This window comes from Oncorhynchus mykiss, chromosome 18 (assembly GCF_057628025.1).
Source record: "Oncorhynchus mykiss isolate SJ-2025 chromosome 18, ASM5762802v1, whole genome shotgun sequence".
Lineage (NCBI taxonomy): Eukaryota > Metazoa > Chordata > Actinopteri > Salmoniformes > Salmonidae > Oncorhynchus > Oncorhynchus mykiss.
In genome coordinates, this window is record NC_143039.1 from 78,748,377 (window position 1) to 78,818,343 (window position 69,967).

Genomic DNA, 69,967 nt, shown 5'->3' on the forward strand with positions numbered 1-69,967 from the left:
AGGAGAGATATAAGGAGAGAGATGTAAGGAGAGAAACGTAAGGAGAGACAGAGAGGAGAGAGATGTAAGAGATGTAAGGAGAGAGAGAGAGGAGAGAGATGTAAGGAGAGAGAGAGGAGAGAGATGTAAGGAGAGAGAGAGAGGAGAGAGATGTGAGGAGAGAGAAAGGGGAGAGAGATGTAAGGACAGAGGAGAGATATAAGGAGAGAGATGTAAGGAGAGAAACGTAAGGAGAGAGAGAGAGGAGAGAGATGTAAGGAGAGGGAGAGGGGAGAGAGATGTAAGGAGAGAGAGAGGAGAGAGATGTAAGGAGAGGGAGAGGGGAGAGAGATGTAAGCAGAGAGAGAGGGGAGAGAGATGTAAGGAGAGAGAGAGGGGAGAGAGATGTAAGGAGAGAGAGAGAGAGAGAGAGAGAGAGAGAGAGAGAGAGAGAGGATAGAAGTAAGGAGTGAGAGAGGGACATAAAGAGAGAGACAGAGCGAGACAGAGCATGATGCCGAGATTGAGAGGAGCACGACAGTGGGATAATAAATTCATTATACCACACAGTCAAACTGAGCATTCAGTAATCAATGGGAAACATTACTGGAATTGGAATAATGCCAGTTATTCATCGGTGATCAAGAAATAATTATTATGTGTGAGAAAATTCTTCCTAACATTACCCTTACATAGACATAGCCTATAATAAACATTTCTGACAATAATTATTGCAGATCCATACAGACTATTTGTATTTTCTCCTGTCTACCAACTGATCCATAAAGCTCAAGTTTCATGAAGGAGCATTAGGAACTATTACGGCTGTCTCTGAGTGTGTCCAACAGGGATGGTTATGTGGCTCGACACAGTATCTAGCTGCATTAGCTCTGCTTAGCAGCGGGGTAGATGCTATGCACACTTTAACGAGAGAGATGAATTGCGTCCCAATTGGCACTCTATACACTATATAGTGCACTACTTTTGACCAGAGCTCTATGGGTGGTGCATATATATAAATAATTGTGTGCTGTGTTGGACGAAACACAGATCGGAGTGGAGTTATGAGAATGAGATGGAGAAAGAGAGACATGGAGAGAGAGAGAGAGACATGGAGAGTGACATGGCGGGAGAGACATGGAGGGAGAGACATGGAGAGAGGGAGAATATGTGAAAATTGGAAAACACTAAACAAACAACACGAATAATTATCTATCCAAGAAGGAGATGTATGAGTAAACCACTTCTCCAATCTTTTTGGCCCTATAACAAAGAATAAAGAGCAAAAACATATACATGATCAAATACAAATCTTAGAATCAACTATTAAAGACTACCAAAACCCACTGGATTCTCCAATTACATTGAATGAGTTACAGGACAAAATAAAAACCCTCCAACCCAAAAAGGCCTGTGGTGTTGAGGGTATCCTCAATGAAATGATCAAATATACAGACAACAAATTCCAATTGGCTATACTAAAACTCTTTAACATCATCCTTAGCTCTGGCATCTTCCCCAATATTTGGAAGCAAGGACTGATCATCCCAATCCACAAAAGTGTAGACAAATTTGACCCCAATAAATACCGTGGGATATATGTCAACAGTAACCTTGGGAAAATCCTCTGCATTATCGTTAACAGCAGACTCGTACAGTTCCTCAATGAAAACAATGTACTGAGCAAATGTCAAATTGTCTTTTTACGAAATTACCGTACAACAGACCACGTATTCACCCTGCACACCCTAATTGACAACCAAACAAACCAAAACAAAGGCAAAGTCTTCTCATGCTTTGTTGATTCCAAAAAAGCCTTTGATTCAATTTGGCCTGAGGGTCTGCTATACAAACTGATGGAAAGTGTTGTTGGGGGTAAAACATACGACATTATAAAATCCATGTACACAAAAAGTGTACAGTTTAAAATAGCAAAAAACACACCAATTTCTTCAAACAGAATCTGAAGTCAAATGTTTGCTGATGATCTGGTGCTTCTTCTGCTTTCACCAACCAAGGAGGGCCTACAGCAGCACCTAGATCTGTCACCAACCAAGGAGGGCCTACAGCAGCACCTAGATCTGTCACCAACCAAGGAGGGCCTACAGCAGCACCTAGATCTTCTGCACAGATTCTGCCAGACCTGGGCCCTGACAGTAAATCTCAGTAAGACCAAAATAATGGTGTTCCAAAAAAGGTCCAGTCCCCGGGACCACAAATACAAATTCCATCTAGATGCCATTGCCCTAGAGCACACAAAAAAACTATACATACCTTGGCCTAAACATCAGCGCCACAGGTAACTTCCACAAAGCTGTGAACGATCTGAGAGACAAGGCAAGAAGGGCATTCTATGCCATCAAAAGGAACATACATTTCAACATACCAATTAGGATCTGGCTAAAAATACTTGAATCAGTCATAGAGCCCATTGCCCTTTACTGTTGTGAGGTCTGGGGTCCGCTCACCAACCAAGACTTCACAAAATGTGACAAACACCAAATTGAGACTCTGCATGCAGAATTCTGCAAAAATATCCTCTGTGTACAACGTAGAACACCAAATAATGCATGCAGAGCAGAGTTAGGCCGATACCCACTAATTATGAAAATCCAGAAAAGAGCCCTTAAATTCTATAACCACCTAAAAGGAAGCAATTCCCAAACCTTCCATAACAAAGCCATCACCTACAGAGAGATGAACCTAGAGAAGAGTCCCATAAGCAAGCTGGTCCTGGGGCTCTGTTCACAAACACAAACACACCCCACAGAGCCCCAGGACAGCAGCACAATTAGACCCAATCAAATCACGAGAGAACAACAAGATAATTACCTGACACATTGGAAAGAATTAACAAAAAAACAGAGCAAATTAGAATGCTATTTGGCTGTAAACATAGAGTACACAGTGGCAGAAGACCTGACCACCGTGACTGACCCCAACTTAAGGAAAGCTTTGACTACGTACAGACTCAGTGAGCATAGCCTTGCCATTGAGAAAGGTCTTGAGAGACATGGCTCTCAAGAGAAGACAGGCTACGTGCACACTGCCAACAAAATGAGGTGGAAACTGAGCTGCACTTCCTAACCTCTGTCCAATGTATGACCATATTAGAGACACATATTTTCCTCAGATTACACAGATCCACGAAGAATTCGAAAACAAACCCAATTTTGATAAACTCCCATATCTACTGGGTGAAATACCACAGTGTACCTGTTGCCACGAGAAAAGGGCAACCAGTGAAGAACAAATACCATTGTAACTGTATACTGTATATATTTTATTTTTCAATATTTTTCGATATGTATACTTTGACAATGTAAGTAATGAATTGAGTTGAGAGAGACATGGAGAGAGAGAGAGACATGGAGAGAGAGAGACATGGAGAGAGAGAGATGGGAGAAAGAGAGATGGCGAGAGAGAGAGAGAGACATGGAGAGAGAGAGAGAGAGAGACATGGAGAATGAGAGAGACATGGAGAGAGAGATGGAGAGAGAGAGAGAGAGAGAGAGACATGGAGAGAGAGAGAGACATGGAGAGAGAGAGAGAGACATGGAGAGAGACATGGATAGAGAGAGACGGAGAGAGACATGGATAGAGAGAGACAGAGACAGAGAGACATGGAGACAGAGAGACATGGAGACAGAGAGAGAGATAGAGAGAGAGAGAGAGAGAGACATGGCGAGAGAAATAGATGGAGAGAGAGAGAGAGAGATGGAGAGAGAGAGAGAGAAATGGGGAGAGAGAGAGAGAGATGGAGAGAGAGAGATGGATAGAGAGAGAGAGAAATGGGGAGAGAGATGGAGAGAGATAGAGATGGAGAAAGAGAGAGAGATGTGGAGAGAGAGAAATGGGGAGAGAGAGAGAGATGGAGAGAGAGACAGATGTGGAGAGAGAGAGAGAGATGGGGAGAGAGAGAAATGTGGAGAGAGAGAGAGATGGGCAGAGAGATGTGGAGAGAGAGAGAGATGGGGAGAGAGAGACAGATGTGGAGAGAGAGAGATGTGGAGAGAGAGATATTTTCACTTTATATATTATCTACCTCACTTGCTTTGGCAATGTTAACACATGTTTCCCATGCCAATAAAGCCCTTGAATTGAATTGAATTGAATTGAGATGTGGGGAGAAAGATGTGGAGAGAGAGAGATGGAGAGAGAGATGGGGAGAGAGAGAGAGATGGAAATAGAGCGAGAAACATGGAGAGAGAGATGGAGATGGAGAGAGAGAGATGGAGAAAGAGAGAGATGGAGAGAGAGAAATGGGGAGAGACAGAGACATGGAGAGAGAGAGAGAGAGAAAGAGACAGATAGAGAAAGAGACATGGAGAGAGAGACATGGAGAGAGATACATGGAGAGAGAGAGACATGGAGTGAGAGAGAGAGAGAGAGAGAGAGAGAGAGAGAGAGAGAGAGAGAGAGAGAGAGAGAGAGACATGGAGTGAGAGAGAGAGAGAGAGAGAGAGAGAGAGAGAGAGAGAGAGAGAGAGAGAGAGAGAGAGAGAAAGAGACACAGAGAGAGAGAGAGAGACATGGAGAGAGAGACATGGAGAGAGGGAGGGAGATGGTCTCCATGCCATTACTATGCAACAGCTCTAAGTAGGTTGAAATGATAAGGTAATAGAAAGAGATGGCTTTACAGACATCATCGCGCTAAATTAATGTGATCACTGTGGATGGTTGCGTTCTCTCTCGGGTGAAGAATGAGAATAGTCATGTCACTGGTAAATGTGACAGAGAGGGAACTAAAGGGTTGAGGACATCCCTACTACAGTGGCTCTGTCCTTGTATACAGTATACAGTGCTTTTTCTCTGTAATCATTGTTAAAACACAAAAAATACAATCAAACATAAATAATTTAAGATGAAATTGAGCATGAAAATCAGCGTGATCAAGCTACAGAACAATGATGGAAGTGAATCTAAGAGTCTGATATAATGTAGACTACCACTAATCACACTAGAGCTGTCTGATATAATGTAGACTACCACTAATCACACTAGAGCTGTCTGATATAATGTAGACTACCACTAATCACACTAGAGCTCTCTCTCTCTCTCTCTCTCTCTCTCTCTCTCTAACTTACAGTTTTTCTAAATTGCTAAAACACATTTTCTGAAACCTTGCTCCATTTCCTGAAAACATTAAACACAAAACCTCATCTTCAAGCACTATTTACATAACCTCTAACTAAAAACAGTTTTACCTGTGTTCATAATCAAACACTGCTCTCAAATCATAAACAAAGTGATCAAAATGATATACACTCTCAAGCAGTCAGTAAACTATACACCAAAAAATAGAAAACACATTGTTCAAAACATACAATTCTCAGGGAGAAGTACATTTTTAATCTAAATAAATATTCATATTTTTCCGTCATTGTCTTTTGATGAACGAAAACGTGTTCTATCACAGTAGCTCAACATTGATCAGAAATTACTACTCTGCTTTGCTCTTTGCAATTTTGTTTTCTGTTCTTCCTCCTCCTTGTCCCCCTATTTTTACAGTACTTCACCCTGCATCTTACAAACTTGTCCTTTGTCTCTGTGATACTGTAACTCTTGTTCTTGTTGTTCTTTGTTGATATGAACCTGCAACCAGTCAAAATCTATTGAGCCGTCAGTACTGTTAATAAATGGAAAGCACAATGTTCAGGGCCACACAATTCATCCAGTGTACAGCATACAGCCTACAATGCACTGTACTACAGTATCCATTCTCAGACTTTCTCCTTCCCACCTTCAACAACCTGTTTGCTCTCTGAACTGGCTTATATTGGTTGTGTCGCATCATTTGAAACAGGTTAAATCCATTTTGAGTGGTTGTGTTCAATCAATGACATATGTTCTCTATTTGTATTTGATTGTTGCCACTTGTGTTTACCAGTATGGATGACATGTGTATTAGAGTGCAGAATGTGTTTTGAGAATGAGAATGTGTTTAAGAGTTTTGCTGAAAAGTCTAAGTGAGATCTGCCAATTGTGTTTTATAATGTGAAATGGTTTAAGGTATTGACAACAGACTGCATAATTAGCTAAATGAGTCCAGGCAACTGAGAACTTTGTTCAGCCAATGAGTTTTAGTGTTTTAGCAATTGAGAAAAACTGTAATCCTTAAGAGGGGGGATCTAGTTAGCTAAGGGAGTGTATTTTGAGAATAGACAAACCTCTCTGAAATGAAAATGGATTGCCCTCCCCTTCAGCAGAATATGCTTGGCCTAAACCCTCCCTGAACGCTTGAAAAAAACAAACAAGTGGGCCTCCCCTTTACCCCAAAGAATAATTAAAAACACAAAGTGGAAAGCAGAGAACATGTCTACCGTTGCCCTCACTACTTCTAGGACAGACCAGAGCCTTAGATATGTAGTTTTAGAAGCTGTTCTTTGTGCTTATAACTATTACATGGCAACACAGGGATGCCGATAGAGGACAGGGGGCTGCGGAACAGAAAGTTGTGGGTTCGCAAACCAACGTGGACAAGAGTAGGGCGTGGAAAGATATTCTTTATAGTCGAAGCATTGCGTGAATCTATCATCGTGTTTGCAGGTCAGAGGAAAAATTAGCCTTTTATAAATATTTCATGCAATTCTAGGTCATTTTACATGTTAGCGGCCTATGTGTTGATCTTATCTTCTAGCCATCGCCTTTCATTTTCCATTTGTTTTGTCTCGTCTACCATCACACCTGGTTTCAATCCCATCAATTACATGTTGTGTGTTTAACCCTCTGTTCCCCCTCATGTCCTTGTCCGGTATTGTTGATTGTAAGAGTTTGTGCCCGTTATGTCTGGCGTGCGAAGAGTTTCGTCCCATTGTATTTATCATTTTTTTGTTCACAGTGATTTGTAAACTGTGCCGTTGTAACACAGTCTTTGCTCTCCTGCGCCTGACTTCTCTGCGGTCAGTACGCACCCATTACAGAATACCGGACCAAACTTATGGAGTCAGCAGGAGCAGGTACCCCGGGTATAGGGGTGGAGGAGCGTGTCCGGGAGCACGCAGTAATTGTGCATACTCCATGAAAGATTTAAAATCTCATCTTTCTGGTAAAAATAGTTATACATTGCTGAGGTGTCGCCACTTCTGAGGACACAAGCTCTGGCACACAGTACAAATGTGATACAAATACGAAACATTCACGTGATGTATTTTGTATTCAACTAAACTGTATGAATGAGTTTTGAAATGACATGTGTGTTCTAGATACAGTATAAATCAAATTTTAAAATGACTAACTGTAAGATTTCAACTTCCTTAGTATTGTAAAATACATATTTGCATATGTGCATGTTTATTTTCTAAACGTGTCTTGATTAAAACATCTTTCCCTCGTCGCTGTGAACGTCTCACAGAGCTAGGTTTCCTGTTCTGAAGAGTTTCCTGAACTCGTTAGAGACTCGTGTTCATTTCACATTTATATTGTCCATCTATGACAAACAAAAATATTTTTTGTTTAAAATCTTTGAATTATTTTAGAATGAATGGCTATAAATTGATGTGTTTGTTTAGCTAACAATTAGATACCATACAGTTAGTGTTTGTTTAATGTTAGATACCATACAGTTAGTGTTTGTTTAGCTAACAGTTAGCTACCATACAGTTAGTGTTTGTTTAGCTAACAGTTAGATACCAAACAGTTAGTGTTTGTTTAATGTTAGATACCAAACAGTTAGTGTTTGTTTAGCTAACAGTTAGATACCATACAGTTAGTGTTTGTTTAGCTAACAGTTAGATACCATACAGTTAGTGTTTGTTTAATGTTAGATACCATACAGTTAGTGTTTGTTTTGCTAACAGTTAGATACCATACAGTTAGTGTTTGTTTAGCTAACAGTTAGATACCATACAGTTAGTGTTTGTTTAACGTTAGATACCATACAGTTAGTGCTTGTTTAGCTAACAGTTAAATACCATACAGTTAGTGTTTGTTTAGCTAACAGTTAGATACCATACAGTTAGTGTTTGTTTAGCTAACAGTTAGATACCATACAGTTAGTGTTTGTTTAGCTAACAGTTAGATACCATACAGTTAGTGTTTGTTTAATGTTAGATACCATACAGTTAGTGTTTGTTTTGCTAACAGTTAGATACCATACAGTTAGTGTTTGTTTAGCTAACAGTTAGATACCATACAGTTAGTGTTTGTTTAACGTTAGATACCATACAGTTAGTGCTTGTTTAGCTAACAGTTAAATACCATACAGTTAGTGTTTGTTTAGCTAACAGTTAGATACCATACAGTTAGTGTTTGTTTAGCTAACAGTTAGATACCATACAGTTAGTGTTTGTTTAGCGTTAGATACCATACAGTTAGTGTTTGTTTAGCTAACAGTTAGATACCATACAGTTAGTGTTTGTTTAGCTAACAGTTAGATACCATACAGTTAGTGTTTGTTTAGCTAACAGTTAGATACCATACAGTTAGTGTTTGTTTAACGTTAGATACCATACAGTTAGTGCTTGTTTAGCTAACAGTTAGATACCATACAGTTAGTGTTTGTTTAGCTAACAGATACCATATAGTTAGTGTTTGTTTAGCTAACAGTTAGATACCATATTATGATGAGGTATAATACACTATAACCATCAGGTATTATAGTGTCTGATGATGTGGTAGAGTTTAGCAACAAGGCCCGAGATATGACCAATATACCACGGCTAACGACTGTTCTTATGCACGAAGCAACGCTGGGTGCCTTGATACAGCCCTTAGCCCTGGTTTACTGGCCCCATACCAAATACCCCTGAGGTTCCTTGTTGCTATTATAAACTGGTTCCAAAGTAATTAATTAGAGCAATGTAAAAGCAATGTTCTGGCAGAAGAGAAGAAGAAGAGGACTGGCCACCCCTCATAGCCTGGTTCCTCTCTAGGTTTATAATCTCCACCAGGCACAGCCAGAAGAGGACTGGCCACCCCTCATAGCCTGGTTCCTCTCTAGGTTTATAATCTCCACCAGGCACAGCCAGAAGAGGACTGGCCACCCCTCATAGCCTGGTTCCTCTCTAGGTTTATAATCTCCACCAGGCACAGCCAGAAGAGGACTTGCCACCTCTCATAGCCTGGTTCCTCTCTAGGTTTATAATCTCCACCAGGCACCGCCAGAAGAGGACTGGTCACCCATCATAGCCTGGTTCCTCTAGGTTTTGGCCTTTCTAGGGAGTTTTTCCTAGCCACCGTGCTTCTACACCTGCAGTGCTTGCTGTTGGGGTTTTGGCTGGGTTTTATGTACAGCACTTTGAGATATCAGCTGATGTACAAAGGGCTATATAAATACATTTGATTAGATTTAAAATACATGTTACCAATGTAAAATACATATTTTGTTACACCCGTGGTATACTGCCTTATATACAACGGCTGTCAGCCAATCAGCATTCATGGCTCAAACCACCCAGGTTAAGATACACTATAACCAAATGGCTCCTTTTCCCTAGAGCAAAGTAGTGCACTATATAGGAGATAGAGTCTCATTTAGGATGCATCCCTAGGCTTCGTGACATGTGATCACTGGTTGCAATGTGTGCATTCTGTGACATGTAGACGTATTTTCTCTCTGCATTAACATGAATTTGGATTAATTACTCATATTATCCTGGTGAACCCGAAATGGATTATTCTGCCTGTCATGAAGGGTGATAAAAGACCATGATCAAAACAAGACATCAATTAGAATAAACTGAATTAATTAAACTGTCTTCCGTGATTCTGTGTTTATATTCTAAAATTGGCGTGCTGAACAAGCTAATATAGTAAACAATCGGACATTACGGAGGCCTATGTAGCGTAACAGAGGCCTGTGTAGCTTAACGGAGGCCTGTGTAGCGTAACGGAGGCCTGTGTAGCGTAACGGAGGCCTGTGTAGCGTAACGGAGGCCTGTCAAGCGTAACGTAGGCCTGCATAGCGTAACAGAGGCCTGTGTAGCGTAACAGAGGCCTACGTTGCATAGCGAAGGCCTACTTTGCATAGCGAAGGCCTACGTAGCATAGCGAAGGCCTACGTAGCATAGCGAAGGCCTACTTTGCATAGCGAAGGCCTACTTTGCATAGGGAAGGCCTACGTAGCATAGGGAAGGCCTACGTTGCATAGCGAAGGCCTACGTAGCATAGCGAAGGCCTACGAAGCATAGCGAAGGCCTACGTAGCGTAGCGAAGGCCTACGTAGCAAGTAAATTTGGTTAGCATGGCTTAATGCCACTCCTATATCCTCAATCACAGCTAGGTCTTCACTAAATGGCTCTCACCAATCCAGCCACTTCAGAGCCATGATTACATGATATAGGAATGGAGTAATCAACAATGTACATGAAAGTTTTGAAACAGGGATCCTTGGTCTATACTGCCTGCCAGGTAGTGCCAGACAACTATCAATGTCGAGGTGTCTTTGCAATGCCAGAAGCACCCCCCCCCCCCAAAAAAAAGATTGCTGCATTCAAGATGACATTTGTCAGATGCTTATTCTCCCGACGCGGTGTCTGAACTGGCGAGGAGAGCTAGTGTTAGGTGTCATTAAGCCCTTGTTTTGAGTGATGGGCTCTCCTAGCCGGTGTGTAAATGACTCCAGTCACAACGTTAGCCCTCTGAGTAAGAAGCTCCGGAGAGCACATTACAGTCTAAAAGAACAGAAAACCTTGGAAAACAAATCGGCCGATACATCATAGCCGGAGGTTAATTAGATGCTATTATGTAATCTATCAGTGTGCAAAAAAAAAAAAAGATCATTATGCTTCAGTCAGACACCACCCTTTTATCTAAATTTCCAGGGCGTTGTTGTCACTTTGTAAAGTTGTCAGGGAACCCATTAACGTGGTTCTCTCTGCCAAAGTTCTAGAGGGAGGGGGGGGGGGGAGTGGGAACATTTAGTTCTTTATCTCTCTAGAGGGCCGGTAAGGTGTTATAAATGTTTTAATAGTGAAATGGGCTACCCTCTCGTTCATAGAGAGATGTAGAGAGAGGGAAGGAGAGAGATGAGGGGGAGAGAGAGAGGTAGAGAGCGGGAAAGAGAGAGATGAAAGAGAGGTAGAGAGGTAGAGAGTGGGGAAGAGAGATGAGGGGGAGAGAGAGGTAGAGAGCGGGAAGGAGAGAGATGAAAGAGAGGTAGAGAGGTAGAGAATGGGGGAGAGAGATGAGGGGGATAGAGAGAGAGGTAGAGAGCGGGAAGGAGAGAGATGAGGGGGAGAGAGAGAGGTAAAGAGTGGAAAGGAGAGAGATGAGGGGGAGAGAGAGAGAGGTAGAGAGCGGGAAGGAGAGAGATGAGGGGGAGAGAGAGGTAGAGAGCGGGAAGGAGAGAGATGAAAGAGAGGTAGAGAGGTAGAGAGTGGGGGAGAGAGATGAGGGGGAGAGAGAGGTAGAGAGCGGGAAGGAGAGCGATGAAAGAGAGGTAGAGAGGTAGACAGTGGGGGAGAGAGATGAGGGGGAGAGAGAGAGAGGTAGAGAGCGGGAAGGAGAGAGATGAGGGGGAGAGAGAGAGGTAAAGAGTGGAAAGGAGAGAGATGAGGGGGATAGAGAGGTAGAGAGCGGGAAGGAGAGAGATGAGGGGGAGAGAGAGGTAGAGAGCGGGAAGGATAGAGATGAAAGAGAGGTAGAGAGGTAGAGAGTGGGGGAGAGAGATGAGGGGGAGAGAGAGGTAGAGAGCGGGAAGGAGAGCGATGAAAGAGAGGTAGAGAGGTAGACAGTGGGGGAGAGAGATGAGGGGGAGAGAGAGAGAGGTAGAGAGCGGGAAGGAGAGAGATGAGGGGGAGAGAGAGAGGTAAAGAGTGGAAAGGAGAGAGATGAGGGGGATAGAGAGAGGTAGAGAGCGGGAAGGAGAGAGATGAGGGGGAGAGAGAGGTAGAGAGCGGGAAGGATAGAGATGAAAGAGAGGTAGAGAGGTAGAGAGTGGGTTAGAGAGATGAGGGGGAGAGAGAGAGAGGTAGAGAGCGGGAAGGAGAGAGATGAGGGGGAGAGAGAGAGGTAAAGAGTGGAAAGGAGAGAGATGAGGGGGAGAGAGAGAGAGGTAGAGAGCAGGAAGGAGAGAGATGAGGGGGAGAGAGAGGTAGAGAGAGGGAAGGACAGAGATGAGAGAGAGGCAGAGAGGGGGAGAGAGAGAGAGGTAGAGAGTGGGGGAGAGAGATAAGGGGGAGAGAAAGGGAAGGAGAGAGATGAGGGGGAGAGAGAGAGAGGTAGAGAGGGAAGGAGAGATGAGAGAGAGGTAGAGAGTGGTGGAGAGAGATAAGGGGGAGAGAGAGGTAAGGAGAGAGATGAGGGGGAGAGAGAGGGAGGTAGAGAGTGAATGGGGGGGGCTTCACTATTACAGTGAAATGTTTTGTCCAGAAAGTTGTCTAAAAGGGATTGAATTTGTTGTTGACTAATAATGTTTTGGTAGATTTCCACACTACTTCCCTTCTATCTATAGCATTTGTTAATATTATTTGATTCCTTTGGCTTTGATGCCAACCCTGCTGTGTGAAAGCTCTCCATAAATGAACCAAGACGTCACCCAAGGTTTGAAAGAGAGGTCTCAAAAGGAGCATAGTGGGTTCAAACGGTGTGTGACTTGATTTGATGTGTGTGTGTGTGTGTGTGTTTCAGTTAGCAGATCTCAACCTAATTTAACAGTTATGTGAGATTCTGGAGTGGCACCTGAGACAGTGGTTTCCACCACCATCAGCAAACACCAAATTCTGCAACTGTCCCAAAATTCAAAGGTTTCCCAGAAATCCTTGTTGGAGGATTACCTCTAATGTGTTGATTCTCTTCAGTCAAGGCTCTGTGCTGATTCGCTCTTGGAGATACTATACACTATGCAGCGAGAGTCTCTCTGAAGGACTGTAATGATGTCATCCTCATCTCGTATCTTGTCAAATGAGAGTCTCTCTCTGGAGGTCTGTGATGATGTCATCCTCATCCCGTATCTTGTCAAATGAGAGTCTCTCTGAAGGTCTGTGATGTCTTCAGGGTCAACGTACATATCGTCAGGATCATCAACGGTTTCATAGACATAAGGTATCAAGTGTTATTTGTCAAATGCTTCGTAGACAACAGGTGTAGACTAACAGTGAAAATACTTCCCTATTGGCTCTTCCCTTATTGGCTCTTCCCCAGCCATTTTATTGGCTCCTGACCATTATTACTATTTTTGTGTTGATCGTATCTTTTGGGATTTTTGATACATGTGTTTTCGTCTTTGTTTTCTATGACGAGAAGAGCTTCTGGACATCAGAACGGGGATCACTAAACCTCTAGACATCAGAACAGCGATCACTAACCTCCTGAACATCAGAACAGCGATCACTAACCTTCTAGACATCAGAACAGCGATCACTAACCTCCTGAACATCAGAACAGCGATCACTCACCTTCTAGACATCAGAACAGCGATCACTAACCTCCTGAACATCAGAACAGAGATCACTAACCTCCTAGACATCAGAACAGCGATCACTAACCCTCTAGACATCAGAACAGTGATCACTAACCTTCTAGACATCAGAACAGCGATCACTAACCTCCTGAACATCAGAACAGAGATCACTAACCTCCTAGACATCAGAACAGCGATCACTCACCTTGATTTGGATGAGGATTTTAAGTCATTGACGGCAAAGGACATTCTACTCATCCCAGACCCAAATCCCAGACCAGGCCCAAATCCCAGACCAGGCCCAAATCCCAGACCAGGCCCAAATCCCAGACCAGGCCCAAATACCAGACCAGGCCCAATTCCCAGACCAGGCCCAAATACCAGACCAGGCCCAAATCCCAGACCAGACCCAAATCCCAGACCAGGCCCAAATCCCAGACCGGACCCCGATCCCAGACCGGACCCATATCCCAGACCAGACCCAAATCCCAGACCAGGCCCAAATCCCAGACCAGACCCAAATCCCAGACCGTACCCAAACCCCAGACCAGACCCAAATCCCAGACCAGGCCCAAATCCCAGACCGTACCCAAACCCCAGACCGGACCCAAATCCCAGACCAGGCCCAAATCCCAGACCGTACCCAAATCCCAGACCGTACCCAAACCCCAGACCGGACCCAAATCCCAGACCAGGCCCAAATCCCAGACCAGGCCCAAACCCCAGACCAGACCCAAATCCCAGACCGGACCCAAACCCCAGACCAGGCCCAAACCCCAGACCGTACCCAAAACCCAGACCGGACCCAAACCCCAGACCAGGCCCAAACCCCAGACCGTACCCAAATCCCAGACCAGACCCAAATCCCAGACCAGACCCAAACCCCAGACCAGACCCATATCCCAGACCAGACCCATATCCCAGACCAGACCCAAATCCCAGACCAGACCCAAATCCCAGACCAGACCCAAACCCCAGACCAGACCCAAACCCCAGACCGGACCCAAACCCCAGACCGGACCCAAATCCCAGACCGGACCCAAACCCCAGAAACTTGAAAAAGGAAAGAGGCGGTGTTGTAGAGAGCGGCATGCGGGACATCTGACAAAACAACGTTGGAGAGTTGATAAGCTGCCTCTACCCTCCGTTCTATTGGCGAACGTGGAATTACTGGAGACTGTCTTATTTTTCTCTGAATTTGTGGCTGATTCAAGTACATGGAAAATATAAATCTCTCCGTCAGCTGGAAAGAAGTGCAGTGATGTCTAATATTAAGGGAGACTAAGGGATCTGCTTGCCTGAGATAGAATACCTCAAGATAACTTTAATAGTGTGTTTCTACAGATTTCCATCTCTATTTGCCACCTCAAACTGATGCACTAAGACCAGACTCAACCATCTGTACAGGGACATAAGTAAGAACATGCTCATCCGGACGTAGCGCTCCTAGTGGCCGGTGATTTTAATGCAGAAATCTGTTTTACTTCATTTCTACCAGCACGTCAACTGTCACCAGGCAAAAAAAAAACTTGACAGCAGTTTTACACCACACACATACAAAGCTCTCCCTCACCCTCCATTTACCCAATCTGAACTCTATCCTCCTAATTCCAGCCACCCAATTTATAGAATGCGCTCTCTGCTTCCGCACGGCCTGGGGCGGCAGGTAGCCTAGTGGTTAGAGCAGGTAGCCTAGTGGTTAGAGCAGGTAGCCTAGTGGTTAGAGCAGGTTGTCTAGTTGTTAGAGCAGGTAGTCTAGTGGTTAGAGCAGGTAGCCTGGTGGTTAGAGGCAGGTAGTCTAGTGGTTAGAGGCAGGTAGCCTGGCGGTTAGAGGCAGGTAGCCTAGTGGTTAGAGCAGGTTGTCTAGTTGTTAGAGCAGGTAGTCTAGTGGTTAGAGCAGGTAGCCTGGTGGTTAGAGGCAGGTAGTCTAGTGGTTAGAGGCAGGTAGCCTGGCGGTTAGAGGCAGGTAGCCTAGTGGTTAGAGCAGGTAGTTTAGTGGTTAGACCGTTGGACTAGTAACTGAAAGGTTGCAAGATTGAATCCCCCGAGCTGACAAGGTAAACACCTGTCGTTTTGCCCCTGAACAAGGCAGTTTACCCACTGTTCCCCGGTAGGCCGTCATTGTAAGTAAGAATTTGTTCTTAACTGACTTGCCGAGTTAAATAAAGGTCAAATAAAAAAAGGGCTTGTATTTAGGGTACATGTATGTGGAGGCTGGTGACGTTAAAAAAATGAGGAGGATGGGAGGCCCACGGTATGGGCACGGAAACAAGAGTGTTTCAATAATCATCAAAGACTAATTATTTCAACCTAAAGCATTTCATAAAGACATTTATATTACAACATTATGGGGAATGGGAATGAGAGGGCTACTTACAGTGTTGGGAAGGGATCACAGCAGTGACTGAATGAGGGTATGAGGCATGAGTTTGAGGTGTTCAGAGGCTTGACTTCAGTGCAGGACAGGACTTGACTGGGCAAGACAAAAAACAATAACGCAACACAGTTAGACAAAAGAGCTAAGAATGAGTTAGTCCAAGGAGTTAAATGTTGGATGCGTAATATCGTGATTGTGTACGTGATCGACTCTACATACAGTAATGAGGGAACATTGATGTACAGGGCTTGGAAGGGAAACAGTCAACGTGCCAGTGGATGAATGGGCACATGAGACGTTGTGGCTTCAGTTCACGTCAGGAGAGAGTTGACAATGGTAGTGGAGTGGAGTGGTCATCACCTCTTAATCAGGGAACAGGAGGGGTCTTAGCTGTAAGTACAGATAGCAGATACATTCCATTACAGCTGCGCCGTCGCAGCTTTGGACAATGAGTTTCCTCTATGAAGTTAATAAATTCAGACATCTCAAAATGCCTAAAGGCAAACAGACTGGTGGCACCGTAGGTCCCAGAGTGGTCAGACTGGTGGCACCATAGGTCCCAGAGTGGTCAGACTGGTGGCAGGTCCCAGAGTGGTCATACTGGTGGCACCATAGGTCCCAGAGTGGTTTGACTGGTCAGACGGGTGGCACCATAGGTCCCAGAGTGGTCAGACTGGTGGCACCATAGGTCCCAGAGTGGTCAGACTGGTGGCAGGTCCCAGAGTGGTCAGACTGGTGGCACCATAGGTCCCAGAGTGGTCAGACTGGTGGCAGGTCCCAGAGTGGTCAGACTGGTGGCAGGTCCCAGAGCGGTCAGACTGGTGACACCATAGGTCCCAGAGTGGTCAGACTGGTGGCAGGTCCCAGAGTGGTCAGACTGGTGGCAGGTCCCAGAGCGGTCAGACTGGTGACACCATAGGTCCCAGTGTGGTCAGACTGGTGGCACCATAGGTCCAAGAGCGGTCAGACTGGTCAGACAGGTGGCACCATAGGTCCCAGAGTGGTCAGACTGGTGGCACCATAGGTCCCAGAGTGGTCAGACTGGTGGCAGGTCCCAGAGTGGTCATACTGGTGGCACCATAGGTCCCAGAGTGGTCAGACTGGTGGCAGGTCCCAGAGTGGTCAGACTGGTGGCAGGTCCCAGAGTGGTCAGACTGGTGGCACCATAGGTCCCAGTGTGGTCAGACTGGTGGCACCACAGGTCCCAGAGTGGTCAGACTGATGGCACCACAGGTCCCAGAGCGGTCAGACTGGTGGCACCATAGGTCCCAGAGTGGTCAGACTGGTGGCACCGTAGGTCCCAGAGTGGTCACACTGGTGGCAGGTCCCAGAGTGGTCAGACTGGTGGCACCATAGGTCCCAGAGTGGTCAGACTGGTGGCAGGTCCCAGAGTGGTCAGACTGGTGGCAGGTCCCAGAGCGGTCAGACTGGTGACACCATAGGTCCCAGAGTGGTCAGACTGGTGGCAGGTCCCAGAGTGGTCAGACTGGTGGCAGGTCCCAGAGTGGTCAGACTGGTGGCAGGTCCCAGAGCGGTCAGACTGGTGACACCATAGGTCCCAGAGTGGTCAGACTGGTGGCAGGTCCCAGAGTGGTCAGTCTTGTGGCAGGTTCCAGAGTGGTCAGACTGGTGACACCATAGGTCCCAGAGTGGTCAGACTGGAGACACCATAGGTCCCAGTGTGGTCAGACTGGTGGCACCATAGGTCCCAGAGTGGTCAGACTGGTGGCACCATAGGTCCCAGAGTGGTCAGACTGGTGGCAGGTCCCAGAGTGGTAACACTGGTGGCACCATAGGTACTTTTAAACCAATGGAAAGGGGATGTGATTGGGTAATGGAAAGATGTGTCTTCAGATTGATGACTGATTGGGGAATGATGATTGCCACCTGTGAGGGGAGAAGGAGAGAAAATAAATACACACACACACACACAGGATACCTGAATCTGGAACATAGGTCTATAGCTGGGCATTGAAAAACATAATCCATTCTTTGGCAACTTAAATCTCTCTACCCTGCCTTGACCAATGACACAAAAGAGATGAGATAGGGATTACAAAGTAATGACCTCAATGTAGATACACTAGTTGATGCAGAACATAGGCCATACATTTCAAAGTTTTCTTTCCCAATTAGATTTTTTTTAATGTATTTTTATCTCGACAAATGGCACGCTGTGAGATATGCTAAAACACTCAACATAGATGTTATCTGTAACACGTTAAAAATATGCTCATGATTAGTACTCTGCTTGTAAAACAGTGGAAGCAGACTGCATGAACAGGTAATCTTACTCTACAGTTCATTACTATCTCCTTCCTTTAACAAAAGGTCAAGCCTTCCTCAGTAACCACCAATTTAAAAGCAATCAATACCCTTCCTTTGTGTATTTTTTTAAGGGAATAAGAGCTGTGTTGAATTAGAAACTCTGACAATGAGACTCAGCCACCAAATTGAGTCTCTGTTGTAAGACCAAAGTGCACAATGTCGGTCGGCCCTTTTCTTGTCTGAATGGCCAGTAAATTCCCCACAAAACACTCCTTTCCTTCTTATTGCGTTGCGTTCATCTTAAACGGCATCCCAAATGGCAACCTATTAATAGAATAACTCTCTTCAAAGTAACGGCTCGGGACGTCGGGTTTGAAATAAACGCTTACTTCAGTAGTAATACTTGTTTAAGTTACGTTTAACAACTTTAGATACTACAAAACAATACAAAGGAAAGTTGCTAGTGAAAGTCTATGTATGTAGTTCTTTCAATATCCAACACACGAATTCTAATACAATTACACATGGGAATAACTGTAAAGAATATATCTTTAGATACAGCTCAATGAATTAACTGTAAACAATAACTTTGTAACCCATTAAAGTTAACAACACTATTCCCTACAACAGGATCATCCCAAATGGCCACCTATTCCCTACAACAGGATCATCCCAAATGTCAACCTATTCACTACAACAGGATCATCCCAAATGGCCACCTATTCACTACAACAGGATCATCCCAAATGGCCACCTATTCCCTACAACAGGATCATCCCAAATGTCAACCTATTCCCTACAACAGGATCATCCCAAATGTCAACCTATTCACTACAACAGGATCATCCCAAATGGCCACCTATTCACTACAACAGGATCATCCCAAATGTCAACCTATTCACTACAACAGGATCATCCCAAATGTCAACCTATTCACTACAACAGGATCATCCCAAATGGCCACCTATTCACTACAACAGGATCATCCCAAATGGCCACATATTCCCTACAACAGGATCATCCCAAATGGCCACCTATTCCCTACAACAGGATCATCCCAAATGGCCACCTATTCCCTACAACAGGATCATCAACTACATTCAGCCGTGGGTAGATTTTTTTTCTTGTTTGCGGAGGGTAGGGCAAATTGGCAAATTGACCGCAAGAATCTCAAACAGATATGATATTTGAATAAAACAAAATAATTCAAACCCTGACTACATTTGTATATGATCATGTGTCTACTATATGTGGGAATACTTGAGAACAAATTTCTATAAGTGAAATCAATTGGAGCTGATTTCCTGGTGTTTTTAAAGTATTTTATGTCCAACAAAGAACAACAAAAACATATATATATATATAGCATATATATAGCAAAACTGAGCAAATTTGGGGGGTGGCAAATAAAACCATCCGTGGGAATCCCTGCCCCATAATGCACTACTTTAGACCAGGACCCAGGGAAGAGGGTGCTATTAAGACTGTAAGGGTTCTCGTGCTCCTCTTCTGAGGAGGAGTAGGGAGAAGGATCGGAGGACCAATGCGCAGCGTGGTAAGTGTCCATCATGTTTATAATAAGATATAAACTGAGGAGGAGTAGCGAGAAGGATCGGAGTACCAATGCGCAGCGTGGTAAGCGTCCATCATGTTTATAATAAAGACAATAGAACACTCGAACAAAACAACAAACGATGACGTGACAAAACCGAAAACAGTACCGTGTGGACCAAACACTCACACGGAAAACAAACACCCACAACCCAAAAAGTGAAACCCAGGCTACCTAAGTATGATTCTCAATCAGGGACAACGATTGACAGCTGCCTCTGATTGAGAACCATACTAGGCCGAACACAGAAATCCCAAATTATAGAAAAACGAACATAGACAACCCACCCAACTCACGCCCTGACCATACTAAAACAAAGATATAATAACAGAACTAAGGTCAGAACGTGACAAGGACCCAGGGAAGAGGGTGCTATTAAGGACTCCGACGTAATGTGACTTTGGCCTTGTCAATTCAATTAATTAAAATCCCATTCAACTAACCAATGTCCACTTTCCCTTCACACTTCTGTCTTCCACTCTGTTTTTAATCAGTACTTTCAGGATTTCACCAATTATTTATTTTCAGTTACATTGGTAGCCTACGTTTCAATGTGAAACCTTTACACAGCTTCTCAAACATACAGGGTGTCAGTTTCCAACATGGAAGCCATGTGCCCTAGATAGTGTGTCCCAGATGGAGCCCTATTCCCTATATTGTGCACTACTTTTGACCAGGGCCTTATGAGGAATAGGGTCCAATTTTGGGATTCAGACCTATTTACAGGCTAGCATACCTACTACATACCTGATATTTTTTGGGGGGGATAAAATATTGAATGTGGCCTTTACCACCGGAGACCATAGAAACATATTGAAAAACTCATTCATAGATGGCAAAACAGACCAGTCCAAAACTAAATCATAAGGAATAAGGTTTTTAAGTGTCTGTTCTATTTCTAGAAGATATAAGATAGATGAGGTAATATATATATATATTTTTGACATATTAACCCATTATGTATTTATGTATATTTTTGACATATTAACCCATTATGTATTTATGTATATTTTTGACACCAAACTACCTCCATACTCACATTCATTTTGTAAACCGGTCCCGGGTTACATTAACCCTCCTGTTGTGTTCTGGTCGAATTGGATCGATTTACAAGTTTTCTCTCTGAAAAATGTAGTTAATTTAATCTGATCGTCATAAGGTTCCATGACTTTGTCCACACAGGGCATCTGAACACACAAAATATATTTTGATGATTTTCATTACATTTTGGGTGTTTTATTTAACTTTTGTACACCTGTGTTGTTAACGGTTAAAAAATGACCGGTCATTAGAAATGAATGGGTGAGACTACAATTACTCTATAAAATTGAGTTCAGGCACATGCCCATTCATCAGATGGACATACTTCCTTTTCCAAACCCCCACATACATGTGTGTTTGAGCACACAAACACAAACACACACACACACACAAACACAAACACACACACACACACACACAAACACACACACACCTCACTCCCCTTCTAGGCTTCCATGGGAACCCCCTCGGCAACCTTTCCCCAATAGAATCTTTCCCCCACGGGAACCACACCTGTTGGCATTCTAACAAACAATCACAACATTGTTTCAATAATACATTGAACTTTTCTCGCAGCTCTGGAATATAAATATTTTTGAGGCCTTGCTCTACGATTCATTCTGTATTAGCACAATGACCAAACGATATACTGTATTTTTTAATATATTTTTTTATTTCACCTTTATTTAACCAGGTAGATACTTCCGGCGCTGACAGAGATGGTCTCCTCGTTTTGTTCTTAGGAAACTATGCAGTATTTAGTTTTTTTTACATTGTTACCCCAGGAAATCTTAAGTCTCATTACATACAGCCGGGAAGAACTATTGGATATAAGAGCAAATTCACCTCACCAACAGTACAACCAGGAATACGACTTTCGCAAAGTAGATCCTCTGTTTGGTCCACCACCCAGGACAATGGATCGGATCCCAGCCGGCGACCAAAAAACAACAGTGGGGCAGACGGAGCGGTCTTCTGGTCAGGCTCCGTAGACGGGCACATTGCTCACCGCTCCCAAGTATACTACTCGCCAATGTCCAGTCTCTTGACAACAAGGTAGACGAAATCCGAGCAAGGGTTGCCTTCCAGAGAGACATCAGAGACTGTAACGTTCTTTGTTTCACGAAAACCTGGCTCACTTGGGATACGTCATCAGAGTCGGTACAGCCACCTGGCTTCTTCACGCATCGTGCCGACAGAAACAAACATCTCTCTGGTAAGAAGGAGGGTGGAGTGTATGCCTTATGATTAACGGGACGTGGTGTGATCATAACAACATACAGGAACTCAAGTCCATTTGTTCACCTGACCTAGAATTCCTTACAATCAAATGCCGACCACATTATCTACCAACAGAATTCTCTTCGATCATAATCACAGTCGTATATATCCTCCCCAAGCAGAAACATCGACAGCCTAGAGAGAACTTAATTTGACTCAATGTAAACTGGAAACCACATATCATGAGGCTGCATTTATTGTAGCTGGGGATTTTAACAGGGCTAATCTGAAAACAAGGCTCCCCTAAATTTTATCAGCATATCGAATGCGCAACCCTGGCTGGCAAAACCCTGGATCATTGTTATTCTAACTTCCACGATGCAAATCAAGCCCTCTCCCGCCCTCCTTTTGGAAAATATGACCATGACTCCATTTGTTGCTCCCAGCCTATAGACAGAAACTAAAACAGGAAGCGCAGGTCCTCAGGTCTGTTCAACGCTGGTCCGATCAATCGGATTCCACGCTTCAAGATTGCTTCGATCACATGGACTGGGATATGTTCCGCAAAGCGTCGGACAAAAACATTGATGTATACACTGATTTGATGAGCGAGTTTATTACCAAGTGCATCGGTGATGTTGTACCCACAGCGTCGATTAAAACATTTCACAACGTTTCCCCAACCAGAAACCGTGGATTGATGGCAGCATTCGTGCAAAACTGAAAGCGCGAACCACTGCTTTTAGTCAGGGCAAGGTGACCGGAAACATGACCGAAAACAAACAGCGTAGCTATTCCCGCCGCAAGGCAATCAAACAAGCTAAGGTTTTATCGGTGGTGACAGTGTTTCCTAGCCTCAGTGCTGTGGGCAGCTGAAAGGAGGTGCACTTATTCTCCATGGACTTTACAGTGTCCCAGAATTTTTTGTAGTTAGTGCAGCAGGATATACATTTCTGTTTGACAAAGCTAGCCTTGGCTTTCCCTACTGACTTTGTATATTGGTTCCTGACTTCCCTGTAAAGTTGCATATCACGGGACTATTCGAAGCTAGTGCAGTACGTCACATGATGTTTTTGTGCTGGTCAAGGGCAGTCAAGTCTGGAGTGAACTAAGTCTGGAGTGAACCATATCTGTTCTTAGTTCTAAATGTTTTGAAAGAATCAGGCCTTCATGGTCAAATTGCTGCAAAGAAACCACTACTAAAGGACAGCAATAAGAAAATACCTGCTTGGGCCAAGAAACACGAGCATTGGACATTAGACCGATGGAAAATTGTCATTTTGTCATTTTGTCTGATGTGTCCAAATGTGAGACTTTTGGTTCCAACCACTGTAACTTCACGAGATGCAGAGTAGGTGAACGGATGATGTCTGCATGTGTGGTTCCCATCGTGAAGCATGGAGGAGGAGGTGTGATGGTGTGGGGGTGCTTTGCTGGTGACACTGTCTGTGATTTATTTAGAATTGGTTCAGGGAGACCTCCAGTAGACGGTATTACATGGAGCCTCGGCCACCAATAGCTGGGGAGTCAGGGAGGGGCGTTCGTTTTGTGCAATGACTGAGACTGTTGGACTGAGATAACTGAGGCTGTGTGTGGCAGGGTAATTCTATTACTGTTGATGCTGGACTGTCTGTGTGTGGCAGGTCTGGCGTCATCTGTGATTGGGTAGAGGTGTTCCAGGAGTGAAAAGATTTAGAACTTTTTTCAGGGGGCTGGAAAGGAGGGGGCTTCCTGTAAAACTGGAGGGCGTATTGCATTGTACTGTGTTGTAGGGTGCTTGTGTAGTGTGATTGTGTGGGAGTTGTGCTGGCACGAGATGCTTGTTTTGGCGTGGAGGGGGGGAGGAGGGGGGGGGGGGGGTGTTCACTGTGGTTTTAGTGTAATGAGGATGGCTCATTAAGTCTGTCTCTGTTTCTCTGCCTCTCTCTCTTAATTCAATTCAAAGGTTTTCTTTTGGCATGGGAAACATGTTTACAATGCCACAGCGAGTTAAATAGACTTCCTCCTTTTCTCTCCCTCTTCCTCTGTCTTTCCTTCTCTATCTCTCTCTCTGTCCCCCCTCACCACCCTCTCTCTCAAGGTAATGTCTGTCAGCCAGTTGTACCAGTCAGTCGTGGCCCTTGTACACAGATTAGGAAGGTAATTAACCTTTTAAAGAGAAGAATGCTGACTCCTCATTAACTATTTACACCTCTGCCATGGCAGCCACTCACTCCTATACTCCTCTAATCTCCTCTACCTCTACTCCGCTACCTGTATCTTTCGCTATGCTTCGCCATCGTTCTGTCTCTCTTTTTCCCTCTCTCACATCGTCAGCCCCAAGGCAGTAACAGAGAATAGGTTGAGATGAGGATGGAGAAATGAATTATACAAATACATATATTGTACCTTTATTTAACCAGGCAAGTCAGTTGAGAACAAATTCTTATCTTCAATGACAGCCTAGGAACAGTGGGTTAACTGCCTTGTTCAGGGTCAGAATGACAGATTTGTACCTTGTCAGCTCCGGGATACAAACTTGCGACCTTTCGGTTATTTGTCCAACTCTCTAACCACTCGGCTACGCTGCCGAACCCGGGTTACTCAGAAATGTTTCAAAGATAATGTACATTTATGGTAGAACTGTAGTCTCCTAACTCTGATCCATGTTTCAGAGTAGGAGATATGATCAGTTTAGGTCTTTGTCTCGAGGCATGACATAATAGCAACACATGCTGACACTACACATCCAAGTATATCGGATCAAATTATGAAAGACAAGCATTGTCATTTTGAATTCCGTAACGTAAGTGTGGAAGAGGTGAAACAATTATTGTTGTCTACCCACGCTGACAAGCCACCGGGGTCTGACAACTTGGATGGAAAATGACAGGTTCCTAGCGGACGATATTGCCACTCCTATTTGCCATGTCTTCAATTTAAGCCTACAAGAAAGTATGTGCCCTCAGGCCTGGGAGGAAGAACAAGTTATTATTTTTATTCCTAAAGCCCCCTTAACTGGCTCAATCAGCCTGTTACCAACCCTTTGTAAACGTTTGGAAAAAATTGTGTTTGACCAGATACAATGCTATTTTACAGTAAACAAATTGACAACAGACTTTCAGCATGCTTATAGGGAAGGACAATGGTTGGTTGAGAGATCTTGATGATAAAAATATTGTGGGGGCTGTTTTGATTTCAGTACAGCTTTTTACTTTATGGTTTGTCGTCTGTTGCTGATAAAACACGTGTTCTGGATTCACATCCTCTGCTATAATGTGGATAAAGAGTTACCTGTCTAACAGAACACAGAGGGTGTTCTTTAATGGAAGCCTCTCCAACATAATCCAGGTAGAATCAGAAATTCCCCAGGGTAGCTGTTTAAGCCCCTTACTTTTTTCCATTTCTACTAACGACATGCCACTGGCGCTGAGTAAAGCCAGCGTGTCTATGTATGTGGATGACTCAACACTATACACATCAGTTACGGCAGCGACAGAATTGACTGCAACACTTAACAAAGAACTGCAGTTAGTTTCAGAGTGGGTGACAAGGAATGAATTAGTTGTAAATATTTCTGAAACAAAAAGCATTGTATTTGGGACAAATCATTCACTAAACCCTAAACCTCAACTAAAAATTCTAATGAATAATGTGGTAATTGTGACTAAACTGCTTGGAGTAACCCTGGATTGTAAACTGTCATGATCAAAACAAGTTGATACAAAAATACTAAAATGGGGAGAAGTCTGTCCATAATAAAGCGTTGCTCTACCTTCTTAACAACACTATCAACAAGGCAGGTCCTACAGGCCCTAGTTTCTACCTTTTAACAACACGATCAACAAGGCAGATCCTACAGGCCCTAGTTTATACATTCTTAACAACACGATCAACAAGGCAGATCCTACAGGCCCTAGTTTATACATTCTTAACCTTTCTGATCTCCCCATCCCGGATCCGGGATCGTGAATACAGACTCAAGCTCATTACCATAACGCAACGTTAACTATTTATGAAAATCGCAAATGAAATGAAACAAAATATGCTAGCTCTCAAGCTTAGCCTTTTGTTAACAACACTGTCATCTCAGATTTTCAAAATATGCTTCTCAACCATTGCAAAACAAGCATTTGTGTAACAGTATTGATGGCTAACGTAGCATTTAGCGCAGCATTTAGCATTAGCATTCAGCTGGCAACATTTACACAAAAAAACAGAAAAGCATTCAAATAAAATCATTTACCTTTGAAGAACTTCAGATGTTTTCAATGAGGAGACTCTCAGATAGCAAATGTTCAGTTTTTCCTGAAAGATTATTTGTTTAGGACAAATCGTTCCGTTTTCTGCGTCACGTTTAGCTACGAAAAAACCCCTGTATCCAGGATTGTGTAAATCTATCAGCAAGCTCATTAGCATAACACAACGTTAACTATTCATGAAAATGGCTAATGAAATGAAATTAATCTATTTGCTCTCAAGCTTAGCCTTTTGTTAACAACACTGTCATCTCAGATTTTCAAAATATGCTTCTCAACCAACTAACTCGACTAATCACTCCGTTTTGTTCATCACATTTGGGTAAGGAAAAAAAAAAAAAAGTCATTAAAACGCAAACTTTTTTCCAAATTAACTCCATAATATCGACAGAAACATGGCAAACGATGTTTAGAATCAATCCTCAAGGTGTTTTTCACATATCTATCGACGATAAAATCCATCGTGGCAGTTTACTTTCAATTCTGAAGAAATGGAACGCGCATGGACTTACTGATTACGCACACAGGACACCGGGCGGGACACCAGGTAAATGTAGTCTCTTATGGTCAATCTTCCAATGATATGCCTACAAACACGTCACAATGCTGCAGACACCTCTGGGAATATACAGAAAGCGCAGGCTCATTCCTGGCGCATTCACAGCCATATAAGGAGACATTGGAACACAGCGCCTTCAGAATCCGGGGCATTTCCTGTATGAAACATCATCTTGGTTTCGCCTGTTGCATTAGTTCTGGGGCACGCACAGATAATATCTTTGCAGTTTTGGAGACGTCAAAGTTGTGTCTTTCCAAGGCTGTCAATTCCATGCATAGTCGAGCATCTTTTCGTGACAAAATATTGCGCTTAAAACGGGCACATCTTTTTATCCAATAATGACACAGCGCCCCTATAGGTTCAAGAGGTTAACAACACTATCAACAAGGCAGGTCCTACAGGCCCTAGTTTATACCTTCTTAACAACACTATCAACAAGGCAGGTCCTACAGGCCCTAGTTTCTACCTTCTTAACAACACTATCAACAAAGCAGATCCTACAGGCCCTAGTTTATACCTTCTTAACAACACTATCAACAAGGCAGGTCCTACAGGCCCTAGTTTCTACCTTCTTAACAACACTATCAACAAGGCAGGTCCTACAGGCCCTAGTTTCTACCTTCTTAACAACACTATGATCAAGGCAGGTCCTACAGGCCCTAGTTTATGCCTTCTTAACAACACTATCAACAAGGCAGGTCCTACAGGCCCTAGTTTTGTCCCACCTGGAAAACTGTTCAGTCGTGTGGTCAGGTGCTACAAAGAGGAACTAAGGAAAATTGCAATTGGTTCAGAACACGGCAGCACGGCTGGCCCTTGGATGTACACAGAGAGCTAATATTAATCATATGCATGTCAATCTCTCCTGGCTCAAAGTGGAGGAGAAATTGACTTCATCACTACTTGTATTTGTGAGAGGTATTGACATGTTGAAAGCACCAAGCTGTCTGTTTGAACTACTGGCACACAGCTCAGACACCCATGCATAACCCACAAGACATGCCACCAGAGGTCTCTTCACAGTCCACAATTCCAGAACAGACTATGGGAGGCGCACACAGTACTACATAGAGCCATGACTACATGGAACTCTATTCCACAGTACTACATAGAGCCATGACTACATGGAACTCTATTCCACAGTACTACATAGAGCCATGACTACATGGAACTCTATTCCACAGTACTACATAGAGCCATGACCACATGGAACTCTATTCCACAGTACTACATAGAGCCATGACTACATGGAACTCTATTCCACAGTACTACATAGAGCCATGACTACATGGAACTCTATTCCACAGTACTACATAGAGCCATGACTACATGGAACTCTATTACTCATCGAGTAACTCATGCAAGCTGTGAAATTAGATTTAAATACACCTTATGGAAGAGCAGGGACTGTGAAGCAAACGTAGGCACAGAAACATGCATACAAACAAACAATGGCATATGCACTCTACACAAACGCGTACACATGGATTGTAATGTTTTTTTTTAAATGTTTAACTGCCTTAATTGACGGACCCCAGGAAGAGTAGCTGCTGCCTTGTCAGGAACTAATGGGGATACATAATAAACCCCAGGAAGAGTAGCTGCTGCCTTGTCAGGAACTAATGGGGATACATAATAAACCCCAGGAAGAGTAGCTGCTGCCTTGACAGGAACTAATGGGGATACATAATAAACCCCAGGAAGAGTAGCTGCTGCCTTGTCAGGAACTAATGGGGATACATAATAAACCCCAGGAAGAGTAGCTGCTGCCTTGACAGGAACTAATGGGGATCTATAATAAACCCCAGGAAGAGTAGCTACTGCCTTGTCAGGACCTAATGGGGATCCATAATAACCACCAGGAAGAGTAGATGCTGCCTTGTCAGGAACTAATGGGGATACATAATAAACCCCAGGAAGAGTAGCTGCTGCCTTGTCAGGACCTAATGGGGATCCATAATAAACCCCAGGAAGAGTAGCTGCTGCCTTGTCAGGAACTAATGAGGATCCATAATAAACCCCATGAAGAGTAGCTGTTAACTTGTCAGGACCTAATGGGGATCCATAATAAACCCCAGGAGGTGTAGCTGCTGCCTTGTCAGTAACTAATGGGGATCCTTAATAAACACAAATACAAAACTACCTGGTATGTTTAATTTACCAGGTTGTTCATCAACTACCTGGTATGTATAATTTACCTGGTCATTATTCAACTACCTGGTATGTATAATTTACCTGGTCGTTAGTCAACTACCTGGTATGTATAATTTACCTGGTCATTAGTCAACTACCTGGTATGTATAATTTACCTGGTCATTAGTCAACTACCTGGTATGTATAATTTACCTGGTCATTAGTCAACTACCTGGTATGTATAACTTACCTGGTCATTAGTCAACTACCTGGTATGTATAATTTACCTGGTTGTTCATCAACTACCTGTTATTCTAACGGTTTTCTTCTGGTGAAAGAGAGGAGGACCAAAATGCAGCGTGGTTAGTTTTGTCTTTAATAAAGATGAAAATACAACAATCTACAAAACAAGAACCGTGAAAAAACCGAACCAGTCCTATCTGGTGCCACAAACACAAAGACAGGAACAATCACCCACAAGAGACCTAAAGAATATGGCTGCCTAAATATGGTTCCCAATCAGAGACAACGATAAACACCTGCCTCTGATTGAGAACCACTCTAGGCAACCATAGACTTACCTAGAGTACTACTCTAACAACAATCCCATAACTACAAACAACCCCAGACAAAACAAACCACATAAATCCCCATGTCACACCCTGGCATAGCCAAAATAATAACGAAAACACAGAATACTAAGGCCAGGGCGTGACAGTTATGTATAATTTACCTGGTTGTTCATCAACTAACTACCTGTTATGTATAATTTACCTGGTCATTAGTCAACTACCTGGTATGTATAATTTACCTGGTCATTAGTCAACTACCTGGTATGTATAATTTACCTGGTCATTAGTCAACTACCTGGTATGTATAATTTACCTGGTCATTAGTCAACTACCTGGTATGTATAATTTACCTGGTCATTAGTCAACTACCTGGTATGTATAATTTACCTGGTTGTTAGTCAACTACCTGGTATGTATAATTTACCTGGTCATTAGTCAACTACCTGGTATGTATAATTTACCTGGTTGTTAGTCAACCACCTATGGAGCCCTCTGGAGTTAACCACTCCCACTCCACCCAGTCACCTGAGTTGTCAGGTAGTCAGTCATAAGTGGAGGCTTTGTTTCCAATCGATATATACCAACGAGGATAGTGTGCAGAGCAGCGCTTTATGCACTATGAATTAATTCAGCATTCCTACCGGGGACCTGATTCTAGATCAGAATTCCTACTGGGGACCTGATTCTAGATCAGAATTCCTACCGGGGACCTGATTCTAGATCAGCATTCATACCAGGGACCTGATTCTAGATCAGCATTCCTACCGGGGACCTGATTCTAGATCAGCATTCCTACCAGGGACCTGATTCTAGATCAGCATTCCTACCGGGGACCTGATTCTAGATCAGCATTCCTACCAGAGACCTGATTCTAGATCAGCATTCCTACCAGAGACCTGATTCTAGATCAGCATTCCTACCAGAGACCTGATTCTAGATCAGCATTCCTACCAGAGACCTGATTCTAGATCAGCATTCCTACCAGAGACCTGATTCTAGATCAGCATTCCTACCAGAGACCTGATTCTAGATCAGCATTCCTACCAGGGACCTGATTCTAGATCAGCATTCCTACCGGGGACCTGATTCTAGATCAGCATTCATACCAGGGACCTGATTCTAGATCAGCATTCCTACCGGGGACCTGATTCTAGATCAGCATTCCTACCAGGGACCTGATTCTAGATCAGCATTCCTACCGGGGACCTGATTCTAGATCAGCATTCCTACCAGAGACCTGATTCTAGATCAGCATTCCTACCAGAGACCTGATTCTAGATCAGCATTCCTACCAGAGACCTGATTCTAGATCAGCATTCCTACCAGAGACCTGATTCTAGATCAGCATTCCTACCAGAGACCTGATTCTAGATCAGCATTCCTACCAGAGACCTGATTCTAGATCAGCATTCCTACCAGGGACCTGATTCTAGATCAGCATTCCTACCGGGGACCTGATTCTAGATCAGCATTCCTACCGGGGACCTGATTCTAGATCAGCATTCCTACCGGGGACCTGATTCTAGATCAGCATTCCTACCGGGGACCTGATTCTAGATCAGCATTCCTACCGGGGACCTGATTCTAGATCAGCATTCCTACCGGGGACCTGATTCTAGATCAGCATTCCTACCGGGGACCTGATGCTAGATCAGCATTCCTACCGGGGACCTGATTCTAGATCAGCATTCCTACCAGGGACCTGATTCTAGATCAGAATTCCTACCAGGGACCTGATTCTAGATCAGCATTCCTACCAGGGACCTGATGCTAGATCAGCATTCCTACCGGGGACCTGATTCTAGATCAGCATTCCTACCAGGGACCTGATTCTAGATCAGAATTCCTACCGGGGACCTGATTCTAGATCATCATTCCTACCGGGGACCTGATTCTAGATCAGCATTCCTACCGGGGACCTGATTCTAGATCAGCATTCCTACCAGGGACCTGATGCTAGATCAGCATTCCTACCAGGGACCTGATGCTAGATCAGCATTCCTACCGGGGACCTGGATGCTAGATCAGCATTCCTACCAGGGACCTGATTCTAGATCAGAATTCCTACCGGGGACCTGATTCTAGATCATCATTCCTACCGGGGACCTGATTCTAGATCAGCATTCCTACCAGAGACCTGATTCTAGATCAGCATTCCTACCAGGGACCTGATTCTAGATCAGAATTCCTACCGGGGACCTGATTCTAGATCAGCATTCCTACCAGGGACCTGATTCTAGATCAGCATTCCTACCAGGGACCTGATTCTAGATCAGCATTCCTACCGGGACCAGATTCTAGATCAGCATTCCTACCAGGGACCTGATTCTAGATCAGCATTCCTACCAGGGACCTGATTCTAGATCAGCATTCCTACCAGGGACCTGATTCTAGATCATCATTCCTACCGGGGACCTGGATGCTAGATCAGAATTCCTACCAGGGACCTGATTCTAGATCAGCATTCCTACCAGGGACCTGATTCTAGATCAGCATTCCTACCAGGGACCTGATTCTAGATCAGCATTCCTACCGGGGACCTGGATGCTAGATCAGAATTCCTACCGGGGACCTGATTCTAGATCAGCATTCCTACCGGGGACCTGATTCTAGTGTTGCCTGGCTCAGCGAAAGCATATTCTCTATCATTTAAAATCAGAAAGAAGTGGGTCTCCTTGTGTGCTCTTAGAGGAGGCTTGAGGTTACTTCCCATTCTCCCTACTCAACTACACCAGTAGTAGGTTTCAGACAGGCTCTATAGAACTCTGTATACACATTGTACATTTAAAGCCATGGCAACAACTCGTTTCTTCAACATTTGCCCTCAAAATTGATACCCAGACTAATCCAATTAGGACATTCCCTGTTGGGACTGTTGGGAGTGCAGACTACGGTTCTGAAGTTCCCAAGTGGAGCTCCCTCATCACGTGACCATGACCGACTCATGTCTGCCACATACACACACACACCCCACCCCTCACCCCACCCATCACCCCACACCCCTATCCCCCCACGCACCCTTAAACACACACACACCCTCACAGAGATACACAAGTCCCCAAGACTGACCTTCAGTCCTCTAGGCACTATCAATTTCACTCTCTCTCTCTCTCTCTCTCTCTCTCTCTCTCTCTCTCTCTCTCTCTCTCTCTCTCTCTCTCTCTCTCTCTCTCTCTCTCTCTCTCTCTCTCTCTCTCTCTCTCTCTCTCTCTCTCTCTCTCTCTCTCTCTCTCTCTCTCATTGTGTTACCTTTTAATTAGAATAATAAGGCAATTAATTACAACACTGGTTAGGTCATAACCTACTAGACACATGACCAGCACAAGAGAGGGGATGGGTTGGGGAGTGAGGGAGGAGAGGGGCTAGGGAGGGATAATTTGGGGCAGGGATAGAGGGGCGAGGGAGGGATGGTTTGGGGCAGGGATAGAGGGGCGAGGGAGGGATGGGTTGGGGCAGAGATAGAGGGATGGGTTGGGGCAGAGAGGGATGGGTTGGGGGCAGAGATAGAGGGATGGGTTGGGGCAGAGATAGAGGGATGGGTTGGGGCAGGGATAGAGGGATGGGTTGGGGCAGGGATAGAGGGGTGGGTTGGGGGCAGGGATAGAGGGATGGGTTGGGGCAGAGATAGAGGGATGGGTTGGGGCAGGGATAGAGGGATGGGTTGGGGCAGGGATAGAGGGGTGGGTTGGGGGCAGGGATAGAGGGATGGGTTGGGGCAGAGATAGAGGGATGGGTTGGGGCAGGGATAGAGGGATGGGTTGGGGCAGGGATAGAGGGATGGGTTGGGGCAGAGAGGGATGGGTTGGGGGCAGAGAGGGATGGGTTGGGGGCAGAGAGGGATGGGTTGGGGCAGAGAGGGATGGGTTGGGGCAGAGAGGGATGGGTTGGGGCAGAGAGGGATGGGTTGGGGCAGAGATAGAGATGGGTTGGGGCAGGGATAGAGGGATGGGTTGGGGCAGGGATAGTGGGATGGGTTGGGGCAGAGAGGGATGGGTTGGGGGCAGAGAGGGATGGGTTGGGGGCAGAGAGGGATGGGTTGGGGGCAGAGAGGGATGGGTTGGGGCAGAGAGGGATGGGTTGGGGCAGAGATAGAGGGATTGGTTGGGGCAGAGATAGACGGATGGGTTGGGGCAGGGATAGAGGGATGGGTTGGGGCAGGGATAGAGGGGTGGGTTGGGGGCAGGGATAGAGGGATGGGTTGGGGCAGAGATAGAGGGATGGGTTGGGGCAGGGATAGAGGGATGGGTTGGGGCAGGGATAGAGGGATGGGTTGGGGCAGAGAGGGATGGGTTGGGGGCAGAGAGGGATGGGTTGGGGGCAGAGAGGGATGGGTTGGGGCAGAGAGGGATGGGTTGGGGCAGAGAGGGATGGGTTGGGGCAGAGATAGAGGGATGGGTTGGGGCAGGGATAGAGGGATGGGTTGGGGCAGGGATAGAGGGGTGGGTTGGGGGCAGGGATAGAGGGATGGGTTGGGGCAGAGATAGAGGGATGGGTTGGGGCAGGGATAGAGGGATGGGTTGGGGCAGGGATAGTGGGATGGGTTGGGGCAGAGAGGGATGGGTTGGGGGCAGAGAGGGATGGGTTGGGGGCAGAGAGGGATGGGTTGGGGGCAGAGAGGGATGGGTTGGGGCAGAGAGGGATGGGTTGGGGCAGAGATAGAGGGATTGGTTGGGGCAGAGATAGACGGATGGGTTGGGGCAGGGATAGAGGGATGATGGGTAACATAAAAAGATCTGGAGGGAATTACTACGTATCTCTTTCCCTCGCTCACCCCCCACCCCCTTCAATGTCGCCTCTTGTCCCTCCCTCCCTCCCTCCCTCCCTCCCTGCCAACCCTTCCATTCCTTCCATCCCACAATCCCTTGCTCCCAGCCCTCTGAAAGACAGAGTGCCCTTGCATGGTAATTATATTAGGTTGGTCCGATCATAAAACTCCAAGGAGTTTAATACCGGGGGGAGGGAAGGGGGGGTTACACTGTGTCTGAAAGCTCCGGAACCTAGCACTCCTCGTAAATAGCGTCATCATGCTAAATAAATAGCGCTAAATCAAGGGTCTGAACGGTGGGTCGGTTGCTGTGGCGAGCGGTGTGTAGTTATTTATAGGTTTCAGCCCGGGACTGGGCGCTTGGCTGGTCACGGCGATAATGCTGTCTTTATAGGTTCATATCAAAACCACCACGTCTTGACAAAAAATCTTTCTTCTGCCTTTCATTTCTCTCCATCTCTCTCTGTCTCTCTCGTTGAATATTTTCCCCATTTGTCTGTCTTGATGTCTTCTCTCTCTCTCTGGTTGTCTTGTTGAGCGTCCCCTGTCACCTGGAACATCCTACTTTCTCCACCTCTCCCGCCTGTCCCACCTCTCCCGCCTCTCCCGCCTTTTCCGCATCTCCCGCCTCTTCCGCCTCTCCCGCTTCTCCGCCTCTTCCACCTCTCCCGCATCTCCCGCCTCTTCCGCCTCTTTCGCCTCTTCCGCCTCTCCAGCTTCTCCACCTCTCCCGCCTCTTCCGCCTCTTCCGCCTGTCCCGCCTCTCCAACCTCTCCCGCCTCTCCCAACTCTCCCGCCTCTCCCACCTCTCCCGCCTCTCTCGCCTCTCCCGCCTCTTCCGCCTCTCCCGCTTCTCCACCTCTCCCGCCTCTTCCGCCTCTCCCGCCTCTTCCGCCTCTCCCGCTTCTCCAACTCTCCCGCTTCTCTGCCTCTCCCACCTCTCCTGCCTCTCTCGCCTCTCCCGCCTCTTCCGCCTCTCCCGCTTCTCCACCTCTCCCGCCGCTTCCTCCTCTCCCGCCTCTTCCGCCTCTCCCGCTTCTCCACCTCTCCCGCTTCTCCGCCTCTCCCGCCTCTCTTGCCTCTTCCGCCTCTCCCGCTTCTACACCTCTCCCTCCTCTTCCGCCTGTCCCACCTCTCCCGCCTGTCCCGCCTCTCCCGCCTGTCCCCCCTCTCCCGCCTCGCTCGCCTATCCCGCCTCTCCCGCCTCTCTCTCCTCTCACGCCTCTTCCGCATCTCCCGCCTCTCCCGCCTCTTCCGCCTGTCCCGCCTCTCCCGCCTGTCCCGCCTCTCCCGCCTCTTCCGCCTCTCCCGCCTCTCCCACCTCTTCCGCCTCTCCCGCTTCTCCCGCCTCTCCCGCCTTTTCCGCATCTTCCGCCTCTTCCGCCTCTCCCGCCTCTCCCGCCTGTCCCGCCTCTTCCGCCTCTTCCGCCTGTCCCGCCTGTCCCGCCTCTCCCGCCTTTTCCGCACCTTCCACCTCTCCCGCCTCCCCGCCTTTTCCGCATCTTCCACCTCTCCCGCTTCTCCCGCCTTTTCCGCCTCTTCCGCCTCTCCCGCATCTCCCGCCTCTCCCGCCTCTTCCGCCTCTTCAGCTTCTCCACCTCTCCCGCTTCTCCCGCCTCTTCCGCCTCTCCCGCCTGTCCCGCCTCTCCCGCCTCTTCCGCCTGTCCCGCCTCTCCAACCTCTCCCTCCTGTCCCACCTCTCCCGCCTCTCCCACCTCTCCCGCCTCTCTCGCCTCTCCCGCCTCTTCCGCCTCTCCCTCTTCTCCAGCTCTCCCGCCTCTTCCGCCTCTACCGCCTCTTCCGCCTCTCCCGCTTCTCCACCTCTCCCGCTTCTCTGCCTCTCCCGCCTCTTCCGCCTCTAACGCTTCTACACCTCTCCCGCCTCTTCCGCCTGTCCCACCTCTCCCGCCTGTCCCGCCTCTCCCGCCTCTCCCCCCTCTCCCGCCTCTCCCGCCTTTTCTGCCTCTTCCGCCTCTTCCGTCTCTCCCGCTTCTCCCGCCTCTCCCGCCTTTTCCGCATCTCCCGCCTCTTCCGCCTCTCCCGCCTGTCCCACCTCTTCCGCCTCTTCCGCCTGTCCCGCCTCTCCCACCTCTCCCGCCTGTCCCGGCTCTCCCACCTCTCCCGCCTTTTCCGCACCTTCCACCTCTCCCGCCTCCCCGCCTTTTCCGCATCTTCCACCTCTCCCGCTTCTCCCGCCTTTTCCGCCTCTTCCGCCTCTCCCGCTTCTCCACCTCTCCCGCCTCTCCCGCCTTTTCTGCATCTTCCGCCTCTTCCGCCTGTCCCGCCTCTCACGCCTTTTCCGCCTCTCCCGCCTCACCCGCCTCTTCCGCCTGTCCCGCCTCTCCCACCTCTCCCTCCTGTCCCGCCTGTTCCGCCTCTTCCGCCTGTCCCGCCTCTCCCACCTCTCCCTCCTGTCCCGCCTCTTACGCCTCTCCCGCTTTTCCGCCTCTCACGCCTCTCCGCCTCTCCCGCCTCTTCCGCCTCTCCTGCTTCTCCACCTCTCCCGCTTCTCCGCCTCTCCCGCCTCTTCCGCCTCTCCCGCTTCTCCCGCCTCTCCCGCCTTTTCCGCATCTCCCGCCTCTTCCGCCTCTCCCGCCTGTCACGCCTCTTCCGCCTCTTCCGCCTGTCCCGCCTCTCCCACCTGTCCCACCTCTCCCACCTCTCCCGCCTTTTCCGCACCTTCCACCTCTCCCGCTTCTCCCGCCTTTTCCGCCTCTTCCGCCTCTCCCGCTTCTCCGCCTCTTCCACCTCTCCAGCTTCTCCACCTCTTCCGCCTCTCTCGCCTCTTCCGCCTCTCCCGCCTGTCCCGCCTCTTCCGCCTCTTCCGCCTGTCCCGCCTCTCCCACCTGTCCCACCTCTCCCGCCTCCCCGCCTTTTCCGCATCTTCCACCTCTCCCGCTTCTCCCGCCTTTTCCGCCTCTTCCGCCTCTCCCGCATCTCCCGCCTCTCCCGCCTCTTCCGCCTCTTCAGCTTCTCCACCTCTCCCGCTTCTCCCGCCTCTTCCGCCTCTCCCGCCTGTCCCGCCTCTCCCGCCTCTTCCGCCTGTCCCGCCTCTCCAACCTCTCCCTCCTGTCCCACCTCCCGCCTCTTCCGCCTCTCCCTCTTCTCCAGCTCTCCCGCCTCTTCCGCCTCTCCCGCCTCTTCCGCCTCTCCCGCTTCTCCACCTCTCCCGCTTCTCTGCCTCTCCCGCCTCTTACGCCTCTAACGCTTCTACACCTCTCCCGCCTCTTCCGCCTGTCCCACCTCTCCCGCCTGTCCCGCCTCTCCCGCCTCTCCCCCCTCTCCCGCCTCTCCCGCCTTTTCTGCCTCTTCCGCCTCTTCCGTCTCTCCCGCTTTTCCGCCTCTCCCGCCTCTTCCGCCTCTTCCGCCTCTCCCACCTCTCCCGTCTGTCCCGCCTCTTCCACCTCTCCCGCTTTTCCGCCTCTCCCGCCTCTTCCACCTCTCCCGCCTCTTCCGCCTCTCCCATCCTCTTCCGCCTCTCCCGCTTCTCCGCCTCTCCCACCTCTTCCGCCTCTCCCGCCTCTTCCACCTCTCCCGCCTCTCCCGCTTTTCCGCCTCTCCCGCCTCTTCCACCTCTCCCGCCTCTTCCGTCTCTCCCGCCTCTTCCGCCTGTCCCGCCTCTCCCACCTCTCCCGCCTGTCCCGCCTCTCCCACCTCTCCCGCCTTTTCCGCACCTTCCACCTCTCCCGCCTCCCCGCCTTTTCCGCATCTTCCACCTCTCCCGCTTCTCCCGCCTTTTCCGCCTCTTCCGCCTCTCCCGCTTCTCCACCTCTCCCGCCTCTCCCGCCTTTTCTGCATCTTCCGCCTCTTCCGCCTGTCCCGCCTCTCACGCCTTTTCCGCCTCTCCCGCCTCACCCGCCTCTTCCGCCTGTCCCGCCTCTCCCACCTCTCCCTCCTGTCCCGCCTGTTCCGCCTCTTCCGCCTGTCCCGCCTCTCCCACCTCTCCCTCCTGTCCCGCCTCTTACGCCTCTCCCGCTTTTCCGCCTCTCACGCCTCTCCGCCTCTCCCGCCTCTTCCGCCTCTCCTGCTTCTCCACCTCTCCCGCTTCTCCGCCTCTCCCGCCTCTTCCGCCTCTCCCGCTTCTCCCGCCTCTCCCGCCTTTTCCGCATCTCCCGCCTCTTCCGCCTCTCCCGCCTGTCCCGCCTCTTCCGCCTCTTCCGCCTGTCCCGCCTCTCCCACCTGTCCCACCTCTCCCACCTCTCCCGCCTTTTCCGCACCTTCCACCTCTCCCGCTTCTCCCGCCTTTTACGCCTCTTCCGCCTCTCCCGCTTCTCCGCCTCTTCCACCTCTCCAGCTTCTCCACCTCTCCCGCCTCTCTCGCCTCTTCCGCCTCTCCCGCCTGTCCCGCCTCTTCCGCCTCTTCCGCCTGTCCCGCCTCTCCAATCTCTCCCTCCTGTCCCACCTATCCCGCCTGTCCCGCCTCTTCCGCCTCTCCCGCTTTTCCGCCTCTCCCGCCTCTTCCGCCTCTTCCGCCTCTCCCACCTCTCCCGTCTGTCCCGCCTCTTCCACCTCTCCCGCTTTTCCGCCTCTCCCGCCTCTTCCACCTCTCCCGCCTCTTCCGCCTCTCCCATCCTCTTCCGCCTCTCCCGCTTCTCCGCCTCTCTCACCTCTTCCGCCTCTCCCGCCTCTTCCCCCTCTCCCGCCTCTCCCGCTTTTCCGCCTCTCCCGCCTCTTCCACCTCTCCCGCCTCTTCCGTCTCTCCCGCCTCTTCCGCCTCTCCCGCTTCTCCGCCTCTCCCAACTCTTCCGCCTCTCCCGCCTCTTCCGCCTCTCCCGCCTCTTCCGCCTGTCCCAACTCTCTCGCCTATCCCGCCTCTCCCGCCTGTCCGCCTCTCCCGCCTCTTCCGCCTGTCCCGCCTCTTCTGCCTGTCCCGCCTCTCCCACCTCTCCCTCCTGTCCCACCTCTCCCGCTTCTCCGCCTCTCCCGCCTCTTCCGCCTCTCCCGCCTCTTCCGCCTCTCCAGCTTCTCCACCTCTCCCACCTCTCCCGCCTCTTCCACCTCTTCCGACTGTCCCGCCTCTCCCCCCTCTCCCTCCTGTCCCACCCCTTCCGCCTCTCCCGCTTTTCCGCCTCTCCCGCCTCTCCCGCCTCTTCCGCCTCTTCCGCCTCTCCTGCTTCTCCACCTCTCCCGCTTCTCCGCCTCTCCCGCCTCTCCCGCCTCTTCCGCCTCTCCCGCCTCTCCCCCCTCTCCCGCCTCCCTTGCCTATCCCGCCTCTCCCGCCTCTCTCCCTCTCCCGCCTCTCCCACCTCTTCCGCCTCTCCTGACTCTCCCTCCTGCTTCTCCACCTCTCCCGCTTCTCCGCCTCTCCCGCCTCTTCCGCCTCTCCCGCTTCTCCCGCCTCTCCCGCCTTTTCCGCATCTCCCGCCTCTTCCGCCTCTCCCGCCTGTCCCGCCTCTTCCGCCTCTTCCGCCTGTCCCGCCTCTCCCACCTGTCCCACCTCTCCCACCTCTCCCGCCTTTTCCGCACCTTCCAACTCTCCCGCTTCTCCCGCCTTTTCCGCCTCTTCCGCCTCTCCCGCTTCTCCGCCTCTTCCACCTCTCCAGCTTCTCCACCTCTCCCGCCTCTCTCGCCTCTTCCGCCTCTCCCGCCTGTCCCGCCTCTTCCGCCTCTTCCGCCTGTCCCGCCTCTCCAATCTCTCCCTCCTGTCCCACCTATCCCGCCTGTCCCGCCTCTTCCGCCTCTCCCGCTTTTCCGCCTCTCCCGCCTCTTCCGCCTCTTCCGCCTCTCACACCTCTCCCGTCTGTCCCGCCTCTTCCACCTCTCCCGCTTTTCCGCCTCTCCCGCCTCTTCCACCTCTCCCGCCTCTTCCGCCTCTCCCGCCTCTTCCCCCTCTCCCGCCTCTCCCGCTTTTCCGCCTCTCCCGCCTCTTCCACCTCTCCCGCCTCTTCCGTCTCTCCCGCCTCTTCCGCCTCTCCCGCTTCTCCGCCTCTCCCAACTCTTCCGCCTCTCCCGCCTCTTCCGCCTCTCCCGCCTCTTCCGCCTGTCCCAACTCTCTCGCCTATCCCGCCTCTCCCGCCTGTCCGCCTCTCCCGCCTCTTCCGCCTGTCCCGCCTCTTCTGCCTGTCCCGCCTCTCCCACCTCTCCCTCCTGTCCCACCTCTCCCGCTTCTCCGCCTCTCCCGCCTCTTCCGCCTCTCCCGCCTCTTCCGCCTCTCCAGCTTCTCCACCTCTCCCACCTCTCCCGCCTCTTCCACCTCTTCCGACTGTCCCGCCTCTCCCCCCTCTCCCTCCTGTCCCACCCCTTCCGCCTCTCCCGCTTTTCCGCCTCTCCCGCCTCTCCCGCCTCTTCCGCCTCTTCCGCCTCTCCTGCTTCTCCACCTCTCCCGCTTCTCCGCCTCTCCCGCCTCTCCCGCCTCTTCCGCCTCTCCCGCCTCTCCCCCCTCTCCCGCCTCCCTTGCCTATCCCGCCTCTCCCGCCTCTCTCCCTCTCCCGCCTCTCCCACCTCTTCCGCCTCTCCTGACTCTCCCGCCTCTTCCGCCTCTCCCGCTTCTCCCACCTCTCCGCCTGTCCCGCCTTTTCCGCATCTTCCGCCTCTCCCGTTTCCACGCCTCTCCCGCCTTTTCCGCATCTTCCGCCTCTTCCGCCTCTCCCGCTTCTCCGCCTCTTCAGCCTCTTCCGCCTGTCCCGCCTCTCCCGCTTCTCCACCTCTCCCGCTTCTCCGCCTCTCCCGCCTCTTCCGCCTCTCCCGCCTCTTCCGCCTCTCCCGCTTCTCCACCTCTCCCGCCTCTCCCCCCTCTCACGCCTCCCTTGCCTATCCCGCCTCTCCCGCCTCTCTCTCCTCTCCCGCCTCTCCCACCTCTTCCGCCTCTCCCGCCTCTTCCGCCTCTCCCGCCTCTTCCGCCTCTCCTGCTTCTCCACCTCTCCCGCTTCTCCGCCTCTTCAGCCTCTTCCGGCTCTTCTGCCTGTCCCGCCTCTCCCACCTCTCCCTCCTGTCCCGCCTCTTCCGCCTCTCCCGCTTTTCCGCCTCTCCCGCCTCTTCCGCCTCTCCCGCCTCTTCCGCCTCTCCTGCTTCTCCACATCTTCCGCCTCTCCCGCCTCTCCCGCCTGTCCCGGCTTTTCCGCATCTTCCGCCTCTTCCGCATCTTCCGCCTGTCCCGCCTCTCCTGCTTTTCCGCCTCTCCCGCCTCTTCCGCCTCTCCTGCCTCTTCCGCCTCTCCTGCTTCTCCACCTCTCCCGCTTCTCCGCCTCTCCCGCCTTTTCCGCATCTTCCGCCTCTTCCGCCTCTCCCGCTTCTCCGCCTCTTCAGCCTCTTCCGCCTGTCCCGCCTCTCCCGCCTCTCCCGCCTGTTCCGCCTCTCCCGCCTCTCCCGCCTGTCCCTCCTTTTCCGCATCTTCCGCCTCTTCCGCCTCTTCTGCCTGTCCCGCCTATCCCGCCTGTCCCGCCTCTCTCGCCTATCCCGCCTCTCCCGCCTCTCCGCCTCTCCCGCCTCTCCCGCCTCTCCCGCCTGTCCCGCCTCTTCCGCCTGTCCCGTCTCTCCCACCTCTCCCTCCTGTCCCACCTCTCCCGCTTCTCCGCCTCTCCCGCCTCTCCCGCCTCTTCCGCCTCTCCCGCCTCTTCCGCCTCTCCAGCTTCTCCACCTCTCCCACCTCTCCCGCCTCTTCCGCCTCTTCCGACTGTCCCGCCTCTCCCCCCTCTCCCTCCTGTCGCACCCCTTCCGCCTCTCCCGCTCTTCCGCCTCTCCCGCCTCTTCCGCCTCTTCCGCCTCTCCTGCTTCTCCACCTCTCCCGCCTCTCCCGCCTCTCCCCCCTCTCCCGCCTCCCTTGCCTATCCCGCCTCTCCCGCCTCTCTCCCTCTCCCGCCTCTCCCACCTCTTCCGCCTCTCCCGACTCTCCCGCCTCTTCCGCCTCTCCCGCTTCTCCCACCTCTCCGCCTGTCCCGCCTTTTCTGCATCTTCCGCCTCTCCCGCTTCCACGCCTCTCCCGCCTTTTCCGCATCTTCCGCCTCTTCCGCCTCTCCCGCTTCTCCACCTCTTCAGCCTCTTCCGCCTGTCCCGCCTCCCCTGCTTCTCCACCTCTCCCGCTTCTCCGCCTCTCCCGCCTCTTCCGCCTCCCCCGCCTCTTCCGCCTCTCCCGCTTCTCCACCTCTCCCGCCTCTCCCCCCTCTCCCGCCTCCCTTGCCTATCTCTCCCGCTTCTCCCACCTCTCCGCCTGTCCCGCCTTTTCCGCATCTTCCGCCTCTCCCGCTTCCACGCCTCTCCCGCCTTTTCCGCATCTTCCGCCTCTTCCGCCTCTCCCGCTTCTCCGCCTCTTCAGCCTCTTCCGCTTGTCCCGCCTCTCCTGCTTCTCCACCTCTCCCGCTTCTCCGCCTCTCCCGCCTCTTCCGCCTCTCCCGCTTCTCCACCTCTCCCGCCTCTCCCGCCTCTCCCCCCTCTCCCGCCTCCCTTGCCTATCTCTCCCGCCTCTCCCACCTCTCCCACCTCTCCCGCCTCTTCCGCCTCTTCCGACTGTCCCGCCTCTCCCCCCTCTCCCTCCTGTCCCACCCCTTCCGCCTCTCCCGCTTTTCCGCCTCTCCCGCCTCTTCCGCCTCTTCCGCCTCTCCTGCTTCTCCACCTCTCCCGCCTATCCCGCCTCTCCCGCCTCTCTCCCTCTCCCGCCTCTCCCACCTCTTCCGCCTCTCCCGACTCTCCCGCCTTTTCCGCCTCTCCCGCTTCTGCCACCTCTCCGCCTTTTCCGCATCTTCCGCCTCTCCCGCTTCCACGCCTCTCCCGCCTTTTCCGCATCTTCCGCCTCTTCCGCCTCTCCCGCTTCTCCGCCTCTTCAGCCTCTTCCGCTTGTCCCGCCTCTCCTGCTTCTCCACCTCTCCCGCTTCTCCGCCTCTCCCGCCTCTTCCGCCTCTCCCGCTTTTCCGCCTCTCCCGCCTCTCCCGCCTCTCCCCCCTCTCCCGCCTCCCTTGCCTATCCCTCCTCTCCCGCCTCTCTCTCCTCTCCCGCCTCTCCCACCTCTTCCGCCTGTCCCGCCTCTCCCACCTCTCCCTCCTGTCCCGCCTCTTCCGCCTCTCCCGCTTTTCCGCCTCTCCCGCCTCTTCCGCCTCTCCCGCCTCTTCCGCCTCTCCTGCTTCTCCACATCTTACGCCTCTCCCGCCTCTCCCGCCTGTCCCGGCTTTTCCGCATCTTCCGCCTCTTCCGCCTCTTCCGCCTGTCCCGCCTCTCCTGCTTTTCCGCCTCTCCCGCCTCTTCCGCCTCTCCCGCCTCTTCCGCCTCTCCTGCTTCTCCACCTCTCCCGCTTCTCCGCCTCTCCCGCCTTTTCCGCATCTTCCGCCTCTTCCGCCTCTCCCGCTTCTCCGCCTCTTCAGCCTCTACCGCCTGTCCCGCCTCTCCCGCCTGTTCCGCCTCTCCCGCCTCTCCCGCCTGTCCCGCCTGTCCCGCCTTTTCCGCATCTTCCGCCTCTCCCGCCTGTCCCGCCTCTTCCGCCTCTCCCGCCTGTCCCACCTCTCCCTCCTGTCCCGCCTCTTCCACCTCTCCCGCTTTTCCACCTCTCCCGCCTCTTCCGCCTCTCCCGCCTCTTCCGCCTCTCCTGCTTCTCCACATCTTCCGCCTCTTCCGCCTCTCCCGCTTCTCCCACCTCTCTCCTCTCCCGCCTCTCCCGCCTCTCCTGCTTCTCCACCTCTCCCGCTTCTCCGCCTCTCCCGCCTCATCCGCCTCTTCCGACTGTCTCGCCTCTCCCCCCTCTCCCTCCTGTCCCGCCTCTTCCGCCTCTCCCGCTTTTCCGCCTCTCCCGCCTCTTCCGCCTCTCCCGCCTCTTCCGCCTCTTCCGCCTCTCCTGCTTCTCCACCTCTCCCGCTTCTCCGCCTCTCCCGCCTCTCCCGCCTCTCCCGCCTCTTCCGCCTCTCCCGCCTCTCCCCCCTCTCCCGCCTCCCTTGCCTATCCCGCCTCTCCCGCCTCTCTCCCTCTCCCGCCTCTCCCACCTCTTACGCCTCTCCCGACTCTCCCGCCTCTTCCGCCTCTCCCGCTTCTCCCACCTCTCCGCCTGTCCAGCCTTTTCCGCATCTTCCGCCTCTCCCGCTTCTCCGACTCTTCACCCTCTTCCTCCTGTCCCGCCTGTTCCGCCTCTACCGCCTCTCCCGCCTCTCCCGCCTGTCCCGCCTCTTCCGCCTCTCCCGCTTTTCCGCCTCTCCCGCCTCTTCCGCCTCTTCCGCCTCTCCCACCTCTCCCGTCTGTCCCGCCTCTTCCACCTCTCCCGCTTTTCCGCCTCTCCCGCCTCTTCCACCTCTCCCACCTCTTCCGCCTCTCCCGACTCTCCCGCCTCTTCCGCCTCTCCCGCCTCTCCCGCTTCTCCCACCTCTCCGCCTGTCCCGCCTTTTCCGCATCTTCCGCCTCTCCCGCTTCTCCGACTCTTCACCCTCTTCCTCCTGTCCCGCCTGTTCCGCCTCTACCGCCTCTCCCGCCTGTCCCGCCTCTTCCGCCTCTCCCGCTTTTCCGCCTCGCCCGCCTCTTCCGCCTCTTCCGCCTCTCCCACCTCTCCCGTCTGTCCCGCCTCTTCCACCTCTACCGCTTTTCCGCCTCTCCCGCCTCTTCCACCTCTCCCATCCTCTTCCGCCTCTCCAGCTTCTCCGCCTCTCCCACCTCTTCCGCCTCTCCCGCCTCTTCCGCCTCTCCCGCTTCTCCCGCCTCTCCCGCTTCTCCACCTCACCGCCTCTTCCGCCTGTCCCACCTCTCCCGCCTCTCCCGCTTTTCCGCCTCTCCCGCCTCTTCCGCCTCTTCCGCCTCTCCCACCTCTCCCGTCTGTCCCGCCTCTTCCACCTCTCCCGCCTCTTCCACCTCTCCCGCCTCTTCCGCCTCTCCAATCCTCTTCCGCCTCTCCCGCTTCTCCGCCTCTCCCACCTCTTCCTCCTCTCCCGCCTCTTCCGCCTCTCCCGCTTCTCCACCTCACCCGCCTCTTCCACCTGTCCCACCTCTCCCGCCTCTCTCCCCCCTCTCCCGCCTCTCCCGCTTTTCCGCCTCTCCCACCTCTTCCGCCTCTCCCGCTTCTCCACCTCTCCCGCCTCTCCCCCCTCTCACGCCTCCCTTGCCTATCCCGCCTCTCCCGCCTCTCTCTCCTCTCCCGCCTCTCCCACCTCTTCCGCCTCTCCCGACTCTCCCGCCTCTTCCGCCTCTCCCGCCTCTTCCGCCTCTCCTGCTTCTCCACCTCTCCCGCTTCTCCGCCTCTTCAGCCTCTTCCGGCTCTTCTGCCTGTCCCGCCTCTTCCGCCTCTCCCGCCTGTCCCGGCTTTTCCGCATCTTCCGCCTCTTCCGCATCTTCCGCCTGTCCCGCCTCTCCTGCTTTTCCGCCTCTCCCGCCTCTTCCGCCTCTCCCGCCTCTTCCGCCTCTCCCGCTTCTCCGCCTCTCCCGCCTTTTCCGCATCTTCCGCCTCTTCCGCCTCTCCCGCTTCTCCGCCTCTTCAGCCTCTTCCGCCTGTCCCTTTCTCCCGCCTCTCCCGCCTGTTCCGCCTCTCCCGCCTCTCCCGCCTGTCCCGCCTTTTCCGCATCTTCCGCCTCTTCCGCCTCTTCCGCCTGTCCCGCCTGTCCCGCCTCTCTCGCCTATCCCGCCTCTCCCGCCTCTCCGCCTCTCCCGCCTCTCCCGCCTCTCCCGCCTGTCCCGCCTCTTCCGCCTGTCCCGCCTCTCCCACCTCTCCCTCCTGTCCCACCTCTCCCGCTTCTCCGCCTCTCCCGCCTCTCCCGCCTCTTCCGCCTCTCCCGCCTCTCCAGCTTCTCCACCTCTCCCACCTCTCCCGCCTCTTCCGCCTCTTCCGACTGTCCCGCCTCTCCCCCCTCTCCCTCCTGTCCCACCCCTTCCGCCTCTCCCGCTCTTCCGCCTCTCCCGCCTCTTCCGCCTCTTCCGCCTCTCCTGCTTCTCCACCTCTCCCGCCTCTCCCGCCTCTCCCCCCTCTCCCGCCTCCCTTGCCTATCCCGCCTCTCCCGCCTCTCTCCCTCTCCCGCCTCTCCCACCTCTTCCGCCTCTCCCGACTCTCCCGCCTCTTCCGCCTCTCCCGCTTCTCCCACCTCTCCGCCTGTCACGCCTTTTCCGCATCTTCCGCCTCTCCCGCTTCCACGCCTCTCCCGCCTTTTCCGCATCTTCCGCCTCTTCCGCCTCTCCCGCTTCTCCGCCTCTTCAGCCTCTTCCGCCTGTCCCGCCTCCCCTGCTTCTCCACCTCTCCCGCTTCTCCGCCTCTCCCGCCTCTTCCGCCTCGCCCGCCTCTTCCGCCTCTCCCGCTTCTCCACCTCTCCCGCCTCTCCCGCCTCTCCCGCCTCTCCCGCCTGTCCCGCCTCTTCCGCCTGTCCCGCCTCTCCCACCTCTCCCTCCTGTCCCACCTCTCCCGCTTCTCCGCCTCTCCCGCCTCTTCCGCCTCTCAAGCCTCTTCCGCCTCTCCAGCTTCTCCACCTCTCCCACCTCTCCCGCCTCTTCCGCCTCTTCCGACTGTCCCGCCTCTCCCCCCTCTCCCTCCTGTCCCACCCCTTCCGCCTCTCCCGCTTTTCCGCCTCTCCCGCCTCTTCCGCCTCTTCCGCCTCTCCTGCTTCTCCACCTCTCCCGCCTCTCCCGCCTCTCCCCCCTCTCCCGCCTCCCTTGCTTATCCCGCCTCTCCCGCCTCTCTCCCTCTCCCGCCTCTCCCACCTCTTCCGCCTCTCCCGACTCTCCCGCCTTTTCCGCCTCTCCCGCTTCTCCCACCTCTCCGCCTGTCCCGCCTTTTCCGCATCTTCCGCCTCTCCCGCTTCCACGCCTCTCCCGCCTTTTCCGCATCTTCCGCCTCTTCCGCCTCTCCCGCTTCTCCGCCGCTTCAGCCTCTTCCGCCTGTCCCGCCTCCCCTGCTTCTCCACCTCTTCCGCCTCCCCCGCCTCTTCCGCCTCTCCCGCTTCTCCACCTCTCCCGCCTCTCCCGCCTCTCCCCCCTCTCCCGCCTCCCTTGCCTATCTCTCCCGCTTCTCCCACCTCTCCGCCTGTCCCGCCTTTTCCGCATCTTCCGCCTCTCCCGCTTCCACGCCTCTCCCGCCTTTTCCGCATCTTCCGCCTCTTCCGCCTCTCCCGCTTCTCCGCCTCTTCAGCCTCTTCCGCTTGTCCCGCCTCTCCTGCTTCTCCACCTCTCCCGCTTCTCCGCCTCTCCCGCCTCTTCCGCCTCTCCCGCTTTTCCGCCTCTCCCGCCTCTCCCGCCTCTCCCCCCTCTCCCGCCTCCTTTGCCTATCCCTCCTCTCCCGACTCTCTCTCCTCTCCCGCCTCTCCCACCTCTTCCGCCTGTCCCGCCTCTCCCACCTCTCCCTCCTGTCCCGCCTCTTCCGCCTCTCCCGCTTATCCGCCTCTCCCGCCTCTTCCGCCTCTCCCGCCTCTTCCGCCTCTCCTGCTTCTCCACATCTTCCGCCTCTCCCGCCTCTCCCGCCTGTCCCGGCTTTTCCGCATCTTCCGCCTCTTCCGCCTCTTCCGCCTGTCCCGCCTCTCCTGCTTTTCCGCCTCTCCCGCCTCTTCCGCCTCTCCCGCCTCTTCCGCCTCTCCTGCTTCTCCACCTCTCCCGCTTCTCCGCCTCTCCCGCCTTTTCCGCATCTTCCGCCTCTTCCGCCTCTCCTGCTTCTCCGCCTCTTCAGCCTCTTCCGCCCGTCCCGCCTCTCCCGCCTCTCCCGCCTGTTCCGCCTCTCCCGCCTCTTCCGCCTCTCCTGCTTCTCCACATCTTCCGCCTCTCCCGCCTCTTCCTCCTCTCCCGCTTCTCCCACCTCTCTCTCCTCTCCCGCCTCTCCCGCCTCTCCACCTCTCCCGCTTCTCCGCCTCTCCCGCCTCCTCCGCCTCTTCCGACTGTCTCTTCTCTCCCCCCTCTCCCTCCTGTCCCGCCTCTTCCGCCTCTTCCGCCTCTCCTGCTTCTCCACCTCTCCTGCTTCTCCGCCTCTCCCGCCTCTTCCGCCTCTCCCGCCTCTCCCCCCTCTCCCGCCTCCCTTGCCTATCCCGCCTCTCCCGCCTCTCTCCCTCTCCCGCCTCTCCCACCTCTTACGCCTCTCCCGACTCTACCGCCTCTTCCGCCTCTCCCGCTTCTCCCACCTCTCCGCCTGTCCCGCCTTTTCCGCATCTTCCGCCTCTCCCGCTTCTCCGACTCTTCACCCTCTTCCTCCTGTCCCGCCTGTTCCGCCTCTACCGCCTCTCCCGCCTGTCCCGCCTCTTCCGCCTCTCCCGCTTTTCCGCCTCTCCCGCCTCTTCCGCCTCTTCCGCCTCTCCCACCTCTCCCGTCTGTCCCGCCTCTTCCACCTCTCCCGCTTTTCTGCCTCTCCCGCCTCTTCCACCTCTCCCATCCTCTTCCGCCTCTCCCGCTTCTCCGCCTCTCCCACCTCTTCCGCCTCTCCCGCCTCTTCCGCCTCTCCCGCCTCTCCCGCTTCTCCCGCCTCTCCCGCTTCTCCACCTCACCCGCCTCTTCCGCCTGTCCCACCTCTCCCGCCTCTCCCCCCTCTCCCGCCTCTCCCGCTCTTCCGCCTCTCCCGCCTCTTCCGCCTCTTCCGCCTCTCCCACCTCTCCCGTCTGTCCCGCCTCTTCCACCTCTCCCGCTTTTCCGCCTCTCCCGCCTCTTCCACCTCTCCCGCCTCTTCCGCCTCTCCCATCCTCTTCCGCCTCTCCCGCCTCTTCCGCCTCTCCCGCTTCTCCCACCTCTCTCTCCTCTCCCGCCTCTCCCGCCTCTCCTGCTTCTCCACCTCTCCCGCTTCTCCGCCTCTTCCGCCTCTTCCGACTGTCTTGCCTCTCCCCCCTCTCCCTCCTGTTCCGCCTCTCCCGCTTTTCCGCCTCTCCCGCCTCTTCCGCCTCTTCCGCCTCTCCTGCTTCTCCACCTCTCCCGCTTCTCCGCCTCTCCCGCCTCTCCCGCCTCTCCCGCCTCTTCCGCCTCTCCCGCCTCTCCCCCCTCTCCCGCCTCCCTTGCCTATCCCGCCACTCCCGCCTCTCTCCCTCTCCCGCCTCTCCCACCTCTTCCGCCTCTCCCGACTCTCCCGCCTCTTCCGCCTCTCCCGCTTCTCCCACCTCTCCGCCTGTCCCGCCTTTTCCGCATCTTCCGCCTCTCCCGCTTCTCCGACTCTTCACCCTCTTCCTCCTGTCCCGCCTGTTCCGCCTCTGCCGCCTCTCCCGCCTGTCCCGCCTCTTCCGCCTCTCCCGCTTTTCCGCCTCTCCCACCTCTCCCGTCTGTCCCGCCTCTTCCACCTCTACCGCTTTTCCGCCTCTCCCGCCTCTTCCACCTCTCCCATCCTCTTCCGCCTCTCCAGCTTCTCCGCCTCTCCCACCTCTTCCGCCTCTCCCGCCTCTTCCGCCTCTCCCGCCTCTCCCGCTTCTCCCGCCTCTCCCGCTTCTCCACCTCACCCGCCTCTTCCGCCTGTCCCGCCTCTCCCGCCTCTCCCGCTTTTCCGCCTCTCCCGCTTCTCCACCTCACCCGCCTCTTCCGCCTGTCCCACCTCTCCCGCCTCTCCCGCTTTTCCGCCTCTCCCGCCTCTTCCGCCTCTTCCGCCTCTCCCACCTCTCCCGTCTGTCCCGCCTCTTCCACCTCTCCCGCCTCTTCCACCTCTCCCGCCTCTTCCGCCTCTCCAATCCTCTTCCGCCTCTCCCGCTTCTCCGCCTCTCCCACCTCTTCCGCCTCTCCCGCCTCTTCCGCCTCTCCCACTTCTCCACCTCACCCGCCTCTTCCACCTGTCCCACCTCTCCCGCCTCTCCCCCCTCTCCCGCCTCTCACGCTTTTCCGCCTCTCCCACCTCTTCCGCCTCTCCCGCCTCTTCCGCCTCTCCCGCTTCTCCACCTCACTCGCCTCTTCCGCCTGTCCCACCTCTCCCGCCTCTCCCCCCTCTCCCGCCTCTCCTGCTTTTCCGCCTCTCCCGCCTCTTCCACCTCTCCCGCCTCTCCCGCCTCTTCCACCTCTCCCGCCTCTCCCGCCTCTTCCGTCTCTCCCGCCTCTTCCGCCTCTCCCGCTTCTCCGCCTCTCCCACCTCTTCCGCCTGTCCCGCCTCTTCCGCCTGTCCCACCTCTCTCGCCTATCCCGCCTCTCCCGCCTCTCCGCCTCTCCCGCCTCTTCCGCCTCTCCCGCCTGTCCCGCCTCTTCCGCCTCTTCCGCCTTTCCCGCCTCTCCCACATCTCCCTCCTGTCCCACCTCTCCCGCTTCTCCGCCTCTCCCGCCTCTTCCGCCTCTCCCTCCTCTTCCGCCTCTCCAGCTTCTCCACCTCTCCCGCCTCTCTCCCTCTCCCGCCTCTCCCACCTCTTCCGCCTCTCCCGACTCTCCCGCCTCTTCTGCCTCTCCCACCTCTCCGCCTGTCCCGCCTTTTCCGCCTCTTCAGCCTCTTACTCCTCTCCCGCCTCTCCCGCCTGTTCCGCCTCTGCCGCCTCTACCGCCACTCCCGCATCTTCCGCCTCTTCCGCCTCTCCCGCGCCTCCCGCTTCTCCACCTCTTCCGCTACTCCCGCTTCGCCCGCCTCTCCCGCCTCTTCCACCTCTCCCGCCTCTTCTGCCTGTCCCACCTCTCCCGCCTCTCCCCCCTCTCCCGCCTCTCTCGCCTCTCCCGCCTCTCTCTCCTCTCCCGCCTCTCCCGCCTCTTCCGCCTCTCCTGCCTCTTCCGCCTCTTCCGCCTCTCCCGCTTCTCCCGCCTCTTCCGCCTCTCCCGCTTCTCCCGCCTCTCCTGCCTATTCCGCCTCTCCCGCCTCTCCCTCCTGTCCCGCCTCTTCCGCCTCTCCCGCTTTTCCGCCTCTCCCGCCTCTTCCGCCTCTTCCGCCTCTCCTGCTTCTCCACCTCTCCCGCTTCTCCGCCTCTCCCGCCTCTCCCGCCTCTTCCGCCTCTCCCGCCTCTCCCCCCTCTCCCGCCTCCCTTGCCTATCCCGCCTCTCCCGCCTCTCTCCATCTCCCGCCTCTCCCACCTCTTCCGCCTCTCCCGACTCTCCCACCTCTTCCGCCTCTCCCGCTTCTCCCACCTCTCCGCCTGTCCCGCCTTTTCCGCATCTTCCGCCTCTCCCGCTTCTCCGCCTCTTCACCCTCTTCCTCCTGTCCCGCCTGTTCCGCCTCTACCGCCTCTCCCGCCTGTCCCGCCTCTTCCGCCTCTCCCGCTTTTCCGCCTCTCCCGCCTCTTCCGCCTCTTCCGCCTCTCCCACCTCTCCCGTCTGTACCGCCTCTTCCACCTCTCCTGCTTTTCCGCCTCTCCCGCCTCTTCCACCTCTCCCGCCTCTTCCGCCTCTCCCATCCTCTTCCGCCTCTCCCGCTTCTCCGCCTCTCCCACCTCTTCCGCCTCTCCCGCCTCTTCCGCCTCTCCCGCCTCTCCCGCTTCTCCACCTCACACGCCTCTTCCGCCTCTCCCCCCTCTCCCGCCCCTCCCGCTTTTCCGCCTCTCCCGCCTCTTCCGCCTCTCCCGCCTCTTCCGTCTCTCCCGCCTCTTCCGCCTCTCCCGCTTCTCCGCCTCTCCCACCTCTTCCGCCTCTCCCGCCTCTCCCGCCTCTTCCGCCTCTCCCGCCTCTTCCGCCTATCCCGCCTCTCCCGCCTCTCCGCTTCTCACGCCTCTTCCGCCTCTCCCGCCTGTCCCGCCTCTTCCGCCTCTTCCGCCTGTCCCGCCTCTCCCGCCTCTTCATCCTCTCCCGCTTCTCCACCTCACTCGCCTCTTCCGCCTGTCCCACCTCTCCCGCCTCTCCCCCCTCTCCCGCCTCTCCTGCTTTTCCGCCTCTCCCGCCTCTTCCACCTCTCCCGCCTCTCCCGCCTCTTCCACCTCTCCCGCCTCTCCCGTCTCTTCCGTCTCTCCCGCCTCTTCCGCCTCTCCCGCTTCTCCGCCTCTCCCACCTCTTCCGCCTGTCCCGCCTCTTCCGCCTGTCCCACCTCTCTCGCCTATCCCGCCTCTCCCGCCTCTCCGCCTCTCCCGCCTCTTCCGCCTCTCCCGCCTGTCCCGCCTCTTCCGCCTCTTCCGCCTTTCCCGCCTCTCCCACATCTCCCTCCTGTCCCACCTCTCCCGCTTCTCCGCCTCTCCCGCCTCTTCCGCCTCTCCCTCCTCTTCCGCCTCTCCAGCTTCTCCACCTCTCCCGCCTCTCTCCCTCTCCCGCCTCTCCCACCTCTTCCGCCTCTCCCGACTCTCCCGCCTCTTCTGCCTCTCCCACCTCTCCGCCTGTCCCGCCTTTTCCGCCTCTTCAGCCTCTTCCTCCTCTCCCGCCTCTCCCGCCTGTTCCGCCTCTGCCGCCTCTACCGCCACTCCCGCATCTTCCGCCTCTTCCGCCTCTCCCGCGCCTCCCGCTTCTCCACCTCTTCCGCTACTCCCGCTTCGCCCGCCTCTCCCGCCTCTTCCACCTCTCCCGCCTCTTCTGCCTGTCCCACCTCTCCCGCCTCTCCCCCCTCTCCCGCCTCTCTCGCCTCTCCCGCCTCTCTCTCCTCTCCCGCCTCTCCCGCCTCTTCCGCCTCTCCTGCCTCTTCCGCCTCTTCCGCCTCTCCCGCTTCTCCCGCCTCTTCCGCCTCTCCCGCTTCTCCCGCCTCTCCTGCCTATTCCGCCTCTCCCGCCTCTCCCTCCTGTCCCGCCTCTTCCGCCTCTCCCGCTTTTCCGCCTCTCCCGCCTCTTCCGCCTCTTCCGCCTCTCCTGCTTCTCCACCTCTCCCGCTTCTCCGTCTCTCCCGCCTCTCCCGCCTCTTCCGCCTCTCCCGCCTCTCCCCCCTCTCCCGCCTCCCTTGCCTATCCCGCCTCTCCCGCCTCTCTCCATCTCCCGCCTCTCCCACCTCTTCCGCCTCTCCCGACTCTCCCACCTCTTCCGCCTCTCCCGCTTCTCCCACCTCTCCGCCTGTCCCGCCTTTTCCGCATCTTCCGCCTCTCCCGCTTCTCCGCCTCTTCACCCTCTTCCTCCTGTCCCGCCTGTTCCGCCTCTACCGCCTCTCCCGCCTCTTCCGCCTCTCCCGCTTTTCCGCCTCTCCCGCCTCTTCCGCCTCTTCCGCCTCTCCCACCTCTCCCGTCTGTCCCGCCTCTTCCACCTCTCCTGCTTTTCCGCCTCTCCCGCCTCTTCCACCTCTCCCGCCTCTTCCGCCTCTTCCATCCTCTTCCGCCTCTCCCGCTTCTCCGCCTCTCCCACCTCTTCCGCCTCTCCCGCCTCTTCCGCCTCTCCCGCCTCTCCCGCTTCTCCACCTCACCCGCCTCTTCCGCCTGTCCCACCTCTCCCGCCTCTCCCCCCTCTCCCGCCCCTCCCGCTTTTCCGCCTCTCCCGCCTCTTCCGCCTCTCCCGCCTCTTCCGTCTCTTCCGCCTCTCCCGCCTCTTCCGTCTCTCCCGCCTCTTCCGCCTCTCCCGCTTCTCCGCCTCTCCCACCTCTTCCGCCTCTCCCGCCTCTCCCGCCTCTTCCGCCTCTCCCGCCTCTTCCGCCTATCCCGCCTCTCCCGCCTCTCCGCTTCTCACGCCTCTTCCGCCTCTCCCGCCTGTCCCGCCTCTTCCGCCTCTTCCGCCTGTCCCGCCTCTCCCGCTTCTCCGCCTCTCCCGCCTCTTCCGCCTCTCCCGCCTCTTCCGCCTCTCCAGCTTCTCCACCTCTCCCACCTCTCCCGCCTCTTCCGCCTCTTCCGACTGTCCCGCCTCTCCCACCTCTCCTGCCTGTCCCGCCTCTTCCGCCTCTCCCGCTTTTCCGCCTCTCCCGCCTCTTCCGCCTCTTCCGCCTCTCCCACCTCTCCCGTCTGTCCCGCCTCTTCCACCTCTCCCGCTTTTCCGCCTCTCCCGCCTCTTCCACCTCTCCCGCCTCTTCCGCCTCTCCCATCCTCTTCCGCCTCTCCCGCTTCTCCTTCTCTCCCACCTCTTCCGCCTCTCACGCCTCTTCCGCCTCTCCCGCCTATCCCGCCTCTTCCGCCTCTTCCGCCTGTCCCGCCTCTCCCGCTTCTCCGCCTCTCCCGCCTCTTCCGCCTCTCCCGCCTCTTCCGCCTCTCCAGCTTCTCCACCTCTCCCACCTCTCCCGCCTCTTCCGCCTCTTCCGACTGTCCCGCCTCTCCCACCTCTCCTGCCTGTCCCGCCTCTTCCGCCTCTCCCGCTTTTCCGCCTCTCCCGCCTCTTCCGCCTCTCCCACCTCTCCCGTCTGTCCCGCCTCTTCCACCTCTCCCGCTTTTCCGCCTCTCCCGCCTCTTCCACCTCTCCCGCCTCTCCCATCCTCTTCCGCTTCTCCCGCCTCTTCCGCCTCTCCCGCTTCTCCAGCCTCTCCTGCCTATTCCGCCTCTCCCGCCTGTCCCGCCTCTTCCGCCTCTTCCGCTTCTCCACTCTTCAGCCTCTCCCGCCTCTTCCGCCTCATCCGCCTGTCCCGCCTCTCCCGCCTCTTCCGCCTCTTCCGCTTCTCCTGCCTCATCCGCCTGTCCCGCCTCTCCCGCCTCTTCCGCCTCTCCCGTCTCATCCGCCTGTCCCGCCTCTAACGCCTCTTCCGCCTGTCCCGCCTCTCCCGCCTCTTCCGCCTCTCCCGCCTCTCCCGCCTCTTCCGCCTCTCCCGCTTTTCCGCCTCTCCCGCCTCTTCCGCCTCTCCCACCTCTCCCGTCTGTCCCGCCTCTTCCACCTCTCCCGCTTTTCCGCCTCTCCCGCCTCTTCCACCTCTCCCGCCTCTCCCATCCTCTTCCGCTTCTCCCGCCTCTTCCGCCTCTCCCGCTTCTCCAGCCTCTCCTGCCTATTCCGCCTCTCCCGCCTGTCCCGCCTCTTCCGCCTCTTCCGCTTCTCCACTCTTCAGCCTCTCCCGCCTGTCCCGCTTCTCCCGCCTGTCCCGCCTCTCCCGCCTCTCCCGCCTAAGTCCCGCCTCTCCCGCCTAAGTCCCGCCTCTCCCACCTCTCCCTCCTGTCCCGCCTCTTCCGCCTCTCCCGCATCATCCGCCTCTTCCGCCTGTCCAGCCTGTCCAACCTCTCCCGCCTGTCCCTCCTCTTCCGCCTCTTCCGCCTCATCCGCCTCATCCGCCTGTCCCGCCTCTTCCGCCTGTCCCGCCTCTTCCGCCTCATCCGCCTTTCCCGCCTCTCCCGCCTGTCCCGCCTCTACCGCCTCTTCCGCCTGTCCCGCCTCTCCCACCTCTCCCGCCTCTACCGCCTCTTCCGCCTGTCCCGCCTGTCCCGCCTCTCCCGCCTGTCCCTCCTCTTCCGCCTCTTCCACCTTTTCCGCCTCATCCACCTCATCCGCCTCTCCCGCCTCTCCCGCCTGTCCCGCTTCTCCCGCCTGTCCCGCCTCTTCCGCCTCATCCGCCTGTCCCGCCTCTTCTGCCTCTCCCGCCTCTTTCGCCTCATCCGCCTCATCCACCTGTCCCGCCTCTCCCGCCTCTTCCGCCTCATCCGCCTCTCCCGCCTCTTCCGCCTCAACCGCCTGTCCCGCCTCTCCCGCCCGTCCCGCCTCTCCCGCCTGTCCCGCCTCTAACCGCCTCTCCCGACTCACCCGCCTCATCCGCCTGTCCCGCCTCTTCCGCCTCATCCGCCTGTCCCGCCTCTTCCGCCTCATCCGCCTTTCCCGCCTCTCCCGCCTGTCCCGCTTCTCCCGCCTGTCCCGCCTCTCTCGCCTCTCCCGCCTCTCCCGTCTCATCCGCCTCTTCCGCCTCTCCCGCCTCTTCCGCCTCTTCCGCCTCTTCCGCCTCTCCCGCCTCATCCGCCTGTCCCGCCTCTCCCACTTCTCCCGCCTGTCCCGCCTCTCCCATCTCTCTCGCCTCTCTCGCCTCTCCCGCCTCTCTCGCCTCTCCCGCCTCTCTCACCTCTCCCGTCTCTCCCACCTCTCCCACCGCTCCCGCCTAAGTCCCGCCTCTCCCGCCTAAGTCCCGCCTCTCCCACCTCTCCCTCCTCTTCCGCCTCTCCCGCCTCTCCCGCCTCTTCCGCCTCTTCCGCCTGTCCAGCCTGTCCAACCTCTTCCGCCTGTCCCTACTCTTCCGCCTCTTCCGCCTCATCCGCCTGTCCCGCCTCTTCCGCCTCATCCGCCTCTCCCGCCTCTCCCGCCTGTCCCGCTTCTCCCGCCTGTCCCGCCTCTCTCGCCTCTCCCGCCTCTCCCGTCTCATCCGCCTCTTCCGCCTCTCCCGCTTCTCCCACCTGTCCCGCCTCTCCCGCCTCTCCCGCCTCTCCCATCTCTCTTGCCTCTCCCGCCTCTCTCGCCTCTCCCGCCTCTCTCGCCTCTCCTGCCTCTCCCGCCTCTCTCGCCTCTCCTGCCTCTCCCGTCTCTCCCGCCTCTCCCGCCGCTCCCGCCTAAGTCCCGCCTCTCCCGCCTAAGTCCCGCCTGTCCCGCCTCTCCCGCCTCTTCCGCCTCTTCCGCCTCTTCCGCCTGTCCCGCCTCTTCCGCCTCTTCCCGCCTCTCCCGCCTCATCCGCCTCATCCACCTGTCCCGCCTCTCCCGCCTCTTCCGCCTCTTCCGCCTCGCCCGCCTCTCCCGCCTCTCCCGTCTCTCTCGCCTCTCCCGCCTCTCTCGCCACTCCTGCCGCTCCTGCCTAAGTCCTGCCTCTCCCGCCTAAGTCCCGCCTCTCCCGCCTGTCCCGCCTCTCCCGCCTGTCCCGCTTCTCCCGCCTGTCCCGCCTCCTCCGCCTCTCCCGCATCTCCCGCCTCTCTCGCCTCATCCGCCTCATCCGCCTGTCCCGCCTCTCCCGCCTCTTCCGCCTCTTCCGCCTCTCCCGCCTCTCCCGCCTCTCCCGTCTCTGTCACCTCTCCCGCCTCTCTCGCCTCTCCCGCCTAAGTCCCGCCTCTCCCGCCTGTCCCGCCTCTCCCGCCTGTCCCGCCTCTCCCGCCTCTTCCGCCTCATCCGCCTCATCCGCCTCTTCCGCATCTTCCGCCTCTCGTGCCTCTCCCGCATCTCTCCCGTCTCTCTCGCCTCTCTCGCCTCTCCCGCCGCTCCCGCCTAAGTCCCGCCTCTCCCGCCTAAGTCCCGCCTGTCCCGCCTCTCCCGCCTGTCCCGCCTCTCCCGCCTCTCCCGCCTCTTCCGCAACTTCCGCCTCTTCCACCTGTCCCGCCTCTTCCGCATCTCCCGCCTCTCTCGCCTCTCCTGCCTCTCCCGTCTCATCCGCCTCTTCCGCCTCTCCCGCCTCTCCCGCCTCTTCCGCCTCTTCCGCCTCTCCCGCCTCATCCGCCTGTCCCGCCTCTCCCACTTCTCCCGCCTGTCCCGCCTCTCCCATCTCTCTCGCCTCTCTCGCCTCTCTCGCCTCTCCCGCCTCTCTCGCCTCTCCCGCCTCTCTCACCTCTCCTGCCTCTCCCGTCTCTCCCACCTCTCCCACCGCTCCCGCCTAAGTCCCGCCTCTCCCGCCTAAGTCCCACCTGTCCCGCCTCTCCCATCTCTCTCGCCTCTCTCGCCTCTCTTGCCTCTCCCGCCTCTCTCGCCTCTCCCGCCTCTCTCGCCTCTCCTGCCTCTCCCGTCTCTCCCACCTCTCCCACCGCTCCCGCCTAAGTCCCGCCTCTCCCCCCTAAGTCCCGCCTGTCCCGCCTCTCACACCTCTTCCGCCTCTTCCGCCTCTTCTGCCTCTTCCTTCTCTTCCGCCTGTCCCGCCTCTCCCGCCTCTCCCGCCTTTCGCCTCATCCGCCTCATCCAACTGTCCCGCCTCTACCGCCTCTTCCGCCTGTCCCGCCTCTCCCACCTCTCCCGCCTCTACCGCCTCTTCCGCCTGTCCCGCCTGTCCCGCCTCTCCCGCCTGTCCCTCCTCTTCCGCCTCTTCCACCTTTTCCGCCTCATCCACCTCATCCGCCTCTCCCGCCTCTCCCGCCTGTCCCGCTTCTCCCGCCTGTCCCGCCTCTTCCGCCTCATCCGCCTCTCTCACCTCTCCTGCCTCTCCCGTCTCTCCCACCTCTCCCACCGCTCCCGCCTAAGTCCCGCCTCTCCCGCCTAAGTCCCGCCTGTCCCGCCTCTCCCATCTCTCTCGCCTCTCTCGCCTCTCTTGCCTCTCCCGCCTCTCTCGCCTCTCCCGCCTCTCTCGCCTCTCCTGCCTCTCCCGTCTCTCCCACCTCTCCCACCGCTCCCGCCTAAGTCCCGCCTCTCCCCCCTAAGTCCCGCCTGTCCCGCCTCTCACACCTCTTCCGCCTCTTCCGCCTCTTCTGCCTCTTCCTTCTCTTCCGCCTGTCCCGCCTCTCCCGCCTCTCCCGCCTTTCGCCTCATCCGCCTCATCCAACTGTCCCGCCTCTACCGCCTCTTCCGCCTGTCCCGCCTCTCCCACCTCTCCCGCCTCTACCGCCTCTTCCGCCTGTCCCGCCTGTCCCGCCTCTCCCGCCTGTCCCTCCTCTTCCGCCTCTTCCACCTTTTCCGCCTCATCCACCTCATCCGCCTCTCCCGCCTCTCCCGCCTGTCCCGCTTCTCCCGCCTGTCCCGCCTCTTCCGCCTCATCCGCCTGTCCCGCCTCTTCTGCCTCTCCCGCCTCTTTCGCCTCATCCGCCTCATCCACCTGTCCCGCCTCTCCCGCCTCTTCCGCCTCATCCGCCTCTCCCGCCTCTTCCGCCTCATCCGCCTGTCCCGCCTCTCCCGCCTCTTCCGCCTGTCCCGCCTCTCCCGCCTGTCCCGCCTCTAACCGCCTCTCCCGACTCACCCGCCTCATCCGCCTGTCCCGCCTCTCCCGCCTAAGTCCCGCCTCTCCCGCCTAAGTCCCGCCTCTCCCGCCTCTCCCTCCTGTCCCGCCTATTCCGCCTCTCCCGCCTCTTCCGCCTTTTCCGCCTGTCCAGCCTGTCCAACCTCTCCCGCCTGTCCCTCCTCTTCCGCCTCTTCCGCCTCTTCCGCCTGTCCCGCCTCTTCCGCCTCTTCCCGCCTCTCCCGCCTCATCCGCCTCATCCACCTGTCCCGCCTCTCCCGCCTCTTCCGCCTCTTCCGCCTCGCCCGCCTCTCCCGCCTCTCCCGTCTCTCTCGCCTCTCCCGCCTCTCTCGCCTCTCCTGCCTCTCCCGCCGCTCCTGCCTAAGTCCTGCCTCTCCCGCCTAAGTCCCGCCTCTCCCGCCTGTCCCGCCTCTCCCGCCTGTCCCGCTTCTCCCGCCTGTCCCGCCTCCTCCGCCTCTCCCGCATCTCCCGCCTCTCTCGCCTCATCCGCCTCATCCGCCTGTCCCGCCTCTCCCGCCTCTTCCGCCTCTTCCGCCTCTCCCGCCTCTCCCGCCTCTCCCGTCTCTGTCACCTCTCCCGCCTCTCTCGCCTCTCCCGCCTAAGTCCCGCCTCTCCCGCCTGTCCCGCCTCTCCCGCCTGTCCCGCCTCTCCCGCCTCTTCCGCCTCATCCGCCTCATCCGCCTCTTCCGCATCTTCCGCCTCTCCTGCCTCTCCCGCATCTCTCCCGTCTCTCTCGCCTCTCTCGCCTCTCCCGCCGCTCCCGCCTAAGTCCCGCCTCTCCCGCCTAAGTCCCGCCTGTCCCGCCTCTCCCGCCTGTCCCGCCTCTCCCGCCTCTCCCGCCTCTTCCGCAACTTCCGCCTCTTCCGCCTGTCCCGCCTCTTCCGCATCTCCCGCCTCTCTCGCCTCTCCTGCCTCTCCCGTCTCATCCGCCTCTTCCGCCTCTCCCGCCTCTCCCGCCTCTTCCGCCTCTTCCGCCTCTCCCGCCTCATCCGCCTGTCCCGCCTCTCCCACTTCTCCCGCCTGTCCCGCCTCTCCCATCTCTCTCGCCTCTCTCGCCTCTCTCGCCTCTCCCGCCTCTCTCGCCTCTCCCGCCTCTCTCACCTCTCCTGCCTCTCCCGTCTCTCCCACCTCTCCCACCGCTCCCGCCTAAGTCCCGCCTCTCCCGCCTAAGTCCCGCCTGTCCCGCCTCTCCCATCTCTCTCGCCTCTCTCGCCTCTCTTGCCTCTCCCGCCTCTCTCGCCTCTCCCGCCTCTCTCGCCTCTCCTGCCTCTCCCGTCTCTCCCACCTCTCCCACCGCTCCCGCCTAAGTCCCGCCTCTCCCCCCTAAGTCCCGCCTGTCCCGCCTCTCACACCTCTTCCGCCTCTTCCGCCTATTCCGCCTCTCCCGCCTCTTCCGCCTTTTCCGCCTGTCCAGCCTGTCCAACCTCTCCCGCCTGTCCCTCCTCTTCCGCCTCTTCCGCCTCTTCCGCCTGTCCCGCCTCTTCCGCCTCTTCCCGCCTCTCCCGCCTCATCCGCCTCATCCACCCGTCTCTGTCACCTCTCCCGCCTCTCTCGCCTCTCCCGCCTAAGTCCCGCCTCTCCCGCCTGTCCCGCCTCTCCCGCCTGTCCCGCCTCTCCCGCCTCTTCCGCCTCATCCGCCTCATCCGCCTCTTCCGCATCTTCCGCCTCTCCTGCCTCTCCCGCATCTCTCCCGTCTCTCTCGCCTCTCTCGCCTCTCCCGCCGCTCCCGCCTAAGTCCCGCCTCTCCCGCCTAAGTCCCGCCTGTCCCGCCTCTCCCGCCTGTCCCGCCTCTCCCGCCTCTCCCGCCTCTTCCGCAACTTCCGCCTCTTCCGCCTGTCCCGCCTCTTCCGCATCTCCCGCCTCTCTCGCCTCTCCTGCCTCTCCCGTCTCATCCGCCTCTTCCGCCTCTCCCGCCTCTCCCGCCTCTTCCGCCTCTTCCGCCTCTCCCGCCTCATCCGCCTGTCCCGCCTCTCCCACTTCTCCCGCCTGTCCCGCCTCTCCCATCTCTCTCGCCTCTCTCGCCTCTCTCGCCTCTCCCGCCTCTCTCGCCTCTCCCGCCTCTCTCACCTCTCCTGCCTCTCCCGTCTCTCCCACCTCTCCCACCGCTCCCGCCTAAGTCCCGCCTCTCCCGCCTAAGTCCCGCCTGTCCCGCCTCTCCCATCTCTCTCGCCTCTCTCGCCTCTCTTGCCTCTCCCGCCTCTCTCGCCTCTCCCGCCTCTCTCGCCTCTCCTGCCTCTCCCGTCTCTCCCACCTCTCCCACCGCTCCCGCCTAAGTCCCGCCTCTCCCCCCTAAGTCCCGCCTGTCCCGCCTCTCACACCTCTTCCGCCTCTTCCGCCTCTTCTGCCTCTTCCTTCTCTTCCGCCTGTCCCGCCTCTCCCGCCTCTCCCGCCTCTTTCGCCTCATCCGCCTCATCCAACTGTCCCGCCTCTACCGCCTCTTCCGCCTGTCCCGCCTCTCCCACCTCTCCCGCCTCTACCGCCTCTTCCGCCTGTCCCGCCTGTCCCGCCTCTCCCGCCTGTCCCTCCTCTTCCGCCTCTTCCACCTTTTCCGCCTCATCCACCTCATCCGCCTCTCCCGCCTCTCCCGCCTGTCCCGCTTCTCCCGCCTGTCCCGCCTCTTCCGCCTCATCCGCCTGTCCCGCCTCTTCTGCCTCTCCCGCCTCTTTCGCCTCATCCGCCTCATCCACCTGTCCCGCCTCTCCCGTCTCTCTCGCCTCTCCCGCCTCTCTCGCCTCTCCTGCCTCTCCCGCCGCTCCTGCCTAAGTCCTGCCTCTCCCGCCTAAGTCCCGCCTCTCCCGCCTGTCCCGCCTCTCCCGCCTGTCCCGCTTCTCCCGCCTGTCCCGCCTCCTCCGCCTCTCCCGCCTCTCCCGCCTCATCCGCCTCATCCGCCTGTCCCGCCTCTCCCGCCTCTTCCGCCTCTTCCGCCTCTCCCGTCTCTGTCAACTCTCCCGCCTCTCTCGCCTCTCCCGCCTAAGTCCCGCCTCTCCCGCCTGTCCCGCCTGTCCCGCCTCTCCCGCCTCTTCCGCCTCATCCGCCTCATCCACCTCTTCCGCATCTTCCGCCTCTCCTGCCTCTCCCGCCTCTCCCGTCTCTCTCGCCTCTCTCGCCTGTCCCGCCTCTCCCGCCTCTTCCGCCTGTCCCGCCTCTCCCGCCTGTCCCGCCTCTAACCGCCTCTCCCGACTCACCCGCCTCATCCGCCTGTCCCGCCTCTCCCGCCTAAGTCCCGCCTCTCCCGCCTAAGTCCCGCCTCTCCCGCCTCTCCCTCCTGTCCCGCCTATTCCGCCTCTCCCGCCTCTTCCGCCTTTTCCGCCTGTCCAGCCTGTCCAACCTCTCCCGCCTGTCCCTCCTCTTCCGCCTCTTCCGCCTCTTCCGCCTGTCCCGCCTCTTCCGCCTCTTCCCGCCTCTCCCGCCTCATCCGCCTCATCCACCTGTCCCGCCTCTCCCGCCTCTTCCGCCTCTTCCGCCTCGCCCGCCTCTCCCGCCTCTCCCGTCTCTCTCGCCTCTCCCGCCTCTCTCGCCTCTCCTGCCTCTCCCGCCGCTCCTGCCTAAGTCCTGCCTCTCCCATCTCTCTCGCCTCTCTCGCCTCTCTTGCCTCTCCCGCCTCTCTCGCCTCTCCCGCCTCTCTCGCCTCTCCTGCCTCTCCCGTCTCTCCCACCTCTCCCACCGCTCCCGCCTAAGTCCCGCCTCTCCCCCCTAAGTCCCGCCTGTCCCGCCTCTCACACCTCTTCCGCCTCTTCCGCCTCTTCTGCCTCTTCCTTCTCTTCCGCCTGTCCCGCCTCTCCCGCCTCTCCCGCCTCTTTCGCCTCATCCGCCTCATCCAACTGTCCCGCCTCTACCGCCTCTTCCGCCTGTCCCGCCTCTCCCACCTCTCCCGCCTCTACCGCCTCTTCCGCCTGTCCCGCCTGTCCCGCCTCTCCCGCCTGTCCCTCCTCTTCCGCCTCTTCCACCTTTTCCGCCTCATCCACCTCATCCGCCTCTCCCGCCTCTCCCGCCTCTTCCGCCTCATCCGCCTCTCCCGCCTCTTCCGCCTCATCCGCCTGTCCCGCCTCTCCCGCCTCTTCCGCCTGTCCCGCCTCTCCCGCCTGTCCCGCCTCTAACCGCCTCTCCCGACTCACCCGCCTCATCCGCCTGTCCCGCCTCTCCCGCCTAAGTCCCGCCTCTCCCGCCTAAGTCCCGCCTCTCCCGCCTCTCCCTCCTGTCCCGCCTATTCCGCCTCTCCCGCCTCTTCCGCCTTTTCCGCCTGTCCAGCCTGTCCAACCTCTCCCGCCTGTCCCTCCTCTTCCGCCTCTTCCGCCTCTTCCGCCTGTCCCGCCTCTTCCGCCTCTTCCCGCCTCTCCCGCCTCATCCGCCTCATCCACCTGTCCCGCCTCTCCCGCCTCTTCCGCCTCTTCCGCCTCGCCCGCCTCTCCCGCCTCTCCCGTCTCTCTCGCCTCTCCCGCCTCTCTCGCCTCTCCTGCCTCTCCCGCCGCTCCTGCCTAAGTCCTGCCTCTCCCGCCTAAGTCCCGCCTCTCCCGCCTGTCCCGCCTCTCCCGCCTGTCCCGCTTCTCCCGCCTGTCCCGCCTCCTCCGCCTCTCCCGCCTCTCCCGCCTCATCCGCCTCATCCGCCTGTCCCGCCTCTCCCGCCTCTTCCGCCTCTTCCGCCTCTCCCGTCTCTGTCAACTCTCCTGCCTCTCCCGTCTCTCCCGCCTAAGTCCCGCCTCTCCCGCCTGTCCCGCCTGTCCCGCCTCTCCCGCCTCTTCCGCCTCATCCGCCTCATCCACCTCTTCCGCATCTTCCGCCTCTCCTGCCTCTCCCGCCTCTCCCGTCTCTCTCGCCTCTCTCGCCTCTCCCGCCGCTCCCGCCTAAGTCCCGCCTCTCCCGCCTAAGTCCCGCCTGTCCCGCCTCTCCCGCCTGTCCCGCCTCTCCCGCCTCTCCCGCCTCTTCCGCAACTTCCGCCTCTTCCGCCTGTCCCGCCTCTTCCGCATCTCCCGCCTCTCTCGCCTCTCCTGCCTCTCCCGTCTCTCCCGCCTGTCCCGCCGCTCCCGCCTAAGTCCCGCCTCTCCCGCCTAAGTCCCGACTCTCCCGCCTCTTCCGCCTCTTCCGCCTCTTCCTCCTGTCCCGCCTCTTCCGCCTCTCCCGCCTCATCCGCCTCATCCACCTCTTCCGCCTCTTCCGCCTCGCCCGCCTCGCCCGCCTCTCCCGCTTCTCCCGTCTCTCTCGCCTCTCCCGCCTCTCTCGCCTCTCCTGCCTCTCCCGCCGCTCCCTGCCTAAGTCCTGCCTCTCCCGCCTAAGTCCCGCCTCTCCCGCCTGTCCCGCCTCTCCCGCCTGTCCCGCTTCTCCCGCATGTCCCGCCTCTTCCGCCTCTTCCGCCTGTCCCGCCTCTTCCGCCTCTCCCGCCTCTCCCGCCTCTCTCGCCTCATCCGCCTCATCCGCCTGTCCCGCCTCTCCCGCCTCTTCCGTCTCTTCCGCCTCTCCCGCCTCTCCCGCCTAAGTCCCGCCTCTCCCGCCTGTCCCGCCTCTCCCGCCTGTCCCGCCTCTCCCGCCTCTCCCGCCTCTTCCGCCTCATCCACCTGTCCCGCCTCTCCCGCCTCTTCCGCATCTTCCGCCTCTCCCGCCTCTCCCGTCTCTCTCGCCTCTCTCGCCTCTCCCGCCGCTCCCGCCTAAGTCCCGCCTCTCCCGCCTAAGTCCCGCCTGTCCCGCCTCTCCCGCCTCTCCCGCCTCTCCCGCATCTCCCGCCTCTCCCGCCTCTTTCGCCTCATACGCCTCATACGCCTGTCCCGCCTCTCCCGCCTCTCACGCCTCTTCCGCCTGTCCCGCCTGTCCCACCTCATCCGCCTGTCCCGCCTCTCCCGCCTGTCCCGCCTCTCCCGCCTCTTCCGCCTCATCCGCCTCATCCACCTGTCCCGCCTCTCCCGCCTCTTCCGCATCTTCCGCCTCTCCTGCCTCTCCCGCCGCTCCCGCCTAAGTCCCGCCTCTCCCGCCTAAGTCCCGCCTGTCCCGCCTCTCCCGCCTCTCCCGCCTCTCCCGCCTCTCCCGCCTCTTCCGCCTCTTTCGCCTGTCCCGCCTCTTCCGCCTCTCCCGCCTCTCCCGCCTCTTTCGCCTCATACGCCTCATACGCCTGTCCCGCCTCTCCCGCCTCTCACGCCTCTCACGCCTGTCCCGCCTGTCCCACCTCATCCGCCTGTCCCGCCTCTCCCGCCTCATCCGCCTCTCCCGCCTGTCCCGCTTCTCCCGCCTGTCCCGCCTCTCCCGTCTCTCCCGCCTCTCCCGTCTCTCCCGCCTCTCCCGCCGCTCCCTCCTAAGTCCCGCCTCTCCCGCCTCAGTCCCGCCTCTCCCGCCTCTCCCTCCTGTCCCGCCTCTCCCGCCTCTCCCGCCTCTTCCGCCTCTTCCGCCTCTTCCGCCTCATCTGCCTGTCCCGCCTCTCCCGCCTCTTCCGTCTCTTCCGCCTCTCCCGCCTCTCCCGCCTCTCCCGCCTCTTCCGCCTCATCCACCTGTCCCGCCTCTCCCGCCTCTTCCGAATCTTCCGCCTCTCCCGCCTCTCCCGTCTCTCTCGCCTCTCTCGCCTCTCCCGCCGCTCCCGCCTAAGTCCCGCCTCTCCCGCCTAAGTCCCGCCTGTCCCGCCTCTCCCGCCTCTCCCGCCTCTCCCGCATCTCCCGCCTCTCCCGCCTCTTTCGCCTCATACGCCTCATACGCCTGTCCCGCCTCTCCCGCCTCTCACGCCTCTTCCGCCTGTCCCGCCTGTCCCACCTCATCCGCCTGTCCCGCCTCTCCCGCCTGTCCCGCCTCTCCCGCCTCTTCCGCCTCATCCGCCTCATCCACCTGTCCCGCCTCTCCCGCCTCTTCCGCATCTTCCGCCTCTCCTGCCTCTCCCGCCGCTCCCGCCTAAGTCCCGCCTCTCCCGCCTAAGTCCCGCCTGTCCCGCCTCTCCCGCCTCTCCCGCCTCTCCCGCCTCTTCCGCCTCTTTCGCCTGTCCCGCCTCTTCCGCCTCTCCCGCCTCTCCCGCCTCTTTCGCCTGTCCCACCTCATCCGCCTGTCCCGCCTCTCCCGCCTCATCCGCCTCTCCCGCCTGTCCCGCTTCTCCCGCCTGTCCCGCCTCTCCCGTCTCTCCCGCCTCTCCCGTCTCTCCCGCCTCTCCCGCCGCTCCCGCCTAAGTCCCGCCTCTCCCGCCTCAGTCCCGCCTCTCCCGCCTCTCCCTCCTGTCCCGCCTCTCCCGCCTCTCCCGCCTCTTCCGCCTCTTCCGCCTCTTCCGCCTCATCTGCCTGTCCCGCCTCTCCCGCCTCTTCCGCCTCTTCCGCCTGTCCCGCCTCATCCGCCTCATCCGCCTCTTCCGCGTGTCCCGCTTCTCCCGCCTGTCCCGCCTCTCCAGCCTCTCCCGCCTCTCCCGTCTCTCTCGCCTCTCTCGCCTCTTTTGCCTCTCCCGCCTCTCTCATACTAGATTATTTACCATACTAAATCCATAACAGCAATGACCAATTGACAAAATAATCATACATTGAACAATAACAATAAGCATAGAGGACATGTGCAGGTTGGTTGGTCTGTCAGACACTGTCCCTCATTTTATGGCAGGCAGCAATGTAGTGCGCTGCCAACGCACAGCTCTCTGCGTCCTCCGCCAACAGGACAGATAGCGTATCCTCATCAGAGAGGTCTTTGAAACATTGAAAAAGGAATTAAAATTTGGGGAAATGACACTCTCTAATTGTTGCCTCTCCCGCCTCTTCCGCCTCATCTGCCTGTCCCGCCTCTCCCGCCTCTTCCGCCTGTCCCGCCTCTCCCGCCTGTCCCGCCTCTAACCGCCTCTCCCGACTCTCCCGCCTCTCCCGCCTCTTACGCCTCATCCACCTGTCCCGCCTCTCCCGCCTCTCAAGCCTCTTCCGCCTGTCCCGCCTGTCCCGCCTCATCCGCCTCTTCCGCCTCTTCCGCCTGTCCCGCTTCTCCCGCCTCTCCCGCCTGTCCCGCCTCTCCCGCCTCTCCCGCCTCTTCCGCCTCTTCCGCCTCTTCCGCCTGTCCCGCCTCTTCCGCCTCTTCCCGCCTCTCCCGCCTCATCCGCCTCATCCACCTGTCCCGCCTCTCCCGCCTCTTCCGCCTCTTCCGCCTCGCCCGCCTCTCCCGCCTCTCCCGTCTCTCTCGCCTCTCCCGCCTCTCTCGCCTCTCCTGCCTCTCCCGCCGCTCCTGCCTAAGTCCTGCCTCTCCCGCCTAAGTCCCGCCTCTCCCGCCTGTCCCGCCTCTCCCGCCTGTCCCGCTTCTCCCGCCTGTCCCGCCTCCTCCGCCTCTCCCGCCTCTCCCGCCTCATCCGCCTGTCCCGCCTCTCCCGCCTCTTCCGCCTCTTCCGTCTCTGTCAACTCTCCCGCCTCTCTCGCCTCTCCCGCCTAAGTCCCGCCTCTCCCGCCTGTCCCGCCTCTCCCGCCTGTCCCGCCTCTTCCGCAACTTCCGCCTCTCCTGCCTCTCCCGTCTCTCTCGCCTCTCTCGCCTCTCCCGCCGCTCCCGCCTAAGTCCCGCCTCTCCCGCCTAAGTCCCGCCTGTCCCGCCTCTCCCGCCTGTCCCGCCTCTCCCGCCTCTCCCGCCTCTTCCGCAACTTCCGCATCTTCCGCCTGTCCCGCCTCTTCCGCATCTCCCGCCTCTCTCGCCTCTCCTGCCTCTCCCGTCTCTCCCGCCTCTCCCGCCGCTCCCGCCTAAGTCCCGCCTCTCCCGCCTAAGTCCCGCCTCTACCGCCTCTTCCGTCTCTTCCGCCTCTTCCTCCTGTCCCGCCTCTTCCGCCTCTCCCGCCTCTCCCGCCTCATCCGCCTCATCCACCTGTCCCGCCTCTCCCGCCTCTTCCGCCTCTTCCGCCTCGCCCGCCTCTCCCGCCTCTCCCGTCTCTCTCGCCTCTCCCGCCTCTCTCGCCTCTCCTGCCTCTCCCGCCGCTCCCGCCTAAGTCCTGCCTCTCCCGCCTAAGTCCCGCCTCTCCCGCCTGTCCCGCCTCTCCCGCCTGTCCCGCTTCTCCCGCCTGTCCTGCCTCTTCCGCCTCTTCCGCCTGTCCCGCCTCTTCCGCCTCTCCCGCCTCTCCCGCCTCTCTCGCCTCTCCCGCCTCTCCCGCCTCTTCCGCAACTTCCGCATCTTCCGCCTGTCCCGCCTCTTCCGCATCTCCCGCCTCTCTCGCCTCTCCTGCCTCTCCCGTCTCTCCCGCCTCTCCCGCCGCTCCCGCCTAAGTCCCGCCTCTCCCGCCTAAGTCCCGCCTCTACCGCCTCTTCCGTCTCTTCCGCCTCTTCCTCCTGTCCCGCCTCTTCCGCCTCTCCCGCCTCTCCCGCCTCATCCGCCTCATCCACCTGTCCCGCCTCTCCCGCCTCTTCCGCCTCTTCCGCCTCGCCCGCCTCTCCCGCCTCTCCCGTCTCTCTCGCCTCTCCCGCCTCTCTCGCCTCTCCTGCCTCTCCCGCCGCTCCCGCCTAAGTCCTGCCTCTCCCGCCTAAGTCCCGCCTCTCCCGCCTGTCCCGCCTCTCCCGCCTGTCCCGCTTCTCCCGCCTGTCCTGCCTCTTCCGCCTCTTCCGCCTGTCCCGCCTCTTCCGCCTCTCCCGCCTCTCCCGCCTCTCTCGCCTCATCCGCCTCATCCGCCTGTCCCGCCTCTCCCGCCTCTTCCGTCTCTTCCGCCTCTCCCGCCTAAGTCCCGCCTCTCCCGCCTGTCCCGCCTCTCCCGCCTGTCCCGCCTCTCCCGCCTCTCCCGCCTCTTCCGCCTCATCCACCTGTCCCGCCTCTCCCGCCTCTTCCGCATCTTCCGCCTCTCCCGTCTCTCTCGCCTCTCTCGCCTCTCCCGCCGCTCCCGCCTAAGTCCCGCCTCTCCCGCCTAAGTCCCGCCTGTCCCGCCTCTCCCGCCTCTCCCGCCTCTCCCGCATCTCCCGCCTCTCCCGCCTCTTTCGCCTCATACGCCTCATACGCCTGTCCCGCCTCTCCCGCCTCTCACGCCTCTTCCGCCTGTCCCGCCTGTCCCACCTCATCCGCCTGTCCCGCCTCTCCCGCCTGTCCCGCCTCTCCCGCCTCTTCCGCCTCATCCGCCTCATCCACCTGTCCCGCCTCTCCCGCCTCTTCCGCATCTTCCGCCTCTCCTGCCTCTCCCGCCGCTCCCGCCTAAGTCCCGCCTCTCCCGCCTAAGTCCCGCCTGTCCCGCCTCTCCCGCCTCTCCCGCCTCTCCCGCCTCTTCCGCCTCTTTCGCCTGTCCCGCCTCTTCCGCCTCTCCCGCCTCTCCCGCCTCTTTCGCCTCATACGCCTCATACGCCTGTCCCGCCTCTCCCGCCTCTCACGCCTCTCACGCCTGTCCCGCCTGTCCCACCTCATCCGCCTGTCCCGCCTCTCCCGCCTCATCCGCCTCTCCCGCCTGTCCCGCTTCTCCCGCCTGTCCCGCCTCTCCCGTCTCTCCCGCCTCTCCCGTCTCTCCCGCCTCTCCCGCCGCTCCCGCCTAAGTCCCGCCTCTCCCGCCTCAGTCCCGCCTCTCCCGCCTCTCCCTCCTGTCCCGCCTCTCCCGCCTCTCCCGCCTCTTCCGCCTCTTCCGCCTCTTCCGCCTCATCTGCCTGTTCCGCCTCTCCCGCCTCTTCCGCCTCTTCCGCCTGTCCCGCCTCATCCGCCTCATCCGCCTCTTCCGCGTGTCCCGCTTCTCCCGCCTGTCCCGCCTCTCCAGCCTCTCCCGCCTCTCCCGTCTCTCTCGCCTCTCTCGCCTCTTTTGCCTCTCCCGCCTCTCTCATACTAGATTATTTACCATACTAAATCCATAACAGCAATGACCAATTGACAAAATAATCATACATTGAACAATAACAATAAGCATAGAGGACATGTGCAGGTTGGTTGGTCTGTCAGACACTGTCCCTCATTTTATGGCAGGCAGCAATGTAGTGCGCTGCCAACGCACAGCTCTCTGCGTCCTCCGCCAACAGGACAGATAGCGTATCCTCATCAGAGAGGTCTTTGAAACATTGAAAAAGGAATTAAAATTTGGGGAAATGACACTCTCTAATTGTTGCCTCTCCCGCCTCTTCCGCCTCATCTGCCTGTCCCGCCTCTCCCGCCTCTTCCGCCTGTCCCGCCTCTCCCGCCTGTCCCGCCTCTAACCGCCTCTCCCGACTCTCCCGCCTCTCCCGCCTCTTACGCCTCATCCACCTGTCCCGCCTCTCCCGCCTCTCAAGCCTCTTCCGCCTGTCCCGCCTGTCCCGCCTCATCCGCCTCTTCCGCCTCTTCCGCCTGTCCCGCTTCTCCCGCCTCTCCCGCCTGTCCCGCCTCTCCCGCCTCTCCCGCCTCTTCCGCCTCTTCCGCCTCTTCCGCCTGTCCCGCCTCTTCCGCCTCTTCCCGCCTCTCCCGCCTCATCCGCCTCATCCACCTGTCCCGCCTCTCCCGCCTCTTCCGCCTCTTCCGCCTCGCCCGCCTCTCCCGCCTCTCCCGTCTCTCTCGCCTCTCCCGCCTCTCTCGCCTCTCCTGCCTCTCCCGCCGCTCCTGCCTAAGTCCTGCCTCTCCCGCCTAAGTCCCGCCT